The sequence below is a fragment of the Orcinus orca genome, chromosome 2 (assembly GCF_937001465.1).
Source record: "Orcinus orca chromosome 2, mOrcOrc1.1, whole genome shotgun sequence".
Taxonomy (NCBI): Eukaryota; Metazoa; Chordata; class Mammalia; order Artiodactyla; family Delphinidae; genus Orcinus; species Orcinus orca.
Genome location: NC_064560.1, coordinates 129144958 through 129217046, shown reverse-complemented (window position 1 = coordinate 129217046; position 72089 = coordinate 129144958).

The following is a 72089-nucleotide window of genomic DNA, read 5'->3' as shown; positions in this document are numbered from 1 at the left end:
CTGTGAGCCATGGCCGCTAAGCCTGTGCGTCCAGAGCCTGTGCTCCACAACGGGAGAGGCCACAACAGTGAGAGGCCCGCGTACCGCAAAAAAAAAAAAAAAAAAAAATCATGGGCTTAGCTTTCATGGTGCTAAGAATCTAGTGGGAAAGACAGACATTGTTCAATAATTATGCAAGTAAATATAAAGTCACACCAGTGATAAGTGCTTTGAGAGAGCAAAGGGACCTCTTCTAGAATGGGGAGTAATTTTTGAGGACATAGAGATTTGTGATCTGAGTTATGACTAAGAAGTTGAACTAGGATGGTTGGAACCCCAATCTCATGCTCTATGCATTATACATTCTGCGTTGCTAAAGGAAAGAGAAGAATGCCTGTCCTGGAAAAGTTTCTCATACAATGGAATTTCCAGCATAAACATAATAACAAACAAATATAATAAGGAGCAAAACAACTCATGTATACCCTTTAGAGACAGACAATCCAACAGGGATTATTTTACAAAGAAACTCACGTGCTGAGAAAGCAGGGAAGTACAGCACACTAGAAAGGAGAAGTAATATAATCTGAAACATAATTTGAAAAGTCTTCCAACGGCCTGGGTCATTATTAGGGTACTAGGGGAAGCAAAGGTGAGGTTTGAGAGATGAGGTTCTAAATGGTGTGATGGCACGTGCAATGCCTCGGAGGCAGGAGAGAGAAAGGGTGACATACCCTGACCTCAGTTCTCAGGAGGAATCACACACACGTTGTTACTCAGAACAAGGTCTGTCTACTCGTGAGAAACTGACTCGCTTTCTTCATTATAAGAAACCAGGTGTGATGGACTTGTGAGGACCAAGTACAATGTGGACTCCCCCTCACCTACACGAGTTCTTCAATGCTCCCCAAATTGGACCTTCTGTGTCACATTAGTTTTGCCTGAGCAAATCAAGGTTCTGAAATGTGGCTTTTACCAATTAAAAAAATAAAGGAAATGATTCTTCAATGTATTATATACTGTTTTCAAAAGAAGTTCGATTTATGCATTGCAAAAAGTACATTGGTTTTCTGCTTCTGAAAGGTCTTCCCTTGATTGACTTTCCGGTTTGGTGTATGTTAACATTCTAAAGACTTGAGAAAGATAAACATAAACTGTGCTAATGAAACTTTATACCCCATCACTTTCTCAACTGGCAACTTTTACAGAGCAAAATGATAAATTTCAAATCTGCCATTGTTTAACTATTCTGGGCTTTCCAAGGAAGTGTTAACAGGTACATGCCTTGACTGGAACTGACAACACATAAGTCTTTTAAAGGCTGGTAGAAACCTCAGAAAGGTGTGCAATAGAGTTTGGCTATAAAATTGGGTTGCTAAAAAACAGGCTATTTCCCAAACTGAAACTACAGCCAACATTCATATTATTTTTCAAAGTCTGAGGACAATCAACTTAATATGGCATTTTCAATGGGATGTACTTCTTGAGTAAAAACATTTCTGTATTATAAAATCCTTCTTTAGCATTTCCTTTTCAGTCCTTTGGTATCTAGATGCATTTCTTTTCCCCTCAATTCCATGATTAGGCAGAATTCCTATCTTTTCTATCAAGGACATTTGAACAGAATGTAGATTTCAGGCTTGTTTTGTCTATGGCTCTAAAAATGCAAAGAGCTTTGTTTTAATGTATTTGATTTTCTTTAGAGTCAACATTCCTTCTTGCATTTAAATGTAATGGGTTTTTTTTACATCTATATCAGAGTATAATTGCTTTACAATGGTGTGTTAGTTTCTGCTTTATAACAAAGTGAATCAGTTATCCATATACATATGTTCCCACATCTCTTCCCTCTTGTGTCTCCCTCCCACCCTCCCTATCCCACCCCTCTAGGCGGTCACAAAGCACCGAGCTGATCTCCCTGTGCTATGCGGCTGCTTCCCACTAGCTAGCTATGTAAGTCAGGGCTGACACTCTGAGAGCTGTCTGCAGCTTTTGCTTGGTCCCGTATTTATGCACCTCCTCCACAGATTCCAGCACATTCTACATTGTTAATCCCAATCACTATTACACTAAGCGAATAAACAAACATTGTTCTAGTTTACATGTAAAGCAGTTTCCTCATAGAAAAGATTCATGGTGATTCACTATAACACAGAAAAACCACACAACTCCTATCAAACCTGTCATATCACGGAGTTGTATTATGTTCAATTCTACGCAGAAAATTGAACATCCCTTAAACTGCACATAAAACACAGTTCATGCAACATCATTTTAGAGACCAGCAGTGTCTTTCGAAGTTCAACACAGTCTGTCCTCCAGCTCTGGAAGAGAACCACCTTTTCTTTGATTGAACACCAAATGAAGTTGTTGGCTTGCATTTGGGGTCTGTACTGCATGAAGAATGTGTATCTTTGAATCCGAGACTGACACTCAGCACTGTGAGATGCTCACGCTCTGGAAGGCTTCCGGGAAGAGCAGGTGCTCTTCTCGCGGCTCATCTGCACTCTGAGATGCACGCTGTCTCCATGGCAGATGCTCGTGGAGTGCAAGAGCAATGGACTCCTCTGCCTGCAGTTAATTCACCTTTTCTTTCTCTTCGCCCTGCCTTCCACCAACCTCCTAACTCCCCTTTTCCTCCTCTTTGCTCCCCTCTCTGTCCTTACACCCCTACCCTTTTTCCTCCCTCTTTTCTGTAGAACATGTAAAATGGAATGGTTATACAAAGATTATGTAATGCATTTCCATTGTGCTACGGGGAGATGTGATTTGTCAGGCCGGTATTACTATGCGGCTCACAGAACCACAGACATTTTTTTCAGCTAGAGGAGAATTAGAGATAACTCTGTGAAGTGGTTTCCAAATTATATTTTAGTACTGGAATCTTTGGTTTAGAGAAAATTCTACATGGGATCATAATTTATAAAATTGATGAAAGTGGAGCTGCTCTTTGAAACAAAGAAGTAAGAAGGACCCAGAGTCCCTCATCCTCACCCTCCTTCTTTCCTTCAAGAAACCCTGGTCTCCTCAAGAGAAAAGCCTTGATCGTATGCTATCCCCCTATCTGAGGACCAGAAAGATCAAATATTTTATCCCAGGTAACATACCTTTTAAGTTACAAGGACATAACCACAACCCAGCTTTCTGTACCTGGGAATTGTAGGTGATTTTGCTCTTATCTTAATAAAATGTGAACTCAGTGCTGATGAAAACACAGCATGACCTTGAGTGAGGGGTGGAACAGTTATGTAACTTCAATAAACATTTATTTAGGATTTATACCGTGCTAGGCAGTGAGCAGGTGTTACAAATATAAAAAGAAAGATTCATCCTTTCAAGATGCTTTAAGTCCAGTAGGTGGAAAGGTGCATAAAACGAAAGAAAAACAATAACCCTGGAGTTTGAGGAGAATAAAACATAGAAGGAGCCTTCCATCTTCCCTGTGGGGTCGCAGAAACCTTGATAGGGGAGGTAGCTTTTTAGCGTGGACACGGAAGGACAGGAGCTGACTAGGAAAAGGATATTCAGGCAGAGGATCCAGCATGGCCAAAGGCATGGAGGAATGAAAGGGTCTGGTATCAGCCACGAACTACCAAGTATCCTGGTGGGGCCACAATATGGGAGAAGAGATGGTGAGCAATGAGGCTGGAGAGGTCAAAAAGACCCAACAGCTATTTATCTTCTGAGAAATTGGAGAGAATTCAGGAATTCTGAGCAGGAAAATGATGTGCAAGTTAGAAAAAATTATTTTATAATGAGAAGCATGCAAATTAAAGCTGTGACAGTGAGGGTGATGATGAAGTATAGAGTCAAGAGGACTAGTTCTATACTGGGTGTGATGGATGAGGGTAAGAGATAAGATAGGGCCAGGTTTCTAGTTGGAACAACTGGGTAGATGGTTGTCAGTCCTTGGACAGGAAATATAAAAGGGAGATCAGATTTTGGGCTCCGAGAAAAGAATGATTGTTTGGTTTTTTAATACAATAAGTCAGAGGAGAAGATTTGGGGTCCTTGTGCTTTTAGGTAAAATGTTAAGAAGAGAGTCAAAGATTTTAAAAAGTGGTAGAGGTGAGGCCAGAGGGCAACGCCAGCTTGTATGTGGTAACCAAAACCTTGAATAAGATTTCTCCGAAAGACCCTGAGGGTGAAAAATACAAGAGAGTAGGAGACAGGGCCCTCAAGGACTCCAACATCTAAGTGATAGGTATAGAATGAACATCTCACAAACGAAGCTGAGGAGGGGCCACCAGAGGCATAAGATAACCACCCTGGAGAGAGAAGCATCATGGAAACCAATCCAAATGAGGAAAGAACCTCATGGGACAGGGAGTAGTCAACTGGGTCGAATTCCACTGAGTAGCCAGGTCAGATGAGAACTGAACATCCATCACTGACTGTGGCTACAAGAAGGCTGTTTGGGGTCTTTGCTGGCAGGTTAGCGGAGTGACAGGGACAGAGGCTGAGCCTAGCGCTAACTGACTGAGGAACAAACGTAAAGTGAGCAGTGGAGATATTCAGTGTAGATTGTTATTTCAAAGAACTTTCCTATGAAGGGAAGGAGAAATACAGGTTTTTAGCTCAAAGAACATGGAAAGTAAAATTAAGGTTTTTCTTAATATAATGAGAGAAATTTGAGAGAGACCAATGAAACTGGCAAGGCTGAAGATCCAGGAGACAGAAAATGGTAAAAGGAGCATAGCCCAAAGGAGCTAAGAGAGGATTCCCAAACCCTGGAGGCAGTAATGGTCTTGAACAGGTGGAAGATGTGTGCAAATTTAGATGTTTCTAAACAGTGAGGTTGAATCTGAGAGTGTTCTTTACAGACAGCTAAACGCTAGAAGTGAGAGAGAAGGCAAATGAACAGAGTTTGAAGACAGAAGTTTGGAAGAGTCCCTGAATGCAACGGCTGAGGACAGGAAATGCACGCATAAGCACATGTACAAAAATTGCCCATTCATGTTGAAGGATAGCTGAGCTTAGAGACATGAGTTTCTGGTTCTGATCTAGTTTTAGGCAGATGTCCATTCTTAATCCTAGCCTTAGAGGTTGGATGCAGCAACATTATACCCAAGTATCAAGGGGACATTGGAGCAGAAAAGAAGGAAAGTATGCATTCTGAAAATTTTCTAAGTTATTAAGACACTCAATTTCCCTCCAGAAGATTTAATCATCTTCTCTAAATTCCATCCTGACTTCCTATGCCCTCAGGCAGAGACAAGCCAACTTTCTCTTCTTCCTACCAGCAGCATATTCCTCCTACTTTGCATTTACTTTCAACTCCCCTTTCCACTTTCAAGTGTCATTAGGACGAGTGACAACAATGGCACCTCTTCTGTCTACAGGATGGTTGTGTCATCCTGTAGACAGAGGCAAGCTGCAGGCCATCAGAGGGCAGGTATGTTCTCTCCATCAGAGGAAGATGATACTGGATACATCATCGCCGACACTCCCTATCTTGATACAGTCGGTTAATAACAATCTGTCTTTGCAAAAGCCACACTGAATTCAGGTGCTATTGCCTCCCAGAGTGTTTTCACCGCTAGAATTGCTCTTACAGATTGTCTGGGGGGGATCAAATTAAGTCATTTCCCTCCTACCCTTTTGCTACCTACTTGGAAATCATTGGTACAGATGATGGTTTGCCTAACAATAGCAATGCAATCCAAACAACCATACCCACCTCGGTGAACCGTGTCACTGGCTTGGGTATTCCATTGGCTGCTAATTAACAGTGACACACATTAATGGCCCCAGCAGCAGAGTCAACACAGCATTTGTAGTGCTGTAATGCAGGCAGAAATGATAGATATTGACGTCTTCTCTCCAGCCCCAAGGAAGAAGGGGGAAAATGAAAGTCACATGACAGCAGATATCCTATGGAGACAACTCTCTAAAGCAGCTGGCTTCCCAAACCTGAGAGAAGGAGAAAGTGCTGTACAAAAGTGAGTTCCTGCTTCTGGATCTCTGAGCAATTTTATGTTGAAATTTAATAGAATGTGAACTTAGTCCTGAACAAAATAAAGGAGATTACCACCAGGTGGAGTTTGGAGGAGGGTCAGCAGGGGCAGGATGGTGCCAAGCTTTTATTCTGAAACCTTTCAGCATCTGTACAGAGGTGGGTTTAAAGGCCTTTAAAACAAACAAACAAACAAAAATCCCCCTTAGCCTTCCAGAGCATCCCAAATGGATTCTTCAGGAGCCCTGGTAAAGGAGCCATTGGGTTACTTGGCCAACATGACCCAATAACTAATCTGTCTGGTACCCTCAGGCTTTGTACAGTTCCAAGTAGGCAGCAGGTGCCCATTAAATACTCGTTAGTTAAATGAATAAGCTCACCCTCAACTGTTATCCACTTAGCCCTGACTAACCTATCAGATTACAGTCTATGCCTATCCCAAAGCAATGTCCAGAGAGGCTGCAAGAAGACAAGTTTGCGATGGGGCTGGAGGCGAGGGGACTTGGAGTCAGGGAACAGCTGGGGAGGGAGGAGAGGAGGGTTCTGGGTAATGAAGGGCAGCTCCAGGAGAAAAGACGACCCGACAAGGGGGTGATAGCAAAGACAAAGGTGTCTGTCTGGGAACCTCAGAAGGCACCTGCGGGGTGGGGGGCTCTCCCTTCTGGGGAGCAGTGAATCCCAGCCCCCTATTCAGATGCTGCTCTTCTGTTGCCTCTTCCCCCCCAGTCTCCAAGGGAAGCAGACTGTGTTTGTTTGTTATGCACAGCGCTGCAATACACAAACAGATTGACATAAATTTATGCCAGCCTTTCTTGTTTAAAAACATGAATTATTCAAGAAATATTACAATATTAATTAGAAATCATTAAAATACGAGTGTTGGGGGAGGAAGGAATGAGATGGTGCATTAGCAAAATCGCATTTAGCCCAAACATAAAATGTGCCAAAGCTGCTTAATCATTGTTTTGATAGTCAAAATACCATAACACCAGAGTTTCACAGAACAGGGGAAAGGGAGGCTCCTGGAAGCCTCTGCTTCCCATTATTATTGGTGAGATTAATTATTTATGGAGCTCCGGCAGTATACTGGGTGCTCCAGAAGACACAAATAAGACAAGGTTTCTGCCCGAAGGGCATAGGAGCAAAATCAGAGCTGCACGGAGTTCTGACACACACACACCCAGCCAGTGATTAATGATTGAGAGGACTAGGGGCTTTGGCTTTGACTTCTCAGTTTGCTCAGTGTTTTGAGTTTTCAGCCTTCAGAGGAATCACAAAGTGAATGTTGTTACTGAAGAATGCCGTGGAAGGAGTAAGTTATCAGGAGCCCTATAAATGAATAAATTTTACAAATCTGGAAGGTCAATATCTCATTTACAAACTTGGGTCTGCAGGATTCACTACTGATGGTGATTATTTCATATTTATTATGGATCCACAAAACACAATTGTTACACAAAATGCACCCGTGGCATAACTTCTGTACATTTTAAAGGTTACAACACGGGTAAATGTGGATGTCTTGCATACGAACATGACGCTGGCGCTGACATGCGGTAATCATTTGAAAAAGGAACTTCAGGGTGATTGACATAAGAGCGCATGTGAAAGAAAAAACCAGGAAACACAATGAGTTAGTTTATCTCAGTTTAAGAGGGGCCATTTCGACAGCTGAATTAACTACTTCATGGTTGGGTATCATTCAGAGGCTGCTGCAGTGGAACACCAATAGAATCCTCGTGACCTTAATTGATTGCAATCGCTTTCACTCAGCACCAGAAGATGTTGAATCGATCAGCAAGTGATTATCACACCCTGCAGGATATGGGCAGGAAAGAGTGGAAGCAGAGTTGCAGAGAGCCGGAATTGGAAACTAGTTCATCCTCTTGTTCCAGTTAGCTTAGTTTATGCCCAGCAAGGGACTGAGGTCACGCCCAAAAGTCAGTCCTGATAAGCACTGACTTTCACAGGGGCGTGGTGGAAGGAGCCACTGAATCTTTCAGGAACGCTGAAATTGACATAACCTCAGAACAAGCCAAGGACATCCAGGTCCGGCTGTTTCTCCCTCCCTCACTTAGAATGTGAGTCTGTTTTGTTGCATGATAAAAAGCACCTAGTCTATAGCTACCTGACAGTGGGGGACTTTTGTCTTATTTCCTTCCAATCCCAGGTCAGCTTCCACATATTAAGATGAAGACGTGGAAGGTAAGGTTTGAAGCTAGCACGGCTGGAGCAGAGAGTCAGGAAATCAAATGGGTCTAAACAGAAACGTACAGTAGCTGAAGGAGGAATGAATCCAGCAACAAGAGGTGGGCAAACAAGGGAAAGACAAACCCGGAAAAGCCAGTCTCAAATACAAGTTGCAAATCTAGGTGCCACAGCAGATCAAAGTCTTGGGAACAGTAACAGCCACAAAGGGAGGGATGAGTGAATTCTCCAGGGCCTGCTTCAACTGACTTTTTCTTCCTTTTCACGATTCTCGTGGGCGTTTCCTCTCGCAGTGTGCCTCTGGTTGCTGAGGGAGCCCCTGATAGCCTGCGTTGGCCCCAGTATGCTCCGTAAATATTTGTGGGGTGAATGACTCAATGAATTTAATTTCGGTTCAAATCCATCTAGAGACCAGCAGATGTTCAGGGAAACTAAATTAATGTACTTCCCACTCCACATACATAAATTGACCAATGGTTCTAACAGGGGTGGAGACAGGGGTTGGAACAAATGTGACTGTTTATAAAAATCAAAGCTAAGTGAGACAGTTATAGAACCTTAGAAGTTGGGGAGTTTCCCAAACTCATTAGGTAGCCTCCAAATAATAATTGATTTGCAGCATTTGCATTGGTTTCTTGCATACTGCCCAGTATTGCCATCTATTCCTTCCGGTACTGATACTTTTTTACCGTGTGCCTCTTTCTCTCCACTCTGCTAAGACAAGAGAATCTGTCTTCAATCACTCTGAGTTCAGGTACAAATATATATTAACTAATTCTCTTTTCTCTCTCTCGAAACACACACACACACACCACATTCACACAGAATGGGAAACTAGTATATTAGCTTTATTCATTAGATCTAATTTTTTTAGGAATGTTTCTTTTTAACTTCTGGGAGCGAAAATAAGAGTTATTTTTAAGGCTGCAATAATAGGCTATAATAAGAGGCCAGAAAAACAACCAGTAGACTCAAATAAAGGTACAAATTCATTTGGAAGAAAATACAAGTGTAATGAGATACCTGACACTACAAACATGACCTCAATAGCTGATCAAAAGCATTGTGCTTTCCAAATAATCAAGATGCAGTTTAATATAGTAGTAACTGCCCAGGTTACAAGATCAACTGTCACAGTCTGAATTTTCTTGAATTTATGTTTACAAGCTCTGAATATCTCTGCAGTACAAAAAGCTCGAGGAAACATACCTCACTTGAAGAGAGGAACTGACCAAATGCTTCTAGACTGATTTATTAACTGAACAGGCATCCAGGTTGAGTTTAAGTTATTCTTCTACGACTGTTTCTGCTACCAAAGCAAAATACAGGACAGAAGTGGTACAAAGATGCCAAAACTTGATTCCAATGGTCACACTCCAGTTAACATCATGGATTAAAACTCCTTATCTCATGCCTATATCCTCTGGGGTATAACGTAAGCCAAAAAGAAGCATGGCACCTCTCAAAGGGGAAATTTTAAGATTAGTAGAAATATGCATGCAACACACACACAGATGCACATGTGCACATACATGTTCAGCACCATGTTTTTTATGAATATAAATACCCTTAAAAGTTAGGTATTACTTGAAACTGCCTAGGTGTGCTCCAGACTGATTCATTAAAAACCTCTGGGATCTGATAGGATCTTCTGGAAAAAGGAAATGTCCCGAAGTACCACAGATATTAGTTGAACTAGGGGCCAGCCCACCCAGACCTGAGAATCCTCCAAGCCACCATTGTGGTGTGCTGCTGGCAATACCCATGGTGCTCTCAGGACCCTGGAGATCCCAGAGCAAAAACAAGAGGGAGGTCTGCTGTCTACTGGCCAGAAGGCCCACCCTGGGCTGCATAACTCTTACTATTCTTATTCAAAACTCAACAAAACTCAGGGAATCTGCATCTTGCCTGTTGCAAAGGCTCTCACATGAACACTCAGTTTCAGTCAATCCTGACCTCAGTGAAAACTCTCAGTGTCCAGTATACATCTGGAGAATGATACTATGACGACTGCCAACCACTCTCCCCTAGACTTTCCTCTACTCTCCCATATCATTTTCAATTCATAGATTACTAAATGCTGAGTCTAATGCTAATGGTTAATGCTAATTAGAATTAGTGTATACCGTAACACACTGACATATTCAAAAGTAGACATGACGCCTGTATTCAAGTGTGTCAAAATTGCAAGAAGAGATAGTTCTTTCCATCCTATCAGCATATAAGAATACACTCCACAGCAACCCACCTACAGATGTCTTCAGATGTCTTGTCATCATAAATTCTTCCCTTTGGAAGCCTGGCGTGATGGCAACTCCTCCAACCTTCTGGAGAGAGATCGGGATACTCTATGTGCTACACTGGTACCACAACATAAGGCAGAATTTACTGCCGCAGGAAAAAAATAACCAGGGGTCTCAGAATGAAACCCTCATTCCAATGCTTCTTACTACTTATTAAAAAAAAAATGAAAGCCTCAGGGAATCTGGATCTTGCCCATTGCAAAGGCTCACATAGAGTATGATTGTACTAATATTGGTGCTGAGTTTGGGTGTCGTCTGTAGGCAGAGGTGCAAAGGCTGTATGGAGTCTTAACCCCTCCATACTGGAAAGCTACACCTCCCGAAAATTAAAGCCAAGAAACCAGAGCAGAGGAGACAAGTAAATATCCCCTTTCCCCGTGGCACCTCCCGCCTAATGGGAATCGTAGTTAATGATCTGAATCGAAAGCGAAGTCCTGTTTTATGGAATGCTCACTCTTTGTTAAGCAAAGCTGTTTGGGTGAAGGACCATTCTATTGATTTAAAAATTGATTTCTTTTTTCCCCCTTCATATAACTAAAACATGGCTCACAAATCACAGCTCTTTTATTCTTCTGACTGCAGCCTAGGCTGAATCTCTCCCAACCTACTCACTCAGGGATGTCTGATGGAGGAAGTGGGAACATTTGGACAGAGATTGTTCAAAATTCTATTAAAGGTTTCAAGTGGCTTCCTTTGAACATTTGGTAATTTATATTTCGAGTCCCTTGGTGTAATTATTGTAATTATCATTAATCATCAACTTCCAGACCCAATCGAAATACAAAACACTGGAAAGGTCAAAGCAATGGAGAATTCTACTATCCTTCATAGAAGATAGGAGGCATTAACATTCTGAGGCTCCACTTGTGTGACAAAGATTGTAATGAAAACAGAAAATGGCACAAGATTAATGTTCTCATGATAAGAATCATCATAAGGAAAAGAGAAAGTGGAGCAAACTTAACCCTCTCCTGTCACAGAGGCAGGGTGATGAGCTGGGTTGAGGCTAAGGGGCCGGCTGTGGCAGTGTGGTCTGACCCTGCTGAAGGTGATCGTGTCTTCCTTCTTTTGTGGAGTAACAAAAGATAGGAAACCAAGGAGCATGGCAGGTCGTGGTTGGATAATTCAGTGGACTCCTTCCCTAGATAACTATCTCCAGTTCAAATCACCCACTTGATCTTCAGACCCACATCACAACTGTCTGCTAGAAATCCACCTGCCTGTCCCAAACAGGACTCATCACCTCTTCCCTGAGTAGAATCCATCTCCTGTGAACAAACTAGGATAATGTTCCAACAGCAAATTCTGGAGGCATCCACACCAGTTTGGCCAACTATTATGTGATCCTGGGAAAGATACTTGCCTTTTCCATGCCATTTTCCTATCTGTAAAATGTGCTTAATAATATCTACTCCAACGTGTTATTTTAAAGTGAGACAATACACCTAAGTTGCTTAACCCATAGAAATGCTCAATAAATGTCAGCTATTTTTTTTTTTTACAATACAATCCCTTTATTATTATTATGAAGTCCATCCAGTTAAGCAGAAGAAGCTAAATCTGGGAATTACCCTATATTTCTCCATCTCTGTCACCCTTACACAAGCAGAATAGGACGAAATTCTTTCAGTTATAACCCCTTAGCCCTCCTCAGATCTTTCCTTTTAATTTTCGTTGCTTCTGCCTTCATTCAGACCCTCAGAACTCTTCCCCGTATGAACTTGATGACCATCTTCCTGCCTCTAGACTTGCCCCATTCTAAACCATCAGGCACATTGGAGCCAAAATTCTCTTCAAAAGCATAAACATCACAATGCCCTTCTCCTGCTTCAATTCCATCAGCGGCTTTCCAGCCCACCTACTATAGCTCGATTTCTGTAGGAAAACATGTAAGGCCTCCCGTGACCCAGCCCCAGACTCTCTTCTTCCCATCCTCACTCCTTTTCAGCACTTCCACATCCCCCACGCTCAATGTCCTGAAATCCCAGCAGAGTCCTCAGTTTTTCTTGCCTCCAACCCTCATCAGTGCTACTCCCTCTCTCTGAAATCAATGTCCTTCTCTATCTGGTCAATCCCTTGTCATCCTTAAATGACTCAGCACAGGCTCCACTGCCTCTCAGAAGCTTTCCCTAAGCCCTCTTCTCCCTCAAGTAGCTTTAAATGTTCTTCATATGCCCTTAAAATACTCCTCTCTCAATATTTATGTTTTATTTTATTGTATGTAGGTCCCTGTCCCCCATTGGGCCATGAACTGGAAAACAGACACTGTTCTCTCAGCTCTGTGAAGCTGTTTCTTAGCCTTGTGTCTCATATATAGGAGACGCACAATACGTTTCCTTGAATAAATTCACACATCCTTCTTATCTCTCTTGCTATCTAAGAGTATAAATGAGATGGAAAGTGAAATAAAAGTCAAGTACTTCCTTTTTGTTTCTTATTCACCATTAAGATGGGACATGAGTTGAAAAAAAAATGAAATGCTAAATGGAAAATAAAGATTGTGGATTATCTATGCATTTCCAAGATCATTCAGGTTCTTTGCATTGTTGATAGAAGACAATGTAGGGCCTGCTGAAATACACCAGCAGGCTAAAGATAATTGTGGAAATTTGCTACATTTTCCCCCTTAAATTGTCCCTGTATAATAGAAAAAGGAATAAGAGACATTATGAAGAAGAAAATTTTTAAAGCTAACTCTTTACAGGAGCAAGGATGCGGGAGCATGGTACTATACAGCTAGTTTTCTGGAAGTCCATTAAATGAGCCAGCAAGCAAAACCATAAAGAACAGTAACTCCACTTGGCCACACGAAGGTACAGAAGCTGAAGGAGTCCATTCTAATACCCTGCAAAGGGTGTGCTATGTTTGTCTCCTTGCTGGAGGCAAGCAGCTGCCCTGAGAGTGGTAAACGCCATAGCTGATCCCTCTGAAGAGTCCCTCGCTCCACCCCTACTAATGTGAGACGATGACAGATTTCTCAGTAGGAGAGTGGTGGCTGGGTTCCACTCGGAGGGTTCCAGAGGGTTCCCTGGACACAGAGACCATTGGAGCTGCGCCAGTGGACAATTTCTGGGGTTGGGCTGACCAGGATGGCTGTTTACTCCTGGAGGCAGTGACATTGGAGGAAAACTAGAGTCAAGAAAAGAAGCAAAGTTTGTAGCTGGAAGCCCACGGGGAAAAACAAGGTCAGAAGTGGAAAATAATAACATCAGGAGATGGGAGTGAGTGTGAAATGGGACAGGACGAGTGATGCAGGATGAAGGATGTGGATGAAGCAAGGGACTCACAGGGCAGACCTTCATGAGCTGCATCCTGTGCAGAGAAGGGGCCATTTGAGTTCTCAAAGGAGCTGGTCAGGATTAAGTAGCAGGAACTCTTTTGAGGCAGAAGAAAATATTAAAGTTTACTTCAACCACCCATGTTCCACAACACCACAGCGAGGAAATGGAGAGAAATCAGTCATGAGCCTGGAGAGTAGAGTGACATGGCCACAGAAAGAAAAGAGGAAAAAACTCAGTGCCTCAGAAGCTACATGATGAGCGCCCACACTGGGTCAGCAGCTTGAACAGCAACTATCCTGTCTTCATCTGAAGAGCCTATAGGCTCCTGATGAAACCCCTGTGAGGGGTCGCAGACAATTCCTCCCACCCTCTGCTCATCTCAGCTGTGATTTGGCTTTCCCCATCCTGTCTACCCCTTTCCTGCTGACACATTCTTCTGATGGTCTCTTTTGCTTTTTATTTCATCTCTATAAGATGCTGCCTCTCAGCTCCCTTCCTCTGGGCTATGTGTTCCACAGCCCTCAGGCTTGATGAGAACTCCCGTGTGCTGCATCCAGACCATGCCTGGGGCAGAAAGGAATGTTTCCCCAAGCATGTGTTCATGTGTTAGGAAAGATGCTCATAACAATAAGAATTCTCAAGGTAACAAGACAAAACTACTCTTAGCTCTAGACAGAAATGACTTATGGTAGATAAAGAAAATCAAGTTTTGAGGAACGGTATGGTTTGCTAAGTGCCTATCTATGCAACTGGCACGTAAAAAGACTTTTGTGAAATACATTCCACTGTATGTTTGGTGCCAAACCCTACATGGAAATGAACTAACACTTCCAAAGAAGATGTAGGATGAGTTCCTAGGAACTTGAAAGTCCTGGGCATGAAAATGAGAGTCTTAGAGGAATGGGAGTTCCATTCATTCCTAATTGCAAATGATCCCTGGGGTTTTGATTGAAAGAAGAATATACACTTAGAAATAACAGGTTTGGGGCTAAGCAGGTTATATATCATTAGAATGGGAATTCCCTATTGAGCTCATCAAAGCAACTTTAAAATAATTATAGCAGAACGCTCCCAGATTTAACTGTATAGCCATTACTGTGGAAGGAATTATGTATGACCACACCCCCGAAAAAAAAGAACAATAGAGTTAAAAAATATCCAATTATTTTAGATGAAAAACTACTGGAAAGGGAGTTGCAACAAATACTGAAGGCCTAATGGATGATATATAAGACAATATTGAGATAAGAAATACAAAACAATAAAAAATAGTTGTCATAAAGATTTGATGATCTGATATTCATGGCTAAAGCACTAGTTGAAATGTATACCTTATTGGTTATAAATAAGCCCATTAGAAGGAAGTATTAGTAAGTCTTATTCAATACTGTCTCAAAAGGGGGTATCCATTCCACCCCCACTTCTCTGGTGGCTACTAGAGGGGTTGACAGGGCAAGCACTAGTGGCTACTGGGAAGCATTCTGCCATCCCAGCAAACCCAGTGCTTTTAGTGCTGATTCCTGAGTTTTAACCAAACCAGAGAGATTGTGTCATCAGGTACTGAGCGCAGACAAGAAGATCATAACCCTGGAGCCATGTGAAATTCATATCCAATGTCAGCACTGCAGTCCAACAACCACATGATTTACATAAATATCCAGAAGATATTGTATGAGTAGAAAGAGTAGCAGAGCAACTTGGGGTGCAGGGGAGAAATAAAGCCATAGTTACTCACATAGTAGTTAACATGGATTCTTTTCTCTTTTTTTAATAAATTTATTTATTTTATTTATTTATTTTTGGCTGCGTTGGGTCGTCGTCGCTGCATGTGGGCTTTCTCTAGTTGCGGCGAGAGTGAGGGCTACTCTTCATTGCAGTTCGTGGGCTTCTCATTGCAGTGGCTTTTCTTGTTGCGGAGCATGGGCTCTAGGCACGCAGGCTTCAGTAGTTGTGGCACACGGGCTCAGTAGTTGTGGTACATGGGCTCAGTAGTTGTGGCTCACGGGCTCTAGAGCGCAGGCTCAGTAGTTGAGGCACATGGGCTTAGATGCTCCACGGCATGTGGGATCTTCCCAAACCAGGGCTTGAACCCATGTCCCCTGCATTGGCAGGTGGATTCTTAACCACTATGCCACCAGGGAAGCCCAAGAACATGGATTCTTACTGGGTTCAAATCCTAACCCCACCAATTACTAGCTAGGTGATATTGGGCAATTTATTTAACCTCTCTTTGCCTTGCAAATTCATTTGTAAAATAGGGATATTAATGGTCCATATCTCATAGACTGTTGCGTGGATTAAATTAATTAACTCATGGAAAGCACTTAGGAGAATGTGGGGCACATAGCAACCTATGTGTTGCTATCATTGCTATCCAGTACAGATCATACAGCTTAGAAATCTAAACATGAAGCAGAGGCTAACATGAAAGTCAGGTCATGGCAACATTAATTGAATCAACAACTATTTTTGAGTGGCTGTTACATGTTGCGCCCTTTGCTAGGTACTTGGGATACTACAGTAAATACAGTGAGACTCTATAAAGCAACCAGAGAAATTATGCATTTGTGTGGATACCTATCATCCTGAGGACAGAAAGACAGCTAGAGAGCATTTGAAAATTAAAGTTCTTCTTTCCTTTCCCTCCTTTCCTGGAAAATTTAATCCAAAAGCCATTAGGTGGGATCACCCATGCTGCCAGTCAGGGGGGTCCATAATTTCCCAGAGCTGGTGTTGGAGCCCTTGAGAATGAGAAAGGGAAGGTTCGAGAGGACAGTTGTCATGGGGTGTCGGAGTATGAGTGGGTGAGGACAGCTTCCAGGTGAGGATGTCACAAACTGAACAGGGTGAGTAGGGCATGACAAACCGAGGGACTGATCAAAGGAGTGAATATACCAAGGCTGATGGGAACTAGATTTCTCAATAATGAAGAAGGAATTTACAAATAGAAAGAGGACACTAGAATAAACCATGTGGTATTGGATTAGAATTGGATGCAGCCATGTGAACGCAGATCTTCCATGCACATAGATAAATGTAGACATATAGACTGAGTCACTGTCAACATGATGGTCTATCACCCTTGAATACTTTAGTGTATATTTCCTTCAAACAAGGACATTCTCCTACTTAATCCAATCTGGAAGGATGGGTTTTCCTTCAGGTTTTAGGTGCCAGTGTAGCTGCCGCTGCCACCACAGCAATGCAGATCTGTGGCTGGAGCTAGCCTTGGAGCAGGCCCAAGAGAGACAAAAAAAAAAAAAACCCCAAAAAACAGATCTCCCCCACTCTCTCGGGCTGGCAGGACAGGAACCCCTGTTCCAGTCCTCTAGTTAGAAAGACTGGCTTCTCTCAGAGATTTTACTGCCTGCACCACTGCACAGTTCCTTATATGGCCTGCTCTTGGGTCAAAGCTAGAAATAAAGGAGTTGGTGAAGGAAGGCAACTCACAGCTACCTTAGCAGTTGGTCTTCATGTTTGACTTTCCTCCTCAATCCACCTGCTATTGTTTACATTTCTGTCCTTAGGCAGTTGATGTTGGTATTTCAGTCAGTCTTTAGTTGTGGTCGCTGGAAAAGGTAAATTTTAGAGGCCCTCCTCCAACTTGGTAGGCACCAGAAATCTCAGGGTTTTTTTCTAAATCTGTCAACAACGAAGGCCAGCGTCCTAACCGTGCAATCAGAGCAGTCACGTGGAGCCCAGTTCTTAGAAGAGCCTTGGGTTAATGTTCTATCGTTGCCATCTTGAAATTCTTGGTGATTTTATCTTTGAACTTGTATCCGCAAAGTTCAATGGGATAATGGAGCATGTGCATGAACATAGGCGATCCACACCATATGCTTGTGTACTACTCTTCCTTGCTGCCCCCTTTAGCATGTAGCATTCACGATGTTCCATGAGTGCACAATGCATGGGAGTCAGTGGGTCTCAATGCAAGTAGAAGCTAAGTGTATTGTATCTTAACTAAGTAAGCAGGGGCACTGCCATCCCCAAGAAGCCATACTTTCTGTTAGGACCAGAACTTGCTTTGAACACAGAAAGAAGGTAATGGTGTTTTCTAAGAAACACAAATGAACAAGGAAAACTGTTATATCCTTATTCATGTTACTTCCCTATTTCAGCCAACAATTTACACTGAAAATGATGACGTAGAAAAAAAGGAAGAGGTAAAAATTCCTTTATAAAATAGTTCCTTTTCCTTTCAGTCCTTCCTTATTTGTGAGGGGGCAAACTAGAGTGTATGGGTAGAATGTGAGCAAAGAAAGAAGTGAAACAAGAACAGTTGAGTTAGTTTCTACTGTTCTGGTAAAACAAAATACACATGCATATACGAATTGTGTAGTTTCAGTGATTCTGCATGTAAGTTAAATGCCCTTACATTTGCATTTAAATTGTCATTGCACGATATAAAGATAAATTATTAGTAGGAATTTTACCATTTTAATTTAACTTAGAACAACCTTAAATACCTAATAAAAACTACTATGACAGGGTTTCCCTGGTGACGCAGTGGTTGAGAGTCTGCCTGCCGATGCAGGGGACGCGGGTTCGTGCCCCGGTCTGGGAAGATCCCACATGCCGCGGAGCGGCTGGGCCCGTGAGCCATGGCCGCTGGGCCTGCGTGTCCGGAGCCTGTGCTCCGCAACGGGAGAGGCCACAACAGTGAGAGGCCCACGTACCGCAAAAAAAAAAAAAAAAAAAAAAAAAAAAACTACTATGACAAGTCAAGAGATTGACCATAGAACAAAGGAAAAATCTTTGTATTTAGTTCTTCTAATGATGCTTCTTTCCTGATTTCTTAACAAGGGACCCTGCCTCTTCATTTTGTGCTGAAAAGTATGTAGCTATCCCTGTGTGTAACTTTTGGCCTGAATCCAAATCCAATTTTGGATTCTCCTAAGGAGCTCTCAGTTTATTTGTGATATGTTCCTCCCCAGTTCAACTAGCTCATAGCCTAATAACGAACCTTCCCCACCCCAAATCCAGCAATAGTGTTGCCCTGTGGGCTGAAATCCAGAACACCCTAGAGATGAGACTAAGCACTGGACCTTCTAAATTTCCTTCAGGGGCAGGCAGTTCGACTTGCTAGTCACATTTTTTGTTTGTTTTATATCCTTGCAGGAATATGGCCAGTCCTGTTTGCCTAAGTATCAGAAGCAGTAAAATGCCTCAATAATCGTATCAGCACTAAATTAAATGGACTCTCAATCTATGCCATAATTTGCCATCATGGATCCCTCACAATGATCAGCAGAGTTGGAATCAGAAAACCTAGGTGTGGCATGCTGTTTAAGATTACATGTTTGCACGTGTAACACTGCAGTAGCCATACCAACTTCCGAGAATTTTTCTTGGAGTTATATGAAATTGCAAATAGCAGCGTATAGGAGTTGCTCAATAATGCATATATATTTGCACCTGGCTATGGGTCAATTTTGAATCACTGTCCAAGCAGCTCGGTCTGAATTTATTTTGAAGCTCTGTCACCTTCCTCCACCAAGAGACGATTTAAAAAGGAATGCAGCCATTGTAAAATGCCTTGTGAAATAGTGCATACTAGGATCTGAACCTGCCTATGTGGCTTATTAGAACGATCAGACTCAAAAGAGGTGAAGATGTATCTTGAATTAATGTTTCCTTGCCCTTCTCTTCTTGGCTTTATCATTTTTTCTCAAAACTTCAAATCTGAGCATTTTCCTTTGTTCTTAGAAAACCATGGAAACTGATCAAATTCTGCCACACTCTTTTCAAAACTCTTCTGTCAGTTCGCTGTCATGCTTTTTTCCCCAGCTGATCAAATCAATGTACAGAATGTCTTAACTTATAAAATTCATAAAAAGAAATGGACTCACCTGCTGCTAAAATGATGACAACACTAGAGATGGCTATGATCAGAGCACAGTGATATTTCAGTGGCATAAAATTAAATGCTAAAATTATACTGGACCCTAGTTTATTGTCACATAAACTTAAAAAAAGATATTTTCCAAGAACCTTAGGCTTATCCTTTATCTACATATTTTTAAATTTGGTTCTATTAGATGCAGTTAGGATACAAAACTAAACACATACAGACGTTCATAAGCTTGAACCCCTCTCATTCATAACTTTGATAGGTGTACCTGTTTTAAGTTTATGATTCCTATAATTTTCTCTAGGACAGAAGAAAGACTCACGAAGTGATGTGAGCTTCAAATAGGAAGGACAAGTGTTACCCAAGCAGGTGGACAATTTACATTTGCCATGTAAATGCAATTTTTTGCAGTTATGTCTCAATTATTTATGGTATTAAAGGACAGGGATAGCACAGATGAAAGAATCGTAGCATCTCAGGGTTGGAAGTGCTTAAAGGTCCTATAGTTCAATCATCATATGATGGTTAAGTTAATTCCATAGCCTTCTTCCTACACCAAGTAGACTTCCAGCATGTGCTTGAATATCTTTAGTGATGGCAAAAGGCTACCTCATTTCATACTTGAATAATTCCATTAGATTTTGGCTCAATCTAAAGGACAAATCTTTCTCTCTCTCCATAACTTCTACACCTATTCTTTGATAATGGAAAACAAGGACCATGCTTTTCAATCTTTGTACCTCTAGTGCTTGTGACAGTGCCCAACTGACACATAGTAGGATTTCATTCAGGTTTATTAAATAGAAATGAAATGCAGATCTAAAAATAGTGTCCGCCAGGCCATATTCTCTTCAGGCCTTGAAGAATTCCTCTTTAGTCATGACTTTGAACTTCCTTATCATCCCAATGCCTTCTCATTGAGCGACTTTTATTTGTCATCTCTTTCTAGTTATGTTGTCCCCAAAATAAAACACAATATCGCACATCTGTTCTTACAGGTACAGAGTATAGAGTACTGGCAACCCCATCAACCTAAAAACCACTCTTCAAATAACACAGCCCAGAATTAAAGTATCCTGTTCCAGCGGCTACCTCCTATAGAAAGACACTGATATTAAACCAAGTCCTTTATCAGAGGCTGCTGCTACAGGCCTATATTTTCCTGAATTATATTCATAGATTTAAAAAAATTATTTTGTTGACACGAGCACAAAACTTCAATGTAATCTTATTAAAGAATGGAAACATCTGGAGACAGTGAGCATCAGACCAGTTTGTGTTTGACCCTGACACTACTTTTTTTTTTTTAATAAATTTATTTATTTTATTTATTTTTGGCTGCATTGGGTCTTCATTGCTGTGCGTGGGCTTCTCTCTAGTTGTGGCGAGGGGGGCTACTCTTCATTGCAGCGCATGGGTTTCTCATTGCGGTGGCTTCTCTTGTTCTGGAGCACTGGCTCTAGGTGCACGGGCTTCAGTAGTTGTGGCACACAGGCTCAGCAGTTGTGGCTCGTGGGCTCTCGAGCGCAGGCTCAGTAGTTGTGGTGCAAGGGCTTAGTTGCTCGGCAGCATGTGGGATGTTCCCGGACCAGGGCTTGAATCTGTGTCCCCTGCATTGGCAGGCGGATTCTTAACCACTGCGCCACCAGGGAAGTCCGATCCTGACACTACTTATTAATGGCTGTGTAATCTTTACAAAGACCTTTCACTTCTCTGAGTCTCACTTTCCTTTGTTAATAGGGGATGAAATATCTATTATTTAGGAATTATCTTTTGAAGGACAGTTACAAGAATGGAGGTACCATTTAGTGAATTAGGAAGACTGCAGGAGGAGAAATTTGATAATGAGCAGAAGCTTGGCATCCAGGTTCCGTTTTAGATGTGCTAAGTTGGAATGCCTATTAGACAATGAATGGTGAGGTCAAGTAGGCAGCAAAAAAAAAAAAAAAAAACACATGCCAAGAGTTCAGGAGAAAGGTCTAGACTGGAAATTTAACTTTGGAATCTCAAAGCTATAGATGTGTATAAGTCATCGAACTTGTAAACTTGCCTAGAGAACGAGAATAAAGGAGAGTGTCCTTGGGCCCTCCTATATTGGGAAGAAATAGCAGTGGAGACCAAAAAAGAGAGATCAGTGGGGTAGGAGGGGAACCATGAGAGAATGATATCCTGGGAGGGAAGAGAGTTTCAAGAAAGAGAAACTGATTGCTACTGTACTCTGTTAAATCCTGCTAAGAGGTTGGGTAATTTGAGGAGTCACACATTAGCTCCAATCTCCAGCTCCTACAACACTGCCTGGTGTGTTACATGTTACATGTTATAATGATAGATCTTGGTATTAAGTGGTAAATGTTATTATTTTAGATCTTGCCTCAGCCATCTAAAATATTTGTTTATAACTTCCAACTTCAAAAATTTCACCTAATCACAGATTTAAAATAGAAGTCATGACAGGTGCATAAGAAACAGCTTTCCGGGGATGAAATCTATTAACTGCTTAGGACACTTTGGTATGGTTGCCAAACCAGTTATGATACATTTAATAATGGTAATACTCTTGCCAAATGTCTCCCTTTTGCTCAAAAGAATAGCATGGAAAATCTGACCTACTGCCCAGCTGCTGAAAAATATGGTACTTGTAATAAATTCCCCAATTTACAGCCTAATACGTCTATCTACAAAAGAAATTGGATTTACCTGATGTGATTTTTTCTACAGTGAATTCATGCCAGATCCTGATGATCCTTTTAACTCTGTACCTGATATCTTCATAACAGCATGTTTTTTAAACTCACATGAGACTGAAGACAAATTCTTTGGTTTGTGTACTTTTTTCCTACTGCTCTTTATCTTTTAAAAATTAAAAACTGTACTTTCTCATCTTCAGTATGTCTTTCATCTGTGCCAGTTTTTTAAATTTAGTATCAGAAAGGCACTATCGATATTCCTTCCTGATTAGAAAATCTACAGTATCTGTAAAGGTAATATTTCCTAATTAATCTTACGAGAGTAAATTGCTGACACAAACCTGCAGACTCAAGAAATTCAGTGAACCCCAAACAGGATAAACCCCAAACAGGAGAAGAAAATCATGCTCAGACACATCATAATCAAACCGAGGAAAACCAAACGTAAAGAAAAAAGTCCTGAAAGTAGCCAGAGAAAACAGCACATTACATATAGGGAAATGATAGAAGTAACTGCAGATTTCTCATCAGAAATCATGGGGCTAGGAAAGAGTGGAAATAATATATTTTAAGTGCTGAAAACAGAAAACAAACAACCAGACAAAAAGATCTATCAATCCAGAATTCCAGATCCAGTGATAATATCCTTCAGGAATGAAGGGGAAATTAAAACATTCTCAGATGAAGGAAAACTAAGAGAGTTTGTCACCATCAGACCTGCTACAAAAGAAATGCTAGAGGAATTTTATCAGATTGAAGAGAAGTGGTATCAGAGGGAAAACTCAGAGCTTTAGGAGTGAAGGAAGAGCAACAGAAATGTTAATATTTGGGTAAATGTAGTAGACTATTTTTTCTCCTATTATGTTCTTTATAATATGTGTGACTCCTGAAAGAAAAAAAATATATAGCTGGATGGGAAAGGTTTAATGTATGTAGATGTAACATAAATGAAAACTACAACATAAAGACAGGCTAGATGGGACATATGTGGTTGTAAGGTTTCTTCTAGATTTTACTTAAAGTGGTAAAATATGAGTTATAAATAGACTAGAAAATGAGGTATGTGTATTATAATCCCTAGAGCAACAAATAAAACTTAATACAAAAAGATATAGTCAAATGTTAATGGATGAATTAAATGAGATACTAAAAATATTCAAGTAAACTAAAAGAGGATTAAAAAAAAGAGAAAAAAAAATCAGAGGGAACAAACAGAAAAATGATAAAAGAATAGACAAATACTGATATATCAGTAACTACTTTGAATATAAATGGTCTAAAGGCAACAATTAAAAGACAGAGATTGTCAGATTGGATTTAAAAGATAGATCAAACTCTGTATAAGCTGTCTACAAAAATCCACTTTAATTATAATGATACAGTGAAACTAAAACTATAGAAAAAGATACCATGCAAACACTATTAAAAAGAAAAAAGCTGCATTGGCTATATTAATATGAGAAAGTATAGATTTCCAAATTAGGAAAATCACCAGGAATAAAGCAGTACATTACGTAATGATAAAAGGGAAAATTCTCTAAGGAAGCGTAACAAACCTAAATGCATGTCCACCTACCAACAGAGAGCTCAGAATACATAAATCAGAAACTGAAAGAACTAAAAATAGACAAGTCCACAATTATACTCAGAGACCTAAAGACTCCTCTTCCAGCCACTGATACTACAAATAGGTCAATAACCAGCAAGGATATAGGAGACTTGAGAAACATTACTGAACTTAACCTAATGAACTTTATGGAACACTCTACCCACAAACAGCAGAATATGCCCTCTGTTCAGGTGTACTCGGCATATCTGTGAGATTGACCATATTCTGGGCCATACTTGGAGGTTAAACAACACAGCTTTATTTCCCTATCTCCTTGGTATGCTTCAGGCACAGGATGAGTGGCAGGGCGGTGAGCGTGGCTGCTTAAAGAGGACGCTCAGGGTTGAGTTACTAATTTGAAACCTGAAATACTCAACCTCGCATTTGTCTCTGAACTCTCTAAAATATGTAACATTTCTAGTGTATCAGTTTTACACGTACCAATTAATATTAAAATAGATAGGCTAAAGCCAGAGTATAAAGCAAAACTTTGGACTTAAAGTATGTATCTCTTTTAAGCAAGTAATACTGATAAAGATAAGTATTGCTCATTCATTAACAATGCCCCTTCCACTTGGAGATACTAGTGTTGGTTGTAATGAAAGTTACTTTGGGCACTTGAATGCAATTGCAATCCTGGTATTGAGAAATTATGCCTTAATCTACGTGGCTTCAAATGAGAGAATTTTAATATAGTCATTCAGACCATGCTACTCTTTCTGACCACCTTGATCCGCTATTATATACCCTCTTGCACTGATTCTTTCCCATTCAATACCTCAGGTTGCCCTTAACACAGGGCCCCCCTCTCGATTAATAAGAAAAGGAGCTTAAATGTGTTTTATCATCTTCAGCTTCCTGGTGTTTGTCAAATACTCTTGTTTTACAAGAAGCAGTTTTCTTGTAGGGCTGTGAGTGTGTCTGCATAATTTTTCATCAAGGCAATAATGTAAGATCCTAAATCACAAGCATTCTTTGCAAGTCCCTTAAGTGTAGTGTAATTTGGAACCAGCAATCCATTTCAAGTTCGGTAAATTAAAGGAGAAATAGCCAAGCACGAGTCGGAAGAACAGGCCTGACTCCTACGCCTGCAATTTCAACCCAATGGCATAAAATGCCAAGCCATTATTCTTCCAATTTAGCTTCCTCAGCTTTCATGTTCAAAACCAAATTCATTCTAAAAGTAATCAGATCAGATAAGGACTGTGTTGGGGGGGAGGGCGGTGGGACGCTAATGACGCCAGCGGAGGAAACGGTTGGAAGGTTCTGGTGTTTTAACATTCAGGTTATTTGATGGAGCATATTTTAAAATGATTTTTCCAGGTTAGTTTAATTGGAGTATCAGAAATCCTTTCATCTGTTTTGACAATTGAAATGATGATGTGCAGTCTGCCCCGTATTTAGACTGTGAGAGACAGGCACATCCGTATTGATGTTCCAGCTACTGAGAATTTAAAAGGACAGGAGCAGCTAAAGGCCGATTAGCCATGGAGAACATTAGCTTCGCTACCTCTCAAAAGGAGACAGACATTACGTCAAGCATGACAAGCCACTCTAGCATAAAAGTCTTAGCGGCCTCCAAGTCTCAGGCTTACCCTTAAGTTATTTCATTAAAATACAAAATCATGTTGACCTAATTTTTTGACAGGTTTCGAAGACAGTAAAGATTTCCTCCCTTGCCGTACCTACCCTGTCTTCCTCTTCATCCTGCCATAACTCTGGGGACTTTGCCAGTTTCATTCAAGTCCTTGCAGAGCGCCAATCCCTTTTATTTTAATCAAGGCGGAAGCTCCAGCTTTAAATGCTTTCTTCGCTCATCTCCAAACATGTATGCCCAGACACTTCATCGCCATGGGTACTTCTTTCAATAGCAGTAACTCTTCATGTCCTTGGGGGGAAGAGAGCTACTCAGCATTCAGTGGAGAAGCCGGAACCGCCTGGATCAGTCTCATTATGTAGGCCATATGCAATAAGCCATGGTACCTAACAGCTGCTGGTGGTAGGATTAAGGGGAAAATATTTAATTTGATGCAGGAGCGCGTGTGCATGATTTCAGCCGGAGCTCTTACCTGCTCCCTGGGGTGTGTGTCAGATACATGGTAGAACACAGAAATCATTTAATTGTGTCAACACCATGTTCGGATGTTTGGTTAAAGTAAAATTAGTTTTTGCCGCATACGTTGATTAGTTGACGGGCTATTCGACTGTCACAGAGGCTACTGGATACAAAGACAAAATTGGCTTGGTTAATCTGAGCAAAGGGGAACAAGTCCTCTGAGATCAGGGGAAACACAAGCAATGTAAATTCGGATTAGTCTTTGTGTTCTGTAAATCAATAAAACAACAGGGAAGTGTGAAGAATAGGCTAGATCATCTATCAAACTGGTTTTTATTGTGTTTCTATTTCTATCCCCTAGTAAACATGTGCCTTCAGTTGCCCATGAATAAAAGCAGTTGACAAAGGAATAAAAATGGACTGGAGTTCACTGTAGATGCAGTGCCAATGACAAAGCAAGGGTTGCGGTGGGTGGAGAAGGTAGCGAGCAAAGATGAGAATCAAAAAGGTTGCTTCCTGCAATCTCAAAGCTAGATCATTCTAAAATTCTCAGGTGACAGGTGGTGAAAGTGAAGATAGATTTTATGTATCTACTGCAATGAAGACTGTACCTCATGCAGAATACTAATCAGGATTTTTTTTTTAAGGCAACTGCATTGTCTTAACAGGCTTTAGAAAAAGAGAGGTGCACACAGGCACACACACACACACAAAAGAAATCAGCTAAGGAGGTTTGTGTTCAACCAAGATTTCTCCCCACCAGTCACTTTCAATCACAGAAGAAATAACACACATGCTAAAATAAGCGAATGCTAATTCTGTGGCCCAGTGAAGGGCCTGGCTCTTTTAAAACCAAACAGTCTTCTTGTTCTTTAAGTCCCTTTTTAAAAGCAAGCATTTCACCTGATTGCTTTCATGGAGGGACTCCTTTTATCTGTGTCGACAGCTCACACTGTCATTGTGTGTTACCTTTCGGTGCTCACAGAATCACAGAATCGCATCCTAAGACCACCCTCCCCAAGCCACGCCGTGCCCTGAGATACTGAGGAGAAAGAGGAAGGGAGAGAAAATGCAGATTTCGGAAGTGAGGAACGGCACGTTATACTGCAGTCGTCAAGGCGAGCTGGGCAGAGTGGTACAAATCTTCCTTTCCGAGTGTCTGAAAGATGGGGGCGTCTTTGTGGCATTCTCCTCCCAGGTGCCCCAGATGGCACAGTGTATTTCTAATGGAAAACCATTCATCTGGCCCCGGGACTGTACGTGTTGTACATCACGATGGTTCATGGAGGAAACGAGCTCAGACAGCTTAAGCAGAAGGCGCAGGGCACGCGGTCGTGAAGCCATAATGGAAGAGAGGAACAAAAGGGCAGGCGAATGAGTCAGAAGCTGGGGAAGAGGAGAAGAAGGCTGTTATTTCTCCGTAATTCCCCAGGATCCACTCCTGCTTGGGTTGGCGGTGAGAAAAAACCAATTCAATTTGAAGGTGGTTCAGGGTAAATGAACCAGGGAATTGAGCTGCTGGAATCTAATTAGGGACCCCTCAAATTACTACTACCTGCCCAACAGAAAAGTCAAATGGCTACACCAGCCAAAAGAGTTAGGGAAGTTGGCAGAATAAGCAGTCCAGAAAGAGAAGGTTTGCAAACCTTCCAGATTCTCTCTCTAAAACTCTTAGAAGTGATTTTTTTTTAAATGTTAATGCCATAGGCATAGAAGATTACAAAGCAGGAAATATGGCCACAGAAAGGGCAGATGTAGGACCCCCAGATTTGAAAGGCCAGGAGCATCTCCACCCCCTCTGGGGAAAGGCGAGATCCTTGGTATTCCCATCTTCATCCTCAGGGAAGCTTCATGAGAACAGGGACCAATTCCCTACTACATAGAGAAAGCACATAACCCAGCCTCATAGAGACATGGTAGATGCTGGTGGATACAGTGACGGGGGTGAAGGAAGGATAGGGTGTGCAGGATTGGTCCTCCGAGCTCACCCCTTGTTTCCTGGCATCACACGGTTCATTTCAACCTTCTGATATCTGCTTATTCAAAGGTGACCCACTTTGGGGCTTTGTGTATTTCTCCTCGAGGAGAAATATAGCAGGATATCTAAACATGGTCTTGGGAAAATAGAACTAGAACCAGACTCAGAGTCAAGGCATCCGGTGGAGCCCTGACATTCTCGCTAATCTGCGTAACTTTGGGAAACTATTTTGAGTGTCATTTTAAGCTCATTTGTAGTTGGATCAGAAAATCTTTAAGAGCTATTACAGCTTCTAAGTCTGAGGATTCCCCTCACCCTCAAAAGGCACATTTTTGTAGTATTTTCTCAATTAATTTTAGACACATTCTGGTACAAAAGACATGGAATGAACACCCAGGATAAAAGATCCAGCAGCTGCTGGCACCTCTGAAATTGATTTCCATCCTGGCTCATACTTCAAACCTTTATTCATACACAGCAAACCAAAAATCTACATGAAAGGCAAAATGTACTTTTATTTACTGCATGATTATCGCCATGGCCACTGCTGATCTCTCCCCAAAGCCCTGTAACAACTACAGTTGCCTAGATTTCAGGCAGATCCCTGAGGACAGAAAAGGGAGCCAATAAATCCAAAGGAAATAAGTGAAATGGAATAACAGTGTCCTTTTCTGCTTTCACCAGGAAAGAAAAAATTATGTTTCAAGGGGTCAATTAAATGAGCAGCTACAGTTTTCCTCCACGGAATAAAGAAGGCTCTCATACCTAACCTTGTACAGAAACACACAGTAATAAAACACATTAGCAGGAAAAAAGATTAGTAGCTAACCACAGCACACATGAATAGGAAATGCGCGCGCGCACACACACACACACGGTCCACTGCCTATCCCTTAATACGGGATCGCCGTATTATGTTAAGTCAGGCTGGTTCCCCTGTCACCTAGCACATGATGTTCACATTGTCTTCTACCATCATCAGTGGTGGGGAGCTCAGGGAATTCGAGTTTGTTACCAGTCTAAGCCAAACTTAATAGGAAAACTTGCATCAGGAAAATGTGTGATTCATCCCCAAAACAAAAAATGCTTGAAATGTATCCCTTCTTTGGATGAATAATTGAGAGTTTGTCATGTAAAATATTATGTGCTGACACTCTGGGAGGTGACAGTGTGACTTCACATTTATAAACGTGGGGTTTTTTTCCCCTTAAAGTAGCCAATGGGGGTGGGGGGTGGAAAGGAGTCACTAATGGTTCAATTAAGCTTGAAGGATCTAGAAGGTGGTAACTATCTGACACCTCCCATTGTTCCCCATCCTATTAACTAAAAAGTTAGTCTCTGCCTCCGCGAAACTCTTGCTGTTAGTACCGTGACTCATTTAGTTGTCACCAGAACAATATGAGTTTAAAAGACTAGATTTAGAGAACAGGGCAGCAGCAGGTGCAGGGCTCAGGAGCCCATCCCACATCATCCCCCCCAAGTTCAAAAGCAGAAGGCAGATCAAAGCCGCCCTTTGGGCATTCCTTCTGATTTCCAGGTTTACCTTGTTATCAAAGCAGAGAGATTTCTTTTTTGTTGTTTTTTCAAAACCTCGCTTGTACTCATTCCAGCACCAGGCTAGCAGAGATCCAGGACCACGACAAAGCTTCTAGTTTTTCTGCCAATATACCCTTCTTTTTCATCCCGACCCCAATAAACCCTTCTTTTTCATCCCTACTCCAACCCCCTTTAAAAATAGACAATAACAAAGAAATCTAGAACTGTCTCTACACAAATCCCAAAATACAGTTTCATTTTGAAGTCACGTGATGCTGCATTATTTGTATGTATACACAACTGATTGCATCAGCTATTCAAAGACTGCTGGAGAGAAAGGGATTGCTTACTTGAGAAGTGGTCACTCAATCCAATTAGCTTAATCATTTGACTTTAACCAGCATGATTCAGTTATCTGAATCATGAAGCAGGCAGACTGCGTTGAGCATTTGCAAACTGATCTTTTTCTCTGTGATTAACTTTAATGATGACATAAATAACAAATGTGATGCAAAACTGGATAAACCTGTGACTTTCTGAAGAATTCTTGTCTTCCAGGATGTGCAAAGTTTACTCTGAGTAATAAATCCAGTTGAAATATCTGTTGAACATTTCTAAGTTCAAGATGTTCTATTAGACACTGAAGCAGCACACAATGACTCAGACTTAGTTTCTGGCCTCAAGTTTTCATGGCCTCAAGTTTTCAATCTTAAGCAGAAGACGTATATGTAAACAGTTATTCATAAGGCAAAGAAAAACACAATGTGCGAAATAAAGTCACCATAATATGTAATGAGAGCAATTAATTGTGAGGGGAAGGAAGTCAGAAGAGGCTTGGGCTGGCCCTTGGAGGGTAAGGAGAACAATTAGAGGTAGCAGAACAAAATGCCTTGAGGGCCAGCCAGGTAACAAAATCTGAGGAACACTAGAGGGCTAGAGCTGGCAGCAAACTGTACCATCAACGCTGCACTGAAAAGATTTCAAAGTCAATTTTAAAACTGTCTTGACAAACCAAAATATAGCCATGGGTCTGATTTGACCTTCCTTGGTCACACGCACCTGAGTTAGTTAGAAACAGAATGATCAAGAAAGCACTGCTGACGAAGAAGCAGAGCAAAGGCAAGGGCCAGGGACGTGTCTGCCCTCTGATCGCCAACCTTCCTCTCTCGGCACACTTTTCATCTTAATCCGATAACCTCTGGGATTTAGGTCAAAGGTGTTTAGAAGAATTGAGCTTCCCATACTGGAAGCCATCATTCAAATTTCTTTCCTATTAGTTCTGACCTTACTCCCTCATGGATGAAAACAGAACTTCACCTTGAACCTATTCCCCCTCAAAGTAACCCAGACTTCAGAACAGAATTCCTAATGCATTCCTAATGCTTAGGTTTGCCATCAGCCAACCAGCCAGCCAGACCAGAGTTACAGAGACCCTTCAGAATGCGTGTTCTGCCTTCTCTTTTTCTCCCCTCCACCTACAGCCTGAGGAGTGGCCCAAGCCCCAGCCTAATGAAGCGAATGCTGCCCCCTGCCGACGGATTTCCCTGCTGCCAACTGCCTGTATGTCTCTTCCACCTCTGAATACCGCTGCTGTGCTTCTGCAGGCATCGGGACTTACCAGGACTCCCCCCAGTTGTTTCCTGGCAGATGCTTGGGCGAAGAATGCCATCCATAAGTCTCAACCTCCTCAGCATCTACAGCAAGTCCATCCCAGCAGAACTAGACCAGTCCCAGGGGGGCTGACATTTCTAAGACTCAGCCCTCTCCTCTTTCAACCCATTCTGCTTTCGTTCACAGAGCTGTGCTGAGGTATTCTCTGAGGTACCTTGATGAACCTTGATCTATTCAAAATATCAAGTACATAAGTCGTTCAATAAATAGGCATTGTGCCCTGCCAGGTGCCAGGCCCTCTTCTGGGCAGATAGCTACGAACAAGACAGGCACAAACCCTTCCCTTACGGAGCTGACATTTTTATAGGAGAGACAGACAACAAGTATAATTAATAAGGAAAACTCATAGTATATTGGTAAGTGCTATGAAAAAAAAAATGAGCAGAGAAGGAGGACATAAACTGTCATGGGGATGCCGAGGCCAGGGGAACCTCTCTGAGATGGTGAATTTAAGTAAAGACCCTAAGGACATGAGGAAGTTACCAGGGGGCTTTCTCGAGAAAATTAATATGGGCAATGAGACAGCTAGTGAAAAGGCCCCAAGGTAGGACTGTCTCTAGTACTTTCATGACCTCTCAGGAGGCCAGGGAGCAGAGGGTCTAAGGGATCACGTGGGAGAGGGAGCTTATAGGTCATGAAAAGGACTGGGGCTTTACTTTGAGTGAGATGACAAACCATTGGCAGGTTTCAAGCAGGGGAGTAACAGGCTCTGAATCAATGTCCTCACACACCAAGAGGCCCGTTAGGAGGCAGTTGTGATCCGGTCCAAGGTGAAGGTGCCTTGGACCAGATGAGCACTAGATCCATGTAGCTGCATTAAAGGGGGCCTGAAGAGAGGTCATGGAAACATCCAGATGAAGGAGCCTCTGAATGATATGCTAACAAGTTTAGACTTTATTTTCTGAAGAGTGGAAAGAAACTATAGAACTTAAATATTTTAGGAGAATTTTTTTCTACAGAGTTTAAATATTTTTAGAAAGGGAACTCTGGCGGAAATACTGAAGGTAATTTGAAGAGAAGAAAAAGACAGTTGTTAGCAGATCCTTGTACTGGACAAGGCAAAAGGTAATGCAGAGCTTAAGCAGGAGAGAAGCAATGTACAGAGAAAGACTTTGAAGATACGAGATAGTGAGATATTTGAAGACAAGCAAGTAGGTTTTAATAATCTTCCTATTCCCAGTGTTCACTACAGTGCCTGGAACACAGGAGACATTCAATAGATGCATTCATTCATTCAAAACTATTTATTGGATGGCTTTAAAAAGCAAAATAGATTGGTCTGTTGGTTTCCTGGGGTTGCCATAACAAATCACTACAAACTTAGTGGCTTAAAGCAGCAGAAATTTATTATTTCAGAATTATGGAGGCCAGATGTCCGAAATCAAGGTGTTGGCAGGGCCATGCTCCCTCCAGAGACTCCAGGGGAATATCTTTCCTTGCTTTTTCCAGCTTCTGATAACTCCTGGCATTCCCTGCCTTACGTCAGCATAACTCCAGTCTCTGCCTCTCTCCTCACACGGTCTCCCTTCTATCTCTCAATGTCTTCATTTTTGTCTAAGGACATCCACCATTAGGTTTGTGGCCCACAAGAATCCAGGATGGCAACCATAATTCACGATGGTATCAGATCTTTACATTAATTATATCTGCAAAGACCCTATTTCCAAATAAGGTCACATTCACAGCTACAAAGGGTTAGGGCTTGGACAATATCTTTTTAGGGACAGTATTCAGCCCACTACATTTAGATTTATAAAGGCATGATTCTACAGTTAAACTGTCCAATTTAATCCCCATTTCTGCCATTTAATATCAGTATTTCCTTGAATAAGTTATTTATCCCCTCTGGGCCTCAGTTTCCCCATCTGTGAAATGGGGTTAGTAATAATAATTTTTTTTTCTTAGAGCTATTGTGAGGCTTATGAACCAACCTATGTCAAGTACCTGGCCCATACTAAATACTCAGCAAATGTTTTATTATTATTATTATAAAATATTGATATACGCAGCCAAGCTTCCAGAGGTATAGAGACACAGCACATATGTGAGGCACATCTTGAGGAATGTGTCAAAGTTAATCAGACACAGAAAGAGTCTGGGGTGTGAGGGAGAAAAGAGTGATAAGGTACAGATGTCAGTTCTAGGCTGAGCTGGCAACATTTGCAAAACTGTGGAGACTAGAGATATGAGAGCATATTGTCCATTTAGGGACCTACAAATAGCTTAGTGTATCTGCAAGGGAGAACATGGCCGGAGACAACAGTGGAGAAAATAAGCAGAAGTCAGACCATGAAAAGTCCCAGTGTGCCCTGCTAAAGAGTTAGAATCCATCCTGGAGGCAATGGAGAACCACAAAGAATGAGAAATCAAGAGTGACATGGGGTGAACATGCTTACATTTCAGAGCAGTCTCTGCAGCTAATGAAGACCACGGCTCTCCAAATGCTGTCTTATTGCCTACCACATCAGTGAACGTGGGGGACATACCCCATGCTTGCATATACATTTATTTGTTGTATATTTATTTTTTACATGGATGTACTAATAATACACCAATGTAAAAGCATTAAAAAGCTTTAAAAATAATAATATACAGTTATTTTAATCTTAAATGTTATTTCATTGTCAGTTCAAAAAACTCTTTGCAGCCACTTAAAATTACCAATAGGGGCTTCCCTGGTGGCGCAGTGGTTGAGAGTCCGCCTGCCGATGCAGGGGACGCGGGTTCGTGCCCCGGTCCGGGAAGATCCCACATGCCACGGAGCGGCTGGGCCCGTGAGCCATGGCCGCTGAGCCTGAGCGTCCGGAGCCTGTGCTCCGCAACAGGAGAGGCCACAACAGTGAGAGGCCCACGTACCGTAAAAAAAAAAAAAAAAAAAAAAAAAAATTACCATTAATAACAATATTTTAGTGAAAATATGTGATTCAATATTTTATTAATTTGAAAATATTAGTTTAACATTTTAGGACACAGTGATTTGAAGCTTTGATTCGAAATTCACTCTAATTGGATATTTAACCTCACAAAAACACATAGAGCCAAGACAGGGCCACCTTTGGCTGTGCTTACTGAATCATGACAATCACTTTTCAATCCCCTCTGCCAATTTCGTATTTGTGAAATTCAGCTTGTAAATTTTCATCTTCCCTGATGTCACTCAGTTGTACTGGAAAACTAATAAGATACAGCATTTTTAACAAAGGTGTTCAGACACACATAAAAATCTATTTCTTTGGAAGATTTTCAGAACCAGTTAGAAAATTCCATTTCTAAAATATTTAAGTGAACAGATATGAAAATTATTATATATGGCATGCATATTGCTTTTGACACAATATTATATAACCTGACTATAAAGAATGAAAAGCATAAATGAAAAAAACTCACATTTAGAATGTTCTTTCCACAGCAACAATTTCTTTCAAAACTGTTAATTTCTTAATAATTGTTAATATGTCATTTTAACATGACACAATGAGTTTGTTTTTTCAAAAGTATCTGCTGGGTAATAAATTACTGACAGATAGATGCTTTTCACAGCCAATATGGTCTATACGTCTCTTTGTACTAGTGGGAAACTGTCTAACATATTTAAGTCAGACAACACTTAAGTATTTGTTTTAAGGTCAAAAGTGAAATTTGGTGCAAAATATCTTCGTGGTTATGCCCCATCTCATTAACAAAGAACCATAAAGAGTTAGCTATTAAGATAGTATCCATTTATTTAAGAGGAAAAAAGCAAACTGTGTGTTCTTTTGTCCCAAGACCAAGAATAATAAAGCATACCCCCCAAAACTAAATCCTAATTGAGGTACTAGCTCACCTATAAAATACATGCTAACCATCAGTTCATCACCTACAATTGGGCTATATACTAGAAGATAAAATGTTTTCAAGGGAAGCTAAAAGGCTGTATAAGAGATGTCTGTGGGAAGAATTGTGAGTGTTTCATGAAGCCCTGTCCCTACCGTGTGGCAAGGTAAAGGGGGAACTCTTAAGGCAAGTGAAGGATATTTCGAGAGAACTACTCAGAGCTCTTTAGTGGGTCCTCTGGGCTTTGAGGAACACAGGAACTGGTATTGACACATTCAAGATGCTCTGATGTCAGATCAAAGAAAAGCAGCTGCTTTGGGATGACCTGCTCATTCTGAGTGGTCAAGGCAAAGGATGGTGAATTTCCCGCGAGTCAGACTGGGTCATCCTAGAGAATAGTGGACCTCCCAAGGCCCCAACTCAGAGGGACCATAGGAAGTGGAAGAGAAGATAGGGTAAGAGAAGGAGTAGAGAGCTGAGGGAAGGGAGACATCTTATTTTGGATGATGGCTTACAGTTTGAGTAATAGACCGAATTGGACATTTTATTACCATACAGTAACTAGAAAAACTCAAGATTTCCTCCTGAAGTAAGGAAAAACAAGCTACAGCAAGTTTGCAGGGACGGTCATCACAAAGAAGTCCATTCACCCCAACATGCTAAGGAATGTAAGAGTCATCTCACTATGACAACCAGGCTGGTAAAATGTGTTTCCTGAAATTAAAAGTCCTAGGCACAAAGTAGCTCCTCAATAAATGCTTATTATTTGATTAAGGATTGTAAACATTTTAATGATCTTTATTCATTTAGTGCGCTGCTGGCAGAGCTGTATCTGCAACTTCTATTGAATACATTGGATCACACAGCTTCTGTCCTTTATGGCTTACTTTCCATTGCAGAAAACCTGTTTTCCTCAGCACAGACCAAATAATGAGGACCATAAAGCTTGCTCTTTTTAAAGCATTTATAGTAAAATAATTTAGTTCTCTGAGTTTGTACATTTCCCCCTACAGAACCAAGTTTTCTTTGGTAGGTTGTTCAACTAAATAATGTTGTAATGAATAATGAATAACAGCAATCTACTGCATACAAGCAGATTTTCTCAGACAGTTGCATATGGTAGGAAAGTGTTTGCAGAAAGAGCAGGCCTGGGGAATATTCAGAGTGTTCAATAATGCAAGAGCACAAAGATTGAAACTTTCTTTTGATTCAATATAGTTTGGAGGCTGGTGTGGCTGGACAGAGAATGAAAATGAACATTTAAAGCCCTGAGAATTGTACTGAAAGAGTCTACAAGTATAAATCATAAATTAATCTTCTGCCTAAATGAAATGAAAATAATTCGCATTTAAATCCCATTCTTCCTTCGGAACCCAGTGTGAGCCCCTCTTTCTCTGAGCAGCTCTCCCTGGCCTTTTCATCCCCTAGCCACAGTGCCCTGGCCCTCCTCTGAGCAGATCCCACCCACACCTTATCTACACGGCACTTTGTAGCTTTATCCTGAATTACTGGTTCCTGTTCATCTGCAAAGAGTACTGTTTCTCCAACTACTTTTGTTTGTTTAGGTATATTTTAGCAGAAAAAGACTACAACTATTTTCTCTGTAATATCTGTAGTACCTAATACCCCACTATCTGAGTAAGCCTAGAGTTGGTCTGTGTAAGGCCAACTGGCCCGAGGCAGGGGAACGCAATCAGACTCACAGGTTGAAACCAGCCAGACCACCCAGTTCCAGGAACTGACCTGGGGACCACCCAGTTCCAGGAACTGAGCTGGGGACTCTCCACCCGGGCCAGCCTTCCCGCCTTTCGAGGGGCGGGACTAACGGACCCAAGACTGATGCAAACGGCACCGGATATTGCCACGATATCCAAAGAGACCACCAAATAAGGAATAACCTGCGCCCTCCCGGATTCACCACACCTCTTTCCCTTCTTCCCCTATAAATTCTGCCCAAACCCTCGCCCGGGCGCGACTTCTCTGGCCCCTTTCTCTCGGACCAGTGAACCTCGCCCGGGAGCGTTCCCAAATAAAGCTTGTTTAAGCTCTCCCCCGTTTCTTGGTGCCGTTCCTTACAGTCTGTTGATTAGATTTTCCTCAAATCTTTTTGTTAATTATCTTTGGATGGGTACTCTGGATTGGCATGGAGACAAGAAAGGTACTGAAAAGGAGAAGGGAGACGACTCTATGTGTCTCCGTATAAACAATGTGGTTGAAAGTCAGAGGTATGAATAGGTAGATGGCTCTACTAGTCAATAGCCAATTGGAATCCTCCAGTAATTTTCTAAATGTGCTACATACTTAAATTAGAAAAGCTTATCGATACCTATCTAAACATCACGACAGCGTTGCTGATAAAAGGGGATAATTTACAGAAAATATTCTGAGATAAAAATGAAATATATTAAAAATTCAATATTTAACTTCACCCTCAGTTTACCTGAAATACTGCTTATTAAATATACCCTCGCTTACACTCTATCAGCCACAAAGATAACAACAATATTGCAACTGTTACACTAATGTAGTTTAAAAAATTAAACATGATGATGCAAGTGTTATATTTTTCCCAGAATTGATTTGCTTTGTATCCATAGGCTATAGAATGCCCTTGACAATTTAATAATATATAACAACATACATACATACAGATATACATACATGTGTATACCTGTTGAGCTTAAATCAGCCAATTTAATTTCATGTCAAGATGGTCGTTTCTGTTTAGAACTTATAGAAGATATTCTGAACTTTTTACATTTCAATTAGTTGAGTATAACTTTCAACAGCTTTAGATTGTAAGCCTTCTAGGACAGAGTCCATATTTCTTGTGTAGATCTACAAAGGCCAGCTTGAGTGCTCATCACACAAAAGGCTCTTTCTAATTGTTGCAGGCTGAATAGAGAACAGGACAATAGTGGAGGCGGAGAAAACGTGTCGAATTCTGAACTACTGGGTCTACTCCTTCAGTGCCTTACCTTGTGAAATCAACAGGAAAAAAAAAAAAAACACGAGAGGCTTCTTTTCTTAAAGCAAACAAAGAAACAGATGTGTTCACTTTCATACTTTTTTTTTTAATCTCTGCCATCCTGCACTGGGTGACAATTCTTTCCTCAGTGTGAAAAGAAACAGGTTGTTTTAGTAATTAACCATCTTCAGGCTCTTTTCTTCCTTAGATATTCTCCAAGTCACACATGTTGTTATTGTGGACAAATCACTACAAACTAAACCAACAAAGAATAAAAGACTGAAGTAAAAATAAACTAATATTCCTTGACCTCACCTACTGGAAGCATATTGTTTTTTGAAATGATTGCTGTGGAAACAGAAAATCATTAATGGTTGAAAGCCTGAGAAGATGCTTTAGAGGAAAAGGTTATGGACATATGAGGATGATAAAAATATTTGTATATAATGTATCGTACCATAAGTGGCTGTGTCTCTACTATTTGTACATGTAACTCTTTTTGAAAGGTGAAGATGCTCTTAAATGAAAGCAGCTCCTAAACAACTCCAGTTGAAATCATGGTCTTACTAGTGCCCTGAGAATTACTTCATGTTCTATAAAAATATACACATTTCTAGGTTGTGATTTTCTAAGTGTTCATAACTCTCTTTTGAGACATGGAGAGTGGTTTTGTTCCGATCAAGGCTGTGAATCAGATCTCGACCAGTAACGGTCCACCATGGGTGGATGAAGACCACGGAGTTCAGGGGCTTATTCATATTCACCCGCCCTCACAGGGCAAGGCTCACGTGTGCTCCAGAGCCCTACCGTCTGGGTTGTTTTCTAAGCTCTGCCACTTACTACCATGTGTCCTTGGGCAAAGTACTTGCTCCCTCTGCCCTCAGATTTCTCATCTGATGAGGCCATAATAACACAGCCCATTCCTTACAAGTACTGTCAGGGTGAAGTTAGTAAATGCATGAACGCTTAGAAAAGTACCAGGCATATAGTTAAGCCCTTACAACCTATTAATTATTATTATTACTGAGGCTGGGTTCACTGCAAACCCATTTTCCCGGACTACACACCAAGTGACATTTGCCTCAGCTACTGTTAACCCAAACAGAGCTTTCTTGAGATTTCTAGAATCCTATTTGCCCTCCTGTCCACTTGCTTAATATGAAGTGCAATTTCGACACTATTTATGCAGTCCGAAGTTCCCTTAAGTGTCAACATGATACCGAAGGATAAAACATTTGTTGACCACAGACCTCAAGAGTCAGACTGCCAAAGGTGAAATCCCAGTTCTGCTATGTAAGCCATATGCCTTTGGAAAGGTGTATGAATTTCTGCATGCCACTTTCCTTATCTATAAAATGGATATAATCACGACCAACTCTCAGAGGACGGCTGTGAAGAGAACATTAGTTACTGACGTTAAGCATTCACCCTTGTAGCCCAGTGCCTAGCTCAATGCAAATGGTCAAAAACCTTAGATGGAGACAAATGAAAAATGCAAATACTGCTGTGAAACCCATTGAATTCCTAGAGGATGCCCTGGAAGTCCCTCCTTCCCCAAACTGGAATAAATCACAGAGATAGAAAATTTCTTGTCACTTCCAGGTCATGAGTTCTCGCTCTGTGGTGGTCCTGGGGCTCTGTGAAGCCACATGGGGAGAGGAGTTCCCGCAGCATGAAGGGCAGAGAGGACGCCTCGCAAAGCATTGGGGAGCCCAGACCCCCAGTAGCCCCTCAGAAGCCTGTGCTACAGAAGATCTGAACCTGGAGGAGGTCGTGCTCTCAGTCAGAACGTTTCATGGAAATTCTTTCACTCGATCGTGCATTCGTCGTACAGTATGTTGGATGCTGTGGTAAATGCCCCAAATCAAAACTCCAATCCAGGTTCTTGAAAGAAATACCTGGGGGTGTCATGGGGTGGGGGGAGAACCAACCAACACACACCGGTTCCGGTAGGAAGATAGTGGAGGCTTAGTCTGGAATCTCCCACTACTTCTTGGAAATCATCCAGAGAAACAAAGATAATGGAGAAACGCACAAATTTTCAGTGAACCTGGGGTTCAGATAATACCCACAAACTCCAGGTTGTGAGTTGGTATTGCTCAAGTTTTATCTGACCATCAAGCCTATGCCAGAAGTTACGCATGTGCTCTAGGGGAAAAATAAGGTGTTTGGAGGGAGTCTAGTGATGGTAGAGGTCAGAACGTTCCAGCCAATGACGTGTCTCAGAGGAGAGGGTCTCTCCTGAGAGGAGCTGCTGTGAGCAGAACTCAGGTGGCACAGGGCACTCTCAGTGAGGGAAAGAGAGAGAGACGATCCAGGATATGTCCAGGGAAACCCACTGAGGGCAGATCCCTGAGAGAACCTTCCATATTACCTTCTAAAGGAGGATGCTCCCTTTGGTGGGCAAGGGCTGTATCCTATGACAGTGTGAAGAAGCAAGGAAGCCCTGGGGTCTCCTGAACAAGGCAGAGGTGCTGTGGTCAATGAGCGCAAACGCAGGGCAGAAGGAAACCACTGGACTCATTTGCATTTTCTCGCCATTGCAGAGCAAGTGCAAACACTATGTGCTGGGCACTGGTCTTAGCACTTACATATATTAGCTCATTTAATCTCAGTAATCTTAAGATTCAGGTTCTCTTTCTAGTCCCATTATACTGATGAGAAAACTGAGGCACAAGTTTGCCCAAGATCATCAGCCAATAAGCTACAGGACCAGTACTCAACCCAGGAAGTCTGGCTCCAGATTCTACGCTCTGATCCCCTATCGCGTACAGTCTCTGAAAGGCGGGGAGGGAAAGGGAGGAGTACTTTCCATATATTAAGGAGAGCCCATTTCTTATCTCTGGAGCAATAGAAGTAGAGTCCCTGAGGTGTAAACCCTCAAAGTACCTGGACACTCCCACACCACAGAACCCTTCTCTTGGTAATCCAGGAAAACAATGACTATTAAGAAAGGCATGTATTCCATATAAATAAAAGTATGGAAAAGAGCAATATAATATTCCTAAGGATGAAAACCCACTAGAAGAATTTTGTCAAAGAGAAGATGAAAGTTATGAATAGGAATTAAGAAAAATCTTAAGGAAGTTATTGGAATTGTAAAAGATACAAGATATCAGGAATTAAACCTCCACCAACAGGAAGATATGAAATAAACAAACAGACCTCAAGATAGAAATAGGAAAAAAAAAAAAACAGCTAAGAAATTAAGTCTAAATTATAAAGAACACAAGGAAAATTCATTAAATTTCAACACAGATATTAAAAACTTCTGCTTGGCAAAACAAACAAAAAGCACTACAAGCAAAGACAAATGTCAAATGATAAATGTGGAAAAATGCGAACAACTCACATGATATTAAAAGGGATAATATTCCCAATATTTAAAGAGACCCTAGAAGTCAGTACGAAATGGAACAACCTAGTAGAAATATGGGCAGGGACTATGGACAATTAACAAAAACAAAAAAAGACAACATAAATGAACCTTACAAGTATAAAAATATGCCCAACCTCATTCATACTAAGAGGATACAAATTAAAAATATGCTGGTAGGGCTCCCCTGGTGGCGCAGTGGTTGAGAGTCCGCCTGCCGATGCAGGGGACACGGGTTCGTGCCCCGGTCCGGGAAGATTCCACATGCCGCGGAGCGGCTAGGCCCGTGAGCCATGGCCGCTGAGCCTGCGTGTCCGGAGCCTGTGCTCCGCAATGGGAGAGGCCACAACAGTGAGAAGCCCGTGTACCGCAAAAAAAAAAAAAAAAAATATGCTGGTATATCAGTTTTACCTGTCAATTTTGCAAAACCAACATTTTGACAAGATGCTTCATTGGCAAGGCTGTAGGGAAAAGGGCATTCTCCTGCATTACTGGTGGGAATGCCCTATGGAGGATATTTTGGGGGCATATTTAACAAAATGATAAATACATTTAGCATTTGACTTAGCAGTTCTAATCCTGGGAATTCATCCTACAGGTACAGTAGCACACATGACAAATAATGTATACACAAAACTATTTCCTGCAATATTGGTTGTAATCAAACATTGGGAAATTGCCCAGTGTTTTTCAGTCTGGAGCTAGTTAAATTAACTAGGGTACGTATACATGAACAAATATGAACTATTAATTATCTCTCAGGTGTGTGGGGCTGGAAAATGAGATAGAACGGGTAGAGATGAGAGTCATGCCTCTCGGTATTTCTCCTGTTACATTGTTTTGATACTTTTTAGTATTATATACTTGGATTTTTGTGTTTGTTCTTGTTTGAGTTTTGAGGCTTTTACAAAATTTTGATAACACTGACTTTTTGAAGAGTTCAGGCCAGTTTTTTTTTTTAAGCTATGCAAATGTTTTACTATTTCCAAACCAAAAAATTCAATTAAAAACTAAAGTGCATAACATGAAATATCTAAAGACCCATTAAAAGGCATAAACAAGGATCAATCTAGTAGTATTTCAGATTCTATTTTAAAACTAAAAGATTCAGTCAGTGAAATGCTATTGTAGAAAAGAAAGAGAAAGAGAGAAAGAAGAAAGTTTTTAAAACATTTGCCTCTTTGGAAACTGGAGAAATAGTTACTGGTTAAAATGGCAGCAAGTTGGCAGAAACTCAGATTTATTAGCAGAGACAGAGCCTGTGGACTACATGTGCACTTTTTCCCCCCTGTCTATGGTCAACAACTTCTCACGCTGAGGCCTCTCTAGCCATCTCTAACCAGCTGCAAGGAACTGACGTAGCAAATCCTACCCAGGTCTTCACATCACTCCCATGTCTCCGAGAACAATTATCCTCCTTTTCTCTGATAACCACACGTGAAGACCCAGCCCTCACAGCTGAGGCTTTCGAATCCAGAGAACCTTCCTTTCCTTTTGAAAGGAGTCCTGAGCAATCCCCAGGCTGGGCCTCCACAGGCCATCACTTTTCCGGCCAAAGAATGTAACCTTTCCTCAGGGAACGATATCCTAAGGCTGCCATGGGAAAGACAATTAATATGACAATAAATGCATTATGCACTTAGAAAAGAGAGATTTGGGGATAGAAGCCTCATTAAATTCTCATTATTTACAGATGAAGCAGTTTGAATTACCTTGTAGGTGTTTGGGGTTTTTTCTTCAGAATTTTTTGTTTCTTCCATTATTCTACATGCAATGGTTTTGTCATTTTAAGTGCCCAAATTTACAACAAGCATTTAATTATTTTGACAGTATGTAGCGAAATGTGCATCTCACATGAGAAAGTTTTGGTTTTACAAAACCCTTCCTGTATCGTCCAAAAGAGAAATCTTAAAATCTGAAAGCCTAGTTGATAAATAATGCCAAGGCCATTAGAAAATAAAAAGGATATGTAGAATTCAGTCATTCTTTTATCGTTCCCATTAACAGTCAATGTGGTAACAAAATATAATGTTGTAAATCCTTCTGAGTTAAGCGAATAAAAAGGCCATAATAAAGGTCAATTTTACTGCCATCAATTTGCAATGATGGGACATTTGGTTACCAAAGGAAGCAACAAATGCAACCCAGAATTATGGCATCTCTGGAAAAAAATATTGCTATTATGACAAGAAGAGCTTTGAGGAGATTTACACTGAACCCAACACTTAGCTCTGTTCCAAAATAATAATACGAATTCTGTACAAATTGCACCAACCCTGTGCAGGGCAGTGCAAAAGATAAATGCATCGTCATGCCGCCGTGTGATGGAGTCACTCTACAGCAGATGGAGAAGTTATAATGCGTATTTGAAATATATGCAAAAATAGAAAAATGGTAGTTTCGTGAACAATTAATGCTATCCATAATTACAATGTGCAAACAAAGTAACCACCAGGGGACAATTGCACAATAATGAGATTTGCAGGTATTAATCCTTCTCTGAAAAGGCGAGAATGCAATTTTTATAAAAACAACGACAGTCAAAACTAGAGCACAAAATAGAAGGGTGGAGACCGTTGCTTTTAATTTTAGGATTTTTTCCATTGGAAAATTGAAAACTAAAATATCAAAGAAGAATTAAAATACCCGAGTGATGCCATGACCCCCTCATCTCCCTCTCTTCTGTGACTTCACTTGTTTTATCTCAACTGAAACTGGGCTCGTCAGCAGGATACCCAAATGTTCCATCCTAATTTATGTTTACGTTCAGAACCATTTGTAAACTAGAGAGAATTCAGAGGGGATATTTATTTGTACAACTGACTTCTAGGCCAGTAATGGCAGTCCCCATACCTAAATACTAGCCCATCAAGAAAAGAAAAATGCTACATGGGATTAAAAATGACAACTGTGTAACAGCATGGAAGGAACTTCTGTCAAGAGAGTCAGAGGAAGTTTTTAAATGGCTCGAGTTTCTTTTCATAATTAACTTTTTCCTAGGTTACAAAATGCACACTCAGTGTAGAATTACAAAATAGAGAAATTATCTGTCACACCACCACCAAGAAATGAATACTGCAATATTTTTGTGTAGTTATATCTTTCTAGGATCTTTGTCCATATGTATGTATACATGAACACATTCTGGATCATGTTACAAATACTGTTTTATAACCTGCAGTCATCACTTGATATTATATTAGAAATATATCCCCCATGATTCCCAATACCTGTGAAGTTTTCTATTAACGTCCACATCATAATTTATTTAGTGAATTCCTTTTGTATTTATTCAATAAATATATATTGAGCAACTACCATGGGACCCACTGTTATAGGTGCTAATGCAGCAAAGATGATTAAAGAACATTCACTGACTTCAAGGAGTAAAATGATCACCATGGTGCCTAAATAATCTGTATCACACTGGATGTAAGCGGTTGCTGATCCCAGAAGAGAGTGACAACCACTTTCTAGAGAGTTTAGGTAAAGCTTCACAGAGGAAGTAACAATTGATATGGGTTCTGTAGAATGAACAGACGTCAACAGGGCGATCAAATGGGGATGAGAATTTTAGACAGAGGTAAGAGCATGGATAAACGTATGGAGACAGGAAGTGATGATGGCGCTGCCACACAGGAAATATTAAGTCCTCTTCAACTTTTAAAAATCGTTCATTGTAATACTTACAGACACCTGTAAAAGTGGTGTGACCAGGCTTTCTCTGATCAGTGTACCTCTCCCTTTCTTCAACACATCTGACTTTATAAACACAGGTTTTATTTATGCTTCACATTACTTTTGAGGTTGCCCATGCCACTGGTTAGGGAGGAGAGACTATGACGTCTAAAACAAGAAAAAGGACTTCCCTGGTTGCGCAGTGGTTAAGAATCCGCCTACCAATGCAGGGGACATGGGTTTGATCCCTGGTCCGGGAAGACCTCACATGCTGCGGAGCAACTAAGTCTGTGCGCCACAACTACTGAGCCCGCGTGCAGCAACTACTGAAGCCCATGTACCGCAACAAGAGAAGCCACCTCAGTGAGAAGCCCGTGCACCGCAACGAAAAGTAGCCCCCGCTCGCCGCAACTAGAGAAAGCCCGCGTGCAGCAACAAAGATCCAATGCAGACAAAATTTTAAAAACAAAAAGAAAAAGAAACAGGTGGAACAAGTTTCACCAGAAACAGGTGGATTCTGAACATTTTAAACAAATATTTTGTTATCAATTGAGAAGGGAGATATAATTTATGAAACTGGCTTTTATTCTAAAATATAGTGGTTCTAATAATTAAAAAGACGGAAAGACAAATTCTAGAAACATAACTCTAGCTGGAAGTATAACAGATCCCAAATACGTAGCACATTCCAGGTTATCCAAAGCACATTATCAACTCTTGAAATCCACAGACTATAGCATAACACACAGTAATGGATCCAGAAGGGATCCATTTGGGATTAGGTGTGAAGAACTCTTCTGAGACACTTGAACCTTCAGATCAAAGCCATATACAGTCGTCCTTCAGCATGCCTGGGGGATTGGTTCCAGGGCCTGCCAAGGACTGCAAAATCTGAGGGTGCTCCAGTCCCATAGTTGGCCCTCTGTATCTGCAGTTCTGCAACCTCAGATTCAACCAACCTCAGGTTGTGGAGTACTATAGAGTTTATAGAAAAGAATCCACTTCTAAGTGGACAGTTGTAGTTCAAACTTGTGTTGTTCAAGAGTCAACTGTCTAACTGTGTCTCTGTTCTCCATTTCTCCTTGGAGCTATTTGGATTTATCCTTTGATTACCTACTTAGAGATAGTTCACCTGACTTTGGAGTTATTACCCACAGACAGTAACTTCAGTTTGTTTCGAGATGTGACACCCTGACTTCCAGGATTTCCTCTAGACCACAACAACGTTGGGTTCCCTGTAGAGCTGGTATCCTGCCTGCTGTTCCAGAGACCCTCGATCTTTTCACTGGATCCCTCTGAAAAGTTTGGGTGATACATTTAGTATAAATCAGACCCACAGACCAAACCAGAGCATGCCCAACAATGACACAACAAAATATTTACTAAGCAAGGAGTAAATGTAAGGTCCCCACAAATGACACATGATGATGCAAAATTAGTCTGAATTCTCACACCACTGTTCTGAGAACTACGTCAATCGATTTTTCAGTCTTAAAGGAAGCTGTACTGGCAGCATTCCACCAGGTAAGGAGCTACGGCCCATACTCCAGGCCATGAAGAGTGATAAAGAGCTCTATCCCCGGATTCCAGGGAATGCACTCATAAGGCAAAGCAGAGAGATTCCAACAATGAAACGGCAACAGGACGATGCTCTTCTCTGATAAGAGGCACCCACTACTGCATTTGTCAATTTAATAGGAATCATTTTAAGCTTTTAGTGTCTGATAAGGGAATTAAATTTTACTTGGTTATTTCCATAGAAACTAAAGAGTTTGCAGAGATATTCAGCATTTGATTTCTTAATCACATCCTCCTAAATGTTTCTTTCAAAAACCAGCATTGGTTTTCAAAGACTGGGAGCTGGAAGCAGGAAGAGCCTGATGGAAAGAAAGGAGTTACTGTTAACTGCTATAGTCTATTAATCAGCTGATATTTTTAAAATGAATGTGTTTATTACCAACCTGTTTCAAAACAGAAATGTGCCAATATGTATGTATACATAAACTGCTTCCAGATTCCCACTTGTGGTAAACATGCCTAAATATTTTTCAAGCTATAAAAGGAAACCCAAATAAATACCAGCTGTGCAGGTTTATCTAGGAACAGAAAAAATATGGAAAGAAGAAAAAGAATGCACTGCTACATGATAAGTGTAAAAGGAATCCAAAGGATTGGAAAGTAGGAGCGATGGGTTGTGGGGTTAAAAGGACAGAGAAATAAACAACTCCTTGGTTCTGTAGTGGAATCTTATCCTGGTCATCACCCAGATAGCTGACAATAGAGTCACATATGGCCTGTATCAGTGAAAAGGACATTTCTATTTCTTAGTCTCTCAATCTCTCTCTCTCTCCTTTTCCTTTCTCTGTGTCTTTTTCTTTGTCTCTCTCTGTCTCAATCTTTCTGTTCCTCTGTGTAGTGCGAGTCTACATGTTCCTCTGTCTTTTCTACGCTTTCCTGTGTGTCTCTGTGTGTTTGTGTGCCTGTCTCTGTCTTGCTCTTTCTCGCCTTCCCTCTTCCTTTCTGTCTTAACAAGGCTCTAACTCTCCCCTTCTTCTCTGTCCCTACCTCAGACTGACTTTTCTGCTTCCAAATGCACAAAAGCAAACAAGAAAGTCCTAGGCCTTATTTACATTACTTCCCAGAGAACAAAGGATAATTAAATTGAGTCCAGATTTTAGGCTCTCAAGAGAGCATCTAATGGATCCAGGTATAACATTTAGTTCAAGCAACTAAGGTCATGGAAGGCACATGGGATCTCCTACCACAAACATGGTCCCGCACATTGGGATTGGGGAGGGGTGCAGGCAGTTCTCAGACAAGGGGGCAAGGCAAGGAGACATCCTTCCATGCCAGTGGCACCTCATACATGAAGATTTTCGCAATTAAAATAGTTCAGAAAGATGTTCCACTTAACACTTAGGTATATGCCACTTTGACACTTGTTAGTTGTCTTAACTTGAGACGTTATTTTTCTCTCTGATCGTTAGTAATACCAACAATCTCACTGGATTGAAGATTGAATATGTGAATGTAGGTGACAATATTTATGACCAAGCATGGCACAGGGTCAATACTCAATAAGGGTATTACTGCCCTTATTTACAACATGAGCGAGTGTTACCCTTTCTGTGGTTCTGATCTTGTCCTCTGTGCCAGACACAGAACAGGTACCAGAAATCCCTGTTGATTGATCAATTATGTTAATATTTCTAGGGACCTGAGAATTCAAACTCAAATGAATGTGTTCTATTTCTGATTCTAGTCTGCAGAAGGGATTCCAGATGAAAGAAAGGAAACTATGATCAGACATCAAATGTGTAAGTAAGTAAAGGTAGATGGGCTCAAGAGACTAGAAAGGGTTTAGAATTTTTCTTTTGCTAGGATGACAGACTTCTACAATGACCATAGAGGAATAAATGCTGTAGCAGACAATATTATTTACATACAAAATAATGCCACAAGTTGTTGACCCTATGTTGACTCTGGGAGTCTCAAGACTTCTGAAAGATGATTTGGAAATGTTTAGAGAAAGATCAGAACCCCATTGCCAAATCTTCCCAATATCTACAACCACATACACAAAACACAAATTTCCTAAGAACAGAGCACTTGTCTGTTTTGTTCCCTGACGTACCCCTAGCACTGATCACAAAGCCGCAACATAGTAGATGCTAAGTATATGCTAGCAAAATGAGTGAATTAATGAAATGAAAGAACAAATCCTAACTCCATCCCCAGTAGGGCTGCTTCATGGGCGTGTGACCAGTGCAGTTTCACAGATTTCCATACTTAGAATGACCCCATGACTGGTTTAATGCTCTGCGGCCATCATCTTCAAACTCTTAATCGTTTTTGAGCAAGGGGCCCCCATTTTCATTTGCACTGGGCCCATCAATTATTTAACCAGGCTTGCTTTTCATGGTAGGTGAATAATTCTGCCTCTATACAGCAGTAAACCGACTGTCTTAGTCCTTTGGGGCTACTGTAAAAGTACACCACAGACTGGGCAGCTTATAAACAACAGAAATTTCTCACAGTTCTGGAGGCTGGAAGTCCGAGATCAGAATGCCAACAGGGTCCAAGGAGGACCCTCTTCCAGACTGTAGACTTCTCATTGTATCCTCACATGGTGGAAGGGGTGAGGGAACTCTGTGAGGTCTCTTTTATAAGGTCACTAATCCTATTCAGGAGAGTCCTACCCTCATGACCTAAGCACCTCTCAAAGCCCTACCTCCTCATACCATCACATTGGGCATTGGGATTTCAACATATGAACTTGGGAGAGGGACACAAACCTTCAGACCACAGAACCAAGGGAAGAGCATCAGGAATGGAAATGCTTGCCCCGAAACAGCTGTGAAGCCCCCATGGAGATGCAGACCCACCGCATCACAGATGTTCCGGTCCTCACCCAGAGCTTCCTGGAGTTTCCTGGAAGCTTCTGCTTCACTATCCCACCTGGCTTTGGGTCTGTCTCTAAAAGAGGGTACAAACATTATGGACAAATGCCTCCTAGGTTCCAGCTATACTGCTTCTTATAAGTTTACTAAATTCCAGAGGCTAGTGGTGTCTCTTATCCACTCGCCTCTCATACTATATATATAGCTTAATATTGTAGTTATTACCTGTGTATTTTAATGACGGTTTGTAGTTTGAGGTATTTATTGGTCTATAAGAAATCTATGGCTTATTATCAAAGACTTCAAACCAAAGCAGGCCAAAGTACTTGTAATTCCAAGACAGATCGCCTAACAAGATATAATGCATTTTTTAGGGGTAAATGTTGACATATTAAATCCATAGTCACATGAAGAGTTAATAGAAAATTTTTTTGACAATCTATACTTTATAGCATGCTCCCACCTGACATATTTTTCTTTTCTAGTATAATTTTCATTATTTTTTATTTTAATGCAGTGGTGATCTTCAATTCAAGCCCCCTGTCTCTGATCATATGTTCTCACTTTCAATGAAAATTTGTTTCTGTCACATAAGAATCCACTGTTATTAGATTCTATTGCAATAATTTATTAATATCAAGTCCATTAAATGATGACACACTAGGCATAGAAAAATATTCTATACTGAAGAAATAATTTTGCTTCAGTTTTTTAGTTCTTTTAAAATTATTTGGAAGCATTAATAATTACTTTTAAAGATTTGTCACAGAAAAGAATAAGGCAAACATTTGAGACTAAGGAAACCCATCAGTATGTCTATGTTAACAATTCTGAATTTACTTATTAGTTTCAATCTTCCTCTAGCCCATCACATTTTAAATGCCCCTATTAAAATTATATGATGACCTTAAGGTATTAAAAACTCAAGTTAATGAACGAGAATGGGATTTATCTCTATCCACTGAATTAAGTAGAACAGTTCCCCTTGAAATCCCCCACTCCTCACTCTTTACTCTTTTAAGTTTCTTTTAGTCTTTCTTGGTCCAGCATAATATCTCTGCTCAATTCTGAACACTTTTCAATGTTTCAGTCTTTCTTGGTCCAGCAGCATAACATTTCCAGAGAAGACAAACAAAGGTGTTCATCCTTTTGGGCACTTACTGACCACACATCTCTGATATGCCCAGCTCTCCTGCCCATGACTTCCTCACCTCTCCCTTCCTTTGTTCTTATAATTCATCTGCCTGGTCTAGAGAATTCACAGCCTAGCCTGAGCATTTAGCACCCTGCACAGAGAATGCTCAGCGCAATTTTCTAAAACACATAAGCTAAAAATAGCTTCAATTTATACATAGAAGAACAAAGGCTGAATCGGAAAAAACTGTATACACACACATACACACACACACATATATACTCCACTGAGTCGGCAGTGGATCTCCCTTAGTAAAAACAAATTTAATACAATAGTCACTAATAGTCACTAATAGCTCTGAAACATATGAGTAAGCCATTGTTAGGCCAAGCACTGGCACCGCTTATTAGTGGTAACTGTTTCAGAACATACAGAACATCCGTTACCATTACTGAACCATTCTGAAGAAAACACTAAGCAACACTAAGCAAGCTTTTGCCAGGACTGAGAATACACTGAGCTATAAAACCAGGAATGATGCTGTATACTAATTCTTCCATGCATTGTTGGGTGGCTTACATTGCCTACAGAACAGACCCCTCACTTGGTATGAAACTACATCTCCTGCCTAATTTTCAAATACCTACCTTATATGCTAGATATACTGAAAGTGCCAGTTACTACACTTTTGTCTCTCAGCTCCAGACCCGCCCTTCTCTATACTTGGCTTTGTGATGCTGAGGCTGGCGCTCTGCAAATAGCATTTCTGCCTTGCTAGCATCTCCCTATTTTTGAGAGATGGAGGCTGCAAGGCTAGAGAAGGAAAAAAGGAATAATTCCGTCCTGTTTCCTGCGTGCTTCCTGTTTACTTCCTGTTACTGTGAACATTATCCTAGTAACGCTTCTTTGGCCCAGAAGTAGCCGTTTCTTCCCATATAAGCAACGGAATTCTGTTTGCAATTTTTCTATCATTTGCAGAACCAGCCTCATAGTGGGCCCCTCAGAGACACCAGTACCAGGCACCTAGCTCCCCTTCCTCAGATGTCTGAGCTCCAGTCCCACACAGCTTCTTCTCCAGACTTCTAGGTTTTAGTAATTCCAGTTTCTTCCCACTGTTCCCCTAGCCTTGGTTGCTGTGATTACTACCTCTGTAATAAGTTATTGTTCTTTTTATTTTCTTGCCTTTCATGACCTAGTTAACAATTTTATGCCTAGTTAAAATTATTTACATTAAATTAAGACATGCAGTGAACTAGTAGCCACGTTTAATCTGCTTTAACACCTTGGTGGTTTTGTACCCTCTCCTGGAATTGTCTCATTTTTTCTCTGGAGACATATGCTTAAATATTCTTCAACACCCATCTTACATATCACTTCTTCTGTGATGTTTTTCTTGACCGTCTTAAATAGAATCACTCATTTATAATTAGTACAGTTTCAGATTATACATACTGCTATATGTCCGTTAGAACTATAATAATTTATTTACATATCTTTATACTCTACTAGACTGTGAGCTCCATGGAAGCATGGACTAACGCTTTATTCAGCTCTGCATACACAGCATTTAGCCCATTATCTGACACATAGTAGGAATATCACAAATGCTCATTTAATTGATTTGTTTTGTGTTAATGAGTTACAAGGTTCTCTGGGCAGATTTAGAAATAGTCTTTAGTACCAGCATATAAGGCTTTTGCTCATGTTCTTATATAAGGGGTCCTTAGAAGGATGCCTTAACTCAAGGAAAATCCCCCCACTAGACAGTCAACTTTGTCTCAAATTCCATCCTTAGGGAGTACATATCACAGTACCTAGTATATAATTAGCATGAAATAAATGTCAGCTTTTTGTTTGTGTTTGTTTTATTCTGCTTACTCAATAACTAACAAGGGTTCTCTATTTACCACTGACTTAGGCACAAATTCCTCACCAGCAGATTTAAGCAATATGGCTTAGCAATATGGGTCATATTATTTTATCTCCCACTGCCACATAGTTTAAGCCTCTAAAATAGGCAAAGACCAACTACATACAGCCCACTCCACAGGCCAAATCCAGACCACCACTTTACTAAATCAAGTTTTATTGAAATACAGCCAAACTCATTCACTTATGTATTGTTAGCTCCAAACTTAGCCTTCTACACCACTGTCTACGTCTACTACTAACACGTACACTCTTATCTCTATGTATTGTCTATGGCTGCTTTCGTGTCACACAGGCAGACTTGAATAGTGATGACAGAGATCATATGCCCCACAAATCCCAAAACATTTACTATCTGGCCCTTTATGGACAATATTTGTCGACCCCTTCCCTAGATGATTGCCAAAGTGGAATGACAGCCTGCTCCCCACATTCAATCCACACCACTTTTGCCATTGCTAATGTTATTCCCCCACTTCTGCCTATCATATACTATTAGTACCTGAAATTTTTCTGACCCACCCAACTTAAAGGCATTATTCCTTCCTTAGAACCCTTGTTTCATATTTTACCACTCTTACAGCATTTATATTTTTACTTTGAATTATTTTATATATATATATATATATATATACACACACACACACACACATATACTGATAATATCCCTTCAAATTGATTACAGATTCTTAGAGGATAGGTTCTAGAATTTATATATCTTTCTATCTCTTACAGCCCTGAAAATACTTATAATAAATATTTGCCAAATTGAGTCAGATAGAACCAAACTGCTGACCAGCAGGTTGCCTGTGGTCTTCTCACAACAGCTTTAGATGCTGGATGATAGCACACATCATGGATTAGTTAGTGGGTCAATATGATGAGTTATGACTCGTCTTTTCCTTTGATCTTAATAACATTGCTCAATCCAAAAGAGATAATTCTTGATTTGACTATGGTTAACAAGTTATGTAAAAGAAATGAACTGAATCACATTTAAGACCGTATTTGGAGACATATGGGAAACTATGACTTTTGAGATTAGTGTGTAAGGTACTGAAAGCCTTAGGATCTGAACATGGGGTAGCTTTAACCAGTGATTTGAGCTAATGAGGCTACTAGGTGATTCACCTTACACTTCCCCCAAAGTCATTAGCCGCAGAATGATTTTACAGAATTGTTCTGTTGGTGATTATAAAGCAAATAGGAGATTTGAAATCAGGGTAAATTCAGTTTTCTTTTACAATTAAACATTACTTTGGTCTCTCTCTAATTAATATATACCAATTGTTTTTATCTTGAGATAAATTGTGAAACTATAAAGGTATACAATTCAATAAATGTGTTTGATAACAAAAACACAATGGAATTAGATGCTCAGAGACAGGAATGTAGAATGATGCATTATTTTGCCTTAATAAAAGGAGAATTAATTGATTCTATTTACCCTGCCTAAGTTATCTTTATTACTTAAGAATGGGTTTTTTTAATTCTAAAAAAGGAGATCCTTCTAGAAGCGCTTCTCATTTAACAAAATACCTCCATTCAAGAAAAAAAACAAAAAACAAGACTTCTATTCATATTATTTCCACTGACTCAAGTAATATTTCCTCCAAAGTTTCTTAATGAGTTATGGTCAAGTCATCTGGTAAAAGATTCCTCTCTAATAAAAAAAAGCCCAAGGTTCAAAGTGTATTCTAAAAGGAATACATAGGAAAAGTTTGACTTAACTCAGCATGCTTCTTTCTCTTTACTTTATGATGATACTTTGGGTGATATTAATCATATCATAGCCCCATCAATATTACCTGCACTGTTATTTCAACTTGGCAGATTATCTCAGCCAAGAGCAATGATCAAGCATCTGCATGAAAAATGAGAAGGTCTCAAAACTCCTGGCCTTGATTCTCTTCCTCAAACATGGAGTGCCACTTATCTACGATAAAGCGTTATTACTGCTCAGGAGGAGACACGCCTAGCTATCAAATTCACAAGATACAGAACACAGCAACCTGACCACCAAAACCTGGGATATGACCCTCGGAAGAAAACAATGCCCTATACAGATAGTTCATTTACATGGGAGATGGAAAGTGAAAACTTGGGTAGCAACAATACTTTGGTCTGACTCCAGCAGTAGGATTGAATGAGTAAATGCACAGATGTATATTTTGAAAACTAATAGAATTCAAGGAAGGTCATGCAAACAACAGTTTAGGTTACCAGAATGTTGGTGTTTTTGACTTACTACAATTTTGGTGTTCTGATGATGTTTTAATAGCGTGATAACACTGGAAAGACTTAAGGTATCAAGTAGACTAGGGTTCTCCATTTGATAGATGAGGAAAATCAAACCCAAACAGTTGCAGTGCCTTGTCCAAAAATTCCATAGGTGATTAGCAGGAGTAGTAGAATGTGGATTAGAACCTACATCTCTTCAGAATCTACTGTGTATGTGCTTTATTTACGATAAAGGAAAACTATCACTCTCAAAAAAACAAAAAAATATAAGAAAATAGATTTTTTTAAAGACAAAATTGGCCAGAGGGATGGAATAAGCAAAGGTAACCCTCCTATTAATACCCTCTAGATGTCACTATCCATGAGCAAAGGCTAGAATCTTCTTTCCAGTTGACTGACCCTTGAAGCTATTACAGATTTGCATATTTGAAATAAGCCAGCTTTTGGTCCTTTCCCCAAGAATCAATAAAGAGTTATACATGTATATACTCTTGTACAATGTACCTAGTATGAGATGAAGTATAAATTCTCAGGATTTCATCATAAAATGTTTAAGGATTTTAATCAAAACTCCCACAGCTCTCATTGCTGGCAGACAAGAGAAGTATAGAAGGAAGGAGAAATACAAGAAAATATTTGGCCTAAATAAGAGGTATTGGGGGCCATTTGGGGCAAAGTTATCGGTATAAATTTCAAAATACATTTCAAGCTTTTACTATGTTTTTATCTTACTGAATATGAATCTGAATAATACTATCATTTACCTAGCTATTTCCTTTACTTTCGCCTCTTCCTAATTACCGCACGTAGTTTTCAAAATATCCATATGAGAGATAATATCATTGGGCTGGAACACTGTCATAAAATAATAGTTCGCTGTTGCTAGATAAATGCCAAGGTAAAGCTAGACACTTATTGAAAATAAATGTTGAGGCAAATTGAGAAACACTGATTGTAAGAAAACGTTCTAAGACAGTAGCTTCATTTCTGTTGTACCAAATGATGCATGTTGATGTAATCATTTCTTTAATAGATCTTAGTGCAGTCAAGTTCAAGTAGCTTACAGTACAATACAGCAACTACATTCTGATTGTTGAAGAAAACCAAACTTGGCATGATATGCAGTCAACCCAACAGCTGTTCATAGGTAACAACCTTAGCTCCTGCCCCACCAAGCTATGTGTACCAACGACTTCTCACTAGCAGAGCCTAGTTGTATTCCAACTATAAATAAATTCCAACTGTACATATCCAATAGATTGGTCATTGCACAATTTTGTTTGATATTTTTCCTTCTAAAACGTTTATGTTCTATATTCTAGACATATCTTGGCATATATACATATATGTGTATATACATATATACATATATATATATGCAATTTAATGAGAGATGGCTAACCTCTTTGCCTACCCTTACAGATAACTAAATGTGCCAGAACAAGTGTGTGGAAACAAAAATCTAGTCCAGATTTTGAAAATGCAATGTTTTGACCTTTCAAAAATTGGCTCCCAAAATACACATTTGCTGTTTTGAAAACACATCCAAAATTTCAGAGAGATGACAGTTTATTGAGCGAATTCTGTTCCAGAAAGTTCAACTTAGCATGGTGGGCCATCCAACCTGGCCTAAGTAAAACCACAGGGGGATCCAGAAACAAGAGCCTTTCTTAGAATTGAGAAAAAGTATAATTCACTAAAAGGAATTCCTCACTGTATTGGAACTACGGGGGAAACGGAGAAAGAGCATCTCACGGGAGACCAGTTTTGCTTAAAGAGAAAAAGAAGATACCAAACCAAATTAATTACCCAAACTTCTTCAATGTTTCTAAGTCTGGAAATAGACTTTGAAGTTTTACAGCATATATTTAAAGCAACTTTTCTCAATCCTCTCAGTTCTGGAAGACAAAGACAACAGAAGGAACAGAATTCACCTGACGAAAAATACAGTTTGCTGTTGGAGAGAACAAAGACAATGGAGAGGTGACAGTGTATAAAAATGCAATTTCAGTTAACTTTTCTGGTCATAGGGAAGGAAGTAGTGGCATAATTGTGTGTGTGTGTGTGTCTATGTGTGTATCCATAAGGATAAGGAACTGTGGCGTAATTGTGTGTGTGTGTGTGTATGAGTGTATCTATAACACATTCACTGCCATAATACATGTTAAAGAAGTCACAACACCAGCCCAAGTTTTCTTGGATTTTAGACAGAATCAACTTTCTATTTGCATACCTGATACACTATATAATGATTTAAAATAATACAGATTCAGTTACCCAACATACTCACCAGATAGATGAGTTGTTAAATAACCTTGGGAGAGTCATTTGAACTTAATTGTTCATTTCAGTATCTCCAAAAGGTGGATAATCACAGTACCTATTTTACAGGACTGCTGTAAGGATTAAATAAGATACTTTATGAAAAAGTACCAAAAAAAAAGAGAAAAAAGTACCTAGCACAGCCCTAGTCCAGGGCACACAATAATTGTTCTATTAACTACAATTTCCATTGATATGCATCATATATTGAACAAGTCAGAAATGACCAGTGGTCGAAAAGGAGCAGCAATCCTCAGATAGTCCCTGTTTATGAGACTTAAGTGTCTGGTGAATAAATCTGTTAGACAATGAGACTGCAAGAAAACACTGTCTGGTTCATTCAATACCATACCTGAACAGTGGATTTTAGTCTCTCCCCAGCTACTTGGAAGGGAAAAGACCATGTATCTTTCCAGCTCAGGGAGCTGTCATGTGGTTAAGCATAGTTTTCTCTCTCATAACTTTGTACAATGACAATGAAACTTCTACTGACCCATTTTTCCTTCTTTCATTCCATGGAGATTGAGACAGAAAGGAGACTCAAAGTAAACTTTTAATAAGAAAACAAAGAAAAGGAGGATAAACTTTTCCTCCAGCTTTCTGGTCTTTTTTCATCTTTGGTCTTAGGCTGCTGAGAAAGAAGATTTTGATGTTGGGTGTGTTTTTCTCATCTTTCCTCAGGATTGTTGAGCAGTAATAAGGGAGAACTTGCACTACTGTCAGGCCTAACAGACTAGGTCTATGTAGTCAAAACCATAACTTAGGATTTTACTTATGCTTGAAAGGAGGTTGTCAGCAAATCTTCCTAATTCTTCCCAATAAGAACTCATAAGTTGCCAGAGACACTAGATATACTTAGACATCTGTCTCCAAAGACCTAAGGATCCAGATAAAAATAATCAATTGTAGCAGCTTCCCTGGTGGCGCAGTGGTTGAGAGTCCACCTGCTGATACAGGGGGCACGGGTTCGTGCCCCAGTCCAGGAGGATCCCACATGCCGCGGAGCTGCTGGGCCCGTGAGCCATGGTCGCTGAGCCTGCGCGTCCAGAGCCTGTGCTCCGCAACGGGAGAGGCCACAACAGTGAGAGGCCCGCGTACCGCAAAAAAAAAAAAAAAAAATCAATTGTATACACATAAAGACAATTGATTTAGTTTTTAACTTTTAATATGGATGTTTAAGCAACATTGTGCATTTACAGACTTAAATAAAGGACAAGAATAAAGCAACGGGTACGTGAGTAGACTTGAATCTTGAATCAAATTAACACCGCATCCTTTGGTCATTCACTGAAAGTGTGGTTCTCAACCTTAGCTAAACGTTAGCATCACCCGGGAAATTGTTAAAAATACTGATGCCTGGGCCCTCCTCACCAGAGATTCAGATTCAGTTTACCTTGGGTGAGGAAAAGATAGTATTTTAAAAGATTCTCCAATGATTCTAATGTGCACCAATTTTGAAAACCAATGACCAAAGGGATCATCCCAGCGTTTGTCTTCATTTTAGACATCCCACAATTACAGCAAAAAAGTAGAAGCTCACACATGTACCCACCAGCCTCCAGCAGCTTGTATATGAAGAACTGTAATCTAATAACAAGAACAAAGATTTGCTGGAGACGTCAATGACTGTCTGTTTTGTTTTTTGCTCCTGTGTTGCAATTTGAATGGTTTTATGTTCAGAACAGAAGGGAAATGAATACAATAATGAACTCTATCCACTGGTAAACATGACTAACACCTGCCACACAGGCTAACGAGGGTTATGACGTGAATCTCTGTGTTACATAAAGCTTGATGCAAGAGGATTCTAAAAATTTCTTCAGGAAGGATCTCATTGTAAATATTCTAGCTTAATGGTTTTCTGTTTGTATTTTGTCCAAGTCACTAAGAAATAGCCATTTCTTATTATGACTATACAGGTTTAATTGATCATGTATTATAGATTCTTATCTTCAATGGACAACACTTTGATTGGTTTCACTGGAGTTCTGAGCTAGCCTGTGGATGGTACGAAATACAGTGTATTGGGATGGCCAAAAAGTTCATTCAGGCTTTTCCATAAGATGGACAAACATTGCTCTAGTTCAATAATCGAGGTGATCAATGTCATAAACAAGTGAAGTTTTACGATTGTTTTCCTTTAGATTACTCATTTTTATTTCTTACGTATCCCACATGCTCTGATAGCAGTGGACAGGGTTTAAATCTCAAACTAAGTTAGACTTCTCACAAGCTTGCTACTAATGTACTTTTAGAGTTCAGTTCTATTACCTTTGTAAAAACACACATATTATGGTAGATTCATCCCAAAATGAATGATTCTCCTGACTGAATGGCCCTGATTCTCCTTCCATCAAGAGGTGAAGTCTATTTCCCATCCCTTGAATCTGGGCTGCCTTGTGACTTGTTCTGTTGAACAGAATGTGGCAGAAGTGACAATGTGCAAGCCCTGAGCATATGTCTGCAGGGGCCTAGGATACTTCTGCTGTCCCCCTCCCTAGGAACCCAGCTCCTGCCAGGAGGACAAGCCTGGACCAGCCTACTGGAGGATGTGAGACCACGTGGAGGAGATCTCAGCTGTCCCATCCTAAACAGCCTGCACCCAGCTGACTTGCATCTAACTACAGTCACAGGAAGGAGCCCAACTGAGATTAGTTAAACCTATCTGTAACCAGAGGACCCACCCAGCAGCAGACCTGCATATTCATGAGATAAAGAAATGCTTACTGTTTAAGCCACCAGGTTTTGTTGTTATTTGTTACACAGCCTTAACATGACAATAGACAACTGATACATAGACCATCTGATTTGTAAATAACCTAAATATAAGACAAAATCTTTTCTAAATGCCTACTGAAGTACAATTTCCACACTTCTCCTGAATCACCACAAGAAAGCAAAGAGAGTGTTTACTCTAGTCATCCCCAATCATACATTCCCACGATTCTAAACAAAATTAGATTACATGTGAATTATAGTGCCCCGCAGGGATGTAGTGTCATAGCTAAGGCCAGTCATGAAAGAAAAGACAATTGGCTTTGAACATACAGTAGTCCCCAGCACAATTCAGTCTGGCTGAAAAAACAATGTTGTTTTTATCACACTGAACTTTCACATGTGTGCTATGTTACAGAATTCACTGTTCTTGTTTCCTCCATCTAACTGGTAAAACCCAAACACCTTCAAAGAATAAAGCCAACTGTTTAGTTCCTGACAGCATATGTTGGTACCAGAACACTCTGACCTTGACCTTCTGAACTGTTTCGCAGCCGACCAAACACAACTGTCAGCCAAAAGGGTTTGGGGATGGGACAAGGAGACTGATTAAATAAGGTGCCTGAAATAGATACTGTTGAACTCATTTTGCCTTTTGTCCACAGCATGTGATTCTTAACCTAGCCACTGAGCTGTGGCATGAACCTAATTAAAAACTAATAATATGATAATTATGGAAGGAAAAAGAAATGGTTATTTCAGGTTTATGGATGAGACAGGGCTTTCTCAAATGGCTTTTTCTCCTTTAGTGCTGTTTGTTCAACTCGTCACTTTAGAGTGTGTACAAAGGATCTATCTTGCAAAATGATGAATGCTGGAAGACATATTTTTAAAGGAAACTTATCAGTAGTCCATTTCAGAGAGAATTCTAACTGCAATCAGGCTCACTGCATTTTCACCTAACAATTGCAAAGCTCTTCTGTGTGATTTTGGCAGGTTTAGAGCACCACTATGTGGTCTGTTGGTGAGTATGTGAATATCTGTATATATTTTTAAAATATATATACACAGACGTATTACATATACACATATATGGCAAAACAACAACAAAATAATTGCAATGTTTCTCTTAGAGAAACAAGATCATTTGTTCACAAGAGTATGGAATGCAACTAACCTTTAAAAAGAGTAAATGAAATCTTTGCATTTAATTGTGCAAAACAAAAATAATTTGTTAGCTAATTTTAACAAATGGAAAAACACCCAGACCATTTTTTTCCAAGAGATTCTATCTTAATGCATTGTGCTATTGTGTTTCATCTGCATGTGTTACATTACATTTAATGGAAATCACATAGTCCAATTATCTCTCCTGGAGGAAGAGAGAGAGGAGAGAGGAGGTAGGGGAATCTATTGTAAGCACAGGGAGATGCCTTTGGCGGCTTAACAGGAGAAGAAAAAAGACAGACCCTGCATTGCAGCCATCCACATATACCCCTCCCACTTGGTGACTCTCTAAATAGGACCCCCCAGAAGGGGCATAGCTTGGCGTCACCAGAAGTGGAACCAAGAACCTATTTGCTCTGTGGAATGGGTTCCGGAGAGAATGCAATTTTGCTGTTAGTAAAACTGCTAAATATGCCTCCTTTTCTAGCAGCTGCATAAACTGGGGGACACAATTTCTCTCTTGACACTCAATCCAGAAGGATAACTTTAGAGCCATTTCTCCTGAGAGATGCTTGCCTAAAAGTATAATTCAGCTTCTAGAAATTTTCATTTTAAAATGAATAGCTAATGATATTACAGTGGCTTCAGCTAGGATTCAGAGGATATTCTGGACTCTATAAAAATCAAGGGCCCAGGCTACTGGTCAAATCCAGTAGTCATTAGCCACACGTGGCTAGTTAAATTAAGGCATAGTTTCTTTGTCACTCTAGTCATATTTCAAGTTCTCAATTGCTTGTGAATGGTGGCTACTATATTGCACAGCACAGATAGAAACATTTCCATCATGGTAGAGAGTTCCGTCAGGCAGCACTGGTCTACAGCAATACCTAAGCTCCTGCCTGCATTTTACATGTATTAAACCAACATACTGGGTGACAGCCTGTGTTACAGCATTGTCTTTTAATGCCTTTTCCCTTTCTCCTGCTAGTTATGTGGGATCTATGTAATTCTGGTTATGTGTACCTACTGACCCTAAATCTGAGAGCAGTCCCGTGTTCTAGGACAGATGATAAAGATGAATACCTTCCGTGCTTATGACAGTTGGCAGGAAGCCACAGGAAGAAGATGGAGAACTTCCAGGACTAAGGGCAAAGATTGCAGTAGTGAGCTAATACATCCCACATGTACCCATCATGCATCTCTCTCCCTTTTAGACATAAAAATGGGTGGTTCTGCTATGTTTAGAGAAGGACGAAATTGTGAGAAAATTGTAAATTCTATGCTGAAGATAGAGGTTTCCTGATGTCTACATAAGTCTTGGTTTAAAATGCATCTCTGAGGGCTTCCCTGGTGGCACAGTGGTTGAGAGTCCGCCTGCCGATGCAGGGGACACGGGTTCGTGACCCGGTCCGGGAAGATCCCACATGCCGTGGAGCAGCTGGGCCCGTGAGCCATGGCCACTGAGCCTGCGTGCCCGGAGCCTGTGCTCCGCAACAGGAGAGGCCACAACAGTGAGAGGCCCACATACCGGAAAAAAAAAAAAAAAAAAAATGCATCTCTGAGACAAACACATGTTATCTTTTCAAAGGACCCTCTCTGATTTTAAATTGCAAATTTCCCCAACCTCATTCCCTGACACTTTCAAGTCTGCACATGTTGTCCACCTCTCCTGTTAGAATGGAAGGACCAGGAGACACAGATTTTTGTCTTTGTGGTCCTCTAATCTTTCCAAGCACCTAGAAAAGCATCCACTGGTGGCAAGCTCTTAGTAAATATTTGTTGAGTGAATAAATGCATTGCTCATCTCCATGTGGCTCTCTGTCTAACCAAGGATAATAAAGCCTCCCTAGTTACTTACAGCCAGGCTAGGATTTGCTGGCTTCCAAGTTACCCCCAAGTTCCCAAAGGAACACAGTTATAAACATCGACTCTCTGATTCCTGTATCACACTAGGTACTTTGAGATTCTTATTCAACATCTTCTGCTCTTCTCTGATTTATCTCAGTTCTTCTTCATCTTATCTGCACTTTGAGAGCCCATTTCTTTTTCCCTGAACTTCTGCAATAGCTCCCAAGAGGTCTCCTAGTTCCCAATATATGACCTCACCAATCCAGCCTTCGTAATGCTTCAAGAGTTATCAAATCTCCATGAAAGGTTCTGAATGTGGTAGGCATGCACAGGCCTCCATGATCTGTGCCACCAAGTATCTCTCAAGTCTTGTAAGCTTCTTGACCATAGGTGCAATATTAATTGAGCCTCTTGGTTGTAAAGGACAGGCTATTTTTTCTAGCAGTCCAAAGAACCTCACTGGCACAGGTATCAAAGATGGGCTGAACAATCCAGATACATGGGGCTCAGAAGTGCAGCTCAGCCTCAGAAACAACAGAAGCCAGGTATTTAAAGACTTCCAAGACTCTGTCTCTCATCTTTGCTTCTCTCTGAGTATCAGGGTATCTATCACTGCAGCTCGCCTCTTTCCACATGGTGGAAGCCTTACCACCACTAACTCCCAAAGATTCTATCTCTCACCTTCATCCCCAGAAGAGGGAAAACACAGCCTCTCTGGTATCCTAAGGTTTAAATTCCCAGGTGGCAGACTCACTGCCCTGGCCTGGGACGGGTGCTCCCAGGAGGCAGGGGCCCACTATCCTAACATGCATGCTCCTTAGTTACAGACAAAGATGGGGGAAAGACAAACTCTCACAGGAGAACCAGTCTTTCTCAGTTTTTTAAAGATATTTGTAGGACAGTGTCTCATATCTTTAGATGCACAATTAGTGTTGGTTTAATTGTGATGAAAAGACATTATTTTGACAGCTGAAATAAACAGGAAACTGGAAGAACTCTAATATATCCATATCATTATTTTACCAGTATTTTAGCCGAATCTCATGGTAACAAGAGGCAGGGCATGGAAAGTATTTTCTTTCTAGAAATCAACTAACTGCATCACCAATATCCCAGATGACAAGAAGAAACTATCTTGGAAATAATAATAAATAATTATTGTAATTTGCTCTGCTAAGAGCTTCACACACATTATAATGTAGTGGGTAATGTCAGAGTGAAAAATGTGAATCCTGGCGTTAGCATGTTTGGCTGTGTGACTCTGGCAATTACCTAACGTTTCACTGCATCTATAAAATGGGGGTGAAAATAGTACCTATTAAATGCGTAACACAAATACGGCACCGGTTTTAGTGCCAGGGATAAATTAAGGCAGTGTTTCCCAAATGAGCACGACTTCGCTCCTCTAGGGACATCTGGCAGTTTGGAGACTTCTTTGGTTGTTACAACTGGATGGGGTAGAGGGACCACCGACATCCAAGGGGTAGAAGCCAGGGGTACTGCTAAATATGCTGCCATGCGCCTGACAGCCCTCACAATAAACGATTATCCATCCCAAAACGTCAGTAGTACCGCGGCTAAGAAACCCTGTATTAAGGGACTGTTAAATGTTACTTACCATTATTACTAGATATAATGATCGTAATAGCAAACTCTTATACAAGACTTACAATGCACCAGGTACTATTCTAATCAATTTACATATAGTAACCAAATTTAATCCGTACCAAAAACAAAAATCAAATATATGTGGTAGATACTATTTGTTTCTCTATCTCACGAACATGAGAGTGTAATGACAAGGATTTAGTTTCTATTTCTCCCAGATGGTAATCAGAACTCACCACTTAAATTACAGTAAATCCTGGTGAAAAATTATTCTCACTGGGGGGATATGTTTTTATGATAAGAAGACTATAAAGATTTTGAACACTTTTCCTTTCTCCCTCTTCATACTCGCATGCTCCAATTCACATTTTAAGAATGTTGGAATTTTCATTTTTGTTTGTTTTCAATCAGATATTCAAACCCAGTAGTTTCCCTTCCTCCTCTTTTCCCAGCCCCTCCCCTCACTATTAGAGGTTGCTTTGCAAGGATTAGAGCAAATAACTAATATGAAAAGATACGAGATTGGAGTATTTATTCTAAAGCTTAAGTTGGCTTTCCTGCACTTTGATGTATAAGCCTCTTCCTGAATTTTCTCCAAATATGTTGAGTAATACTGTGGAAGTACCTTCCAAGGCAAAGGTCTGCAAGATGGCGACAGAATGTTGAACACTGCAAGTCCTTTGGGGACATTAGGGATAAAAAGGCTTCTTTCCTGGATTAATGCAGTTGTTTGAAAACTGATTAGTTATTGAGCCTTTAGCTTATTTTTTAAAGATCTCATTTTACTTTGGAACAATGCTCTGCAGGCTTTGTACTTTTAGGTGTTTGTGTGTGTATGTGTGACCGTGTTTTATGCCAAGCCTACGGTAACTGAGTTAAATGTAATGAAATGACTGTTCTCAGGACCCAGTACAGTGAAAAAGCAAAGCATTCAGCAAAATCCTTAATCTTCCATAGAAAAATAACTCCTACTTCTCAGGCAACACAGGAAACCTTAAGAAAATGAAAAGATGTCCATTTATCACCAAGATTCCAAAGGCCATATGTTTTCTATATCTACTGACAGTTATTCCCTCTCAATGACCTAACATTTCCATGATGAAACGCAACACTATACAGAAGCATCTGAACATGGCTCATTCAACATGGCATGGGACTCAAATTTTAATCCAATCAAATTAACTCTATCAGTAGGTGTGGGTTGCCTAGATTTAGAAAAAGGGACTGGCCCAGGCCTTCCTGAGACAATACCCTGCAAGCACCCACAGTTAGCCGATTTTACAAAACACATACGAATGATTGGACTGGTTTCATAGTATCTCCTGATACAATACACTGCAACTGGGAAGTCAGAAATCACAAAATTAAAATAAAAAAAGAAATCAAGTTTCCTTAACTCCAAGGAAAATAAAAATCAGGACTTCACCATAACTAGTTGGGACAAATAGCACTCAGTAAGAAGACCTCCTCTTACCCCACCAGGGACCCAGCATCCTCAAAACTGCAATTTCCTCCACCATAACACTTCTTCCTCCAGACCCCTCAGGTGTAATCTCTATCAGGTCTACTATGAAACTCTCACTCATATGGAGTTTCTGTAAGAAAATTAAATATCTGACGTGATATTAAGAAAATGATCTTATAACAGTGCTATGACAAACATGCATTGTTTCATATGTAAATGACCAATGTCATTTATAAATGAGGGTCACATATAAATAACCCTCAAGGGGTTCATTTGCTACATTAGCCTTTGGGTTGAGTTTGGTGGGTGGCTGAAGATAATTAGGATGTCTGACATGTCGGGATGAGCAGAATTGCAGAAGAAATAAACATATCTTTACTTTGGACCAACTACTCCTTAACATAGCTTTGTTTTACAGAACGTTTTCTGGTAAGATTTTTTGTGAACAGTTTAGTTAATATAGAATGATTTTGAAACACTTAAATCAGTGATAAAGCTGTCAGGTGAATGCCAGCATGTGTCTGAGCACAGACTTAATGAAAGAGAAATACTGTATCTTTAGAGATGTCCCCAAAAGTTCCATTCCTGCTCTGTGAACTGTGGAACAAAATGGGCCCTTTTGAAGGAATACTTGGAAGTTCTCTCTCTAAACAGTAACAGATTGTTTTTTCCGTCTTATTCTTGAGTCAAGATTAGGATTGGCCTGTTTAATCACCAACCTGCAGGAAGAATATTTGATTAGGGAAACACCAATTTATTTGAAGGTGAGAAGACTTGTCCTGCTCACACTAGGTCATAGAATGATAAAACTAGGAAGTTTCTCCAGAGATCCTCTAACCCATTTGTACTTTCAGAGTAGTTCAAGGTCACTGAGACAGAAACTCAAGGTCAGAGCTCAAGTCTTTACTCCTAGAACAGTGTTTCTGTTACTGTGTTGCATCATCACTTTTATTTTATCTTCTTGGAGCACATCCGCTCAGAAGAGCCAAGCAAATATGTGCACGACCATTATCCCAGAGTCTAAAACAAGATGAGAAACTGAGTGACCATCAGGCAGCTGACATGAAGGTAACCTGGGCACTACTTTAGCTTCTTTTCCTTGGTTTTCTCTCATATCTGTCTCTGTATGGCTATTAGGTAAATCTGTTGCTATAGAATCTTGCGTTTCTCACCTCACAAGTTGAGGAAGATTAAAGTGAGTGGGGGCCATAGGAAAGTTGGATGAAATAAGGCAGATTAGAGAGGCTATAAAGAAGATTTTAGGCCTAATGGGCTTTGGGAAGTATTTGCAAAACTGAACTAGACACTGGCCTGGTTGTCATGGAAACCAGCAGGGCTGAGAGGTAGGGATGAGTGCTCCAGTGAGGAAGGTTCTCCCTAAAGTTCTGGGGGATCATATAAACTCCCAACCCACCTTTGGGCTTGAAATCAGCTTGTCCTGCTACATAACAAATCTGCAACATGGTGCTGAAAACATTTCTGGAGTTAAAAGTGTTCTGTAGCTTCCTTTGCTGTTAGTTTGAAAAAAAATCCATATATTGTGTTCTGGGCTCCTCCTATCTCTTATCTACTACAGAACAGGAGCAAAGGAGAGAAAGACGGGGCATCGGCAAAGAACGCATCTGGCAAAGTCCTATCGATTTCCACTTCCTGGTTCATCAAATTAGAGCAAAAAAATGTTTTTAACAAATGGTGTTCATGGGGTGTCAATTGTCAAAATGTGTCTGCTGAAAAACTCCTTTCACAAAAGACCTTATTTTGCCAAGGAAGTAATTTTTAGCTTGTGAGTACTGCTTGCTACATTTTACCTTTTAAGTGCAAAGAGTTCACGTTATATGAGGTTTGGGGGGTTTTTTTTGGTTGTTCTTCTTTTTCTTAGTTTAAGATGATTTCTGTGTATATGTGTAAGTATGTGTGTGCAGACATGTACTTATATATGTGTACCTCTATGTGTGTATATGTATTCTTTTTCTTATTATCTCCTGTTTTCATTGTAATGCTTACTATTATTTTGCAGTTGGTATAAATTATTTCCACTGCTTTGGAAATGTTTACATAATTATGCTTCTTAAAGGGGCTTAGTATTTTGTTTTCATTAATAAGGAAGTAGTTAATATTAATAAGGAGGGATTTCCCTGGTGGCACAGTAGTTGGAAATCCGCCTGCCAATGCAGGGGACACGGGTTCGATCCCTGGTCGGGGGGATCCCACATGCCTCAGAGCAACAAAGCCCGTGTGCCTCAACTACTAAGCCTGTACTCTAGAGCCTGTGAGACATGACTACTGAGCCCGTGTGCCATAACTACTGAAGCCCGTGTGCCTAGAGCCCGCGCTCCTCAACAAGAGAAGCCACCGTAGTGGGAGGCCCGTGTACCATGAAGAGTGGCCCCCACTCAGCACAACTGGAGAGGGCCCACATGCAGCAATGAAGACCCAACACAACCAAAAATAAATAAATAAATAAAATTGATTCCTTAAAATAAATATATTAATAAGGGAGTGTTATCACCGTCAGGCTCACATATAGTCCTGTTTTTAGCACCTTCTCCCAGTACACTTAAAACATAGTTACACTGCTTTTATATAATTATGCAGACCTCAGTATAGGATATTTAAGAGTTTGCAACCTGAAGAAAGTGCTGCAGAAAGTAGGAGAGATGGAGGTGTCTGTAGGTACCAACTTAGTCTGGCCAGTGTTGGGGGGAAGCGTGGGCAGGGAGGGGCAGAGAGGTTCTGAGGGTCGAGTGGGATCTGGGACTTGGTGTCCAGGTGGCTTTGCTCTCTGCCTTTCCCCGTTCCCTGTTCCAGTCAAATGAGCCTATGTCCATCTGCAGCCTTAGGCCTGCCTACTTCAGGTAAGTTGAGGCTCTGGACCAGGCAAGCATTAGAAGCCCACAACTCCTAAAGTGGCTACGTTCCATTTCCATTTCTGTTGCTGGGTCTACCCGTCTTTGACGGTCCTCCTTGTTTGAATCGTGACAGCTTTTCACTGTACCCTTTACTTCAGCTCATAACCCTCTGCCACTCAGTTTCCCAAAGCTGTGTTTTCATCTTTGTTGACTGCTTCTCTCACCTCTGTACTCCTGGTAACCACCCTACTCTACATCTTTAGCTGATGAACAACCTGATCTCAATCCCTGGTCCACGTGAATCTTCTATCTTCCTATCTGGGTACTAGCTAATTACCTTCAGTGTGTCCTTCTATACTGTAAAGGCAAAAAGCTAAAAACTACATTTTCCAGTCTCCTGTGCAACCAGGGGGCTGGATGGGAATTAGATTTCAAATACTAGATTCATTTGGAAGAGATTTGAAAGATAGAAGCAAGTCCTTTGGGGCAAGAAGGCCATGGAAATGTCAAGTTCTTCTGCCACCCTGTTCCGGTGTCCATTCTCCAGCTTCCTGGGAGTGAGGAGGCCCTTGTAGGGGAAGCGGTAGACAGACTCCATCACCAGCTCATTGAGGGTCATGCACCAATGGCAAAGGTGGCAGAAATGGAAGTTGCTCCGTCCCTGGATTGCAGTCTCACCAATGTCTTCTGGAATCAGTTGTTCAGTGGATGTCTCAGAGGCAATACAAGCGCTCTGGGAGTCATCCGTGGAGACCAATGTTAGAACCCCTTCCCCCAGGCTTCCCAATGGTTTGGAAAGCATCTGATTCCTTGCAATAAACAACTGTGGCTTAAAATACCGAGAGTCATTTCTGCTTTCCAAACTGAACTCTGGCTGATACAGCAACCAGGTGGTTGGGCCCTGTAGAAAGATGGGGAGGCCAAGAGATGACAAAGCCAAAGAACTTAGCAGATGAGAAGTTGACCCCACAAAGGAGTGACAAATCAGGAGGAACTAAAAGCTTCAGTGGTCTAGGCAGGAAGGGCCCAGAGTCTGAGTCTTAGAGTCACAAACATGGTATGAGCTCTGACCTTAGAGAAGAATCTCTTTTCTGTTTGCCTTGTTTTATAGATGGATTTAAACCATGCTGATCCGATAAGTATCGTTAACAGTGCAAATGAAAAAATTATTCCCAGGCAGAGCCAGCTAGAGCTGCCTGAGTTTATTTACTCCTCTTTTATTAGCCAGCCTTCTCCAGAGAAACAGAACCCATCAGATATATAGAGATATATAGAAAGAGGTTTATTATAAGGGGTTTGCTCATGTTATTATGGAGGATGAGAGGTCCCACGATCTGCCATCTGCAAGCTGGAGGCCACGGAAAGCTGGGGATGTAGTTTCAGTCCAAACCTAAAGGCCTGAGGACCAGGAGAGCCAATGGTGTGAGACCCAGTCTGAGTCCGAAGGGGGTCAGGGTGGGTCGGTGATGTGTCCCGGTCCAAGTCTGAAGCCCCAGGAACCAAGAACACCAAGGCCTGAGGGTGGGAGAAGATGCCTGTCCCGGCTCAAGCAGAGAGAATTTACCTTTGCCTTTCTGTACTATTCGGATTCTCAATGGATAAAATCCTGTCATGCGCTGGTGTCCTGCATTGGTGAGGGTGATCTTCTTTACTCAGTCTACCAATCCAAAGGCTAATCTCTTCCAGAGAAGCACCCAGAAATAACATTTTACCAGCTATCTGGACATCCCTTAGCCCAGTCAAGTTGACACCAAATTCACCATCATACCACCCGTGATAGATGTGTCCCTAAAATATATTTTTGGGATGAAGTTACTTAAAGGCTATTATGCCACAGAGAGGGGACAAGTTGGAAAGGGAAAGAGTCACATGCCCTTGTCACCAGCATTGGGATGGTTTAAAGAACAGTATCTGTCACTAGCTAGGGCTATTACTTTCAAGCTAAAATTGTTCCCTGATCCCCTCAGCATCTGCCAGAGCTTTTAAAGGCGCCTGTTCCCTGCAAGGAGCTCTTCTGGGTCCCAGAGAGTGAAGAGGAATTACTAATATTAATGAGCAGTAGAAAATGCCAAGTGCTTTATATACATTATTTAATCTATATCAACCTATAAGGTAGATACCATTAGGTACTACCTAATTGTATTTTCTATAAGGTAGATACTGTTATGCTAAAGGTAGATATCTATAAGGTAGATCCCCTTTTAAAGACTATAACTTAGCAAGGTTACGGAAAGCGCCCAAGAACTCATGGCTACTAAGAGACACAGCCTGGATCTGAAACCATGGCAAGCCTGTCTCTGTCTTAACCTTTATGGAATCTGCCTCCCCATAGTCTCACCTGTTCTATAGGCCTTGACTGTATGGAACAACTCTCAACGAGTCATGGATGTATTTTTTTTCACTTTCTTATTTCAATTGTACTCCCTGAGATAAGCACACACAAAAAAAATTTCCAAGCGAAATCTGTTCTGTGATACGTACTCCTAACGTTTCCTGGAATGGGGAAGTGGCACGAGGCTTTCTGAAGATCTTCACAGGATCTGCTCTACCAGGGGGAGATACCTTCCCTCTTCTTCAGAGCTGCTCCATCAGGACTGCTCGGTAGCATCCCGTCAACCTCCTCCATCAGCAGGCCATGGAGCTTCCCCTTGCTGTTAGGCACCAATCCCTGTCTCTGGGTTTTGTATTACTGCTTGAGGATGAAGAGCTATTCTGCCAGGGAAGATACTGCCCAGATGGAATTTAAGGAAAAGAATGGAACACAAGTCTTAATTGTGTGTGGGAGAACACATCTGAAGGTAATAGGGAAAATCACAGAATAGTGAGAAAAAGTTTTAGATATAATGGAACGTCCCTGTTGCTGCTATTTCCGTGCATATCTTGCATATGCATTAGGCTTGTTTTGCTATATTCCATTGTTTCCCTGCTGAGGCCACCCTTTCCTCTCCCACATCAGCAGGGGCCTTTCCTCAGAGGGCAAATCAGCTCTAGTTTCTATTGTCTGGCAAGAGGCAGCTTCTCAGTCAGGAAAATGAAACTGAGAAGGAGGGTCTTAAGCAGAAGGGAGAAGAAAATCCTGTCAGGCCCTGGTTGCACACCCTTGAGTCTAGGCTCAGGCTGCGAGTTGCCATGTCCCAAGACGGGGGCCCACCCACTGAGGCGTAACAGCAGTTAGAGCAGGTTGAATCCTGGAAGCCCAGGAAGGAAGCCATCCCTTGGAAACCCAATTATGTGGATTTCTGTTCCTTTTTGTGTTGCTCTCTCTTTTGCTATCTCCTGATCTATAGTAGCATTTTGTTATAAAAATAATATGAAACATTTACTGAACATTTACTATGTGCCAGAGACCATGCTACATTTTCCTGGAATTATCTCATTCAGTGCTGACAGTAGTCCCAGGAAATGAGTATTATATACCTCCCTATTCCATAGATGAAGAAAGTGAGACTCAGACGGG